Source organism: Xenopus laevis, chromosome 6L (assembly GCF_017654675.1).
Source record: "Xenopus laevis strain J_2021 chromosome 6L, Xenopus_laevis_v10.1, whole genome shotgun sequence".
Taxonomy (NCBI): Eukaryota; Metazoa; Chordata; class Amphibia; order Anura; family Pipidae; genus Xenopus; species Xenopus laevis.
Genome location: NC_054381.1, coordinates 126,806,861 through 126,875,777, shown reverse-complemented (window position 1 = coordinate 126,875,777; position 68,917 = coordinate 126,806,861). Strand labels below are relative to the sequence as shown.

Genomic DNA, 68,917 nt, shown 5'->3' with positions numbered 1-68,917 from the left:
TGCTCCCGTGTTTTTGAAGTGTGGGAGGAAAGTGGAGTACCTGGAGGAAACCCAAGTAGATGCAGGGAGAACATACAGATTTCTTACAGGTAGGTGTCAACCCCATGTCCCGAGCAGAGTCGACATGCAGTTATTTTTCAATGTACCAACCATTAAAATGTTATGGCCCACTAGGCATTTTAACAGCTGCTTTGCCAATAATTTGTTTCAGTCAGCTGTCCAGATTTACTTGCCAAGGATAAAGGAAGTACAGGTACAGGACCAATTATACACAGTGAATCTTCTATCTATGTGACTTCTTTGCCAGAATTCCTTCTGTCTGTGTGTATGTTTGTCACATATAAGATGTTTCACCATTTCAGTCTTTGGTACTTATCGTGGACTCAGATCTACTTGTAGAATTTCCGATTATTATCAGAAGTTGTCTGATATGATCCTCTGGTGCGATAAGTTTTGTATTCCAATAGCCATTGAAGCCCATGAAGAAGCATCACATGAAGAAGTGCTGAATGGCCAATTAATCAATTAATTCTAAGGTATTTACTGTTTGGGATAAACATCCATGATCTGGATAATGAAGACATCAGGAAGATGACATCTAATATGATATATAGGCATATACAAATAAAAATCCTTTTCCCTATTGTAACTGTGATTAGCCTAAAGACATCACTTCTTCTTCTTCACAAATGTAGCTGACGTGTCAAGATTATGATGTGCTGCCGTTAAGTCCACCAAACTGGTTTACACATTTCTTTGCTGCTGTGAATGCTCTTTGCACTGCTCATTTGCTTCTCTATATGACACCTTGAGGAATAAGACTGCTCTGCTATAAACCAACACTCCAAGCCAAACAAAAGCCTGATGACCATTTATACAGTAAAAGGGAAATTTAAACATAATTATTATAGGTGAGAAAGTTCAATATTAATTTCCTTTCTGTTAGCCAGCATCCAGAAACCCATTGTCTCAATTCACATTTTCATGTAGCTTCCACTGTTCTGCCATAGCTTTTCCCTTTCTTTAATGACAATACAGGCATTAACCAATACACACCAGGCCTTCTAATTTCTTTTGTGTGGTATCTGTGATTTTACATTTAATAGACTGAAAGTTGTCTAACAGATTGTAACTAGATTTACATGCCAATACTATAAAATAACCCTCTCTCCTCTTATTTTATAGAACTTAGTTAAAAAGGCCATACGTTTTTTATTACCTGGAACCAGCACAACACAACTTTACTCCCAGAATTCTGCATTTGAATTTTCCCCCATGTAACTCCATCATAATTTAAAAACAGTCATTATGTAAGATATAATAGAACCTGATTTTACCATTCCCAGAGGACCGCATAAAAACTGCCTAATTCTGGGAAAACGGGAAAGGAAAAACATAACAAAATGGTGTTCATTTTGGGTAAATTTTTCTGCACTAGAAGGAATCTAGAAATCAGCTCTTTACTGAGTGGGTTTCTAAAGCAGAATGGAAGAGAAGAGATTCTAGAAGAAGTCTAGTAATTGTTACCCCAAGCCATATTGGCATTTCCCCCAGACATGGACATGGGGTAATATGCATGGGGGATATATTCTATTCTATATCACTCTATACCATCTGGCAGTATTGTCCTACCTCTATTCTAAGTGAAAAGTGTTTTAAAGGAAAACTTTACCCCCAAAATGAATATTTAAGCAATAGATAGTTTATATCATATTAAGTGGCATATTAAAGAATCTTTCCAAACTGGTATATATATTTAAGTAAATATTTCCGTTTTACATCTCTTACCTTGAATCACCATTAATGACCATGAGTCATTAATAGTGTGCCAATTACTATAAATATGCAATGTCTCTCATGCAGATCTGAACCAGGATCTTCTTTGATAGGGTAGTGTATTTTCTGGCCCAATAGTTTTCTTACTGTCAGGGTAAAAAAAACCTTTTTCAAGTTGGGCTGGGTCTCCCTTACCTTATAAAAAGTTAACAGATGTATAGCATTTATAAGGCAGTTATGACCCTAGTCAGATTATATAGCTCAGTGCTGTCCAACTTCTGTGGTACCAGGGGCTGGAATTTTTCTGGTCTACAAGGTGGAGGGACAATAATGGAAGCCATTGTTGGCCACTCCCTGTTTTAAAACCACTTCCACTTTAAACCACATCCATGTCACCACAAGAACTTTTAATACCATATTTTCATTAATGGTGGTAGCACACAAAAAAACAAATGGTTGGTGTTCACTGCAGGGATATCACTCATCCAGATAAGTTATCCAGATAAATAAGTTTATTAAACCATATTAAGACATACCCTTAAATCCATATGCCTCATCCTCCCATGTGGATAACACAGCAATCCCCATCACATGATTAAACACCTTGGGGACCCCTTAACAAGTATTACTAGGGAAGGCAGAGCATGGTACACACAGGGAGCATAGGGCAGGCAGAATAGAGCAGGAGACAGGGAAACCTATCAGGACCACTCTAAGATGAACAGTTCCTACAGTGCTACATACAGTGACACAATGTTAGTGCCCCTTTATCAGTTTGTATGAGGTGTAAACTGGTGAAAAATGTGGGCAGTTTCAGTCTATGTCTGAGGGTAGAACAGTACAGGTCTTTAGGGTGTGAACAATAGAGGTGTTACAGGTGTGAACAATGCAGGATTTTACAGTCTGAATTTGAGGTGTAAACAATGCAGGGGCCAGTTAATCTCAGTACTGATACTTTTTACACAAGGTAAGAAGTCATAGCAGGCAGACTTTCACGTTGGGAGCCACACAAGAGGGGGGGGTTGTGGATCGCCAGTTGGACAGAACTAGACTATAGCTCTTGGGGGGGTAGAGGCATATGTATGCCAACTTCCTACATTCTGATTTCACACAATATGGTTCAACACTTGATTACCAATAAACAAGATAGGGATGTTATGAGTTCCTGGAGAATCAGTGATTGAGTTGGAGGCACTGCCTGACATGGTCATGGAAAACAATATCTATTTTACCTCTACCCATTAGCAGACCAAAGGCTAATAATTTGGTCAGCTTTTACAGAGGAGTGAGTGATTCTATGGTGGACAGCCATACAGATAGGTCACTTGTCTGGAGTTTGCACTGCTGTATTTATCATGAAGGTGTAAGCCTTGGACTTTGACCCTGTTTTACTAAAGTTTCTACGCACATTCACTATATATGATAAAGGCTGGCACCAGACTGGGCGTAATGTACAGGGGGCAACTATACGTAGATTAACATCTATATAGGTGCATATATCAGAAGCCATGCCTGTAAGAATTTAAGAATGCCTAAAAGAATTTACAGTATTTATTATTATTATAATTATTATTATTATTATTATTATTATTACTACTACTACTACTACTAAAAATAATGATTACTGCCCTCCATAATAAGAACTATGCTAATTGTTGGACACCTTGTCTTTTTTTAGTGTTTAGTGTTTTTTTTAATGGGGAACCCTTCCTACAGAGGGATGTTTTTACATAATTGTGAACAGTTTTCATTGTGAAGAACTGTTTTTAGCAGGCAATATATTTAAATACTTTTGTTGTTTTATACATGTATAAATGCATGCAGCTGCATACAGTGATGGGTATCACTGTTACTCTAAAGATGAAATGCTGAAGTATTCTAAAGTGAAGACATATATCTTAGCAGGACTTAACAGGCACAACATCTTACTTCTCCTTAGTACTAGAAAAGAATTTGATGCATAGAGACCAGCATCAGGGAGCCTGTGTTCTCTTCCACTCCTTAACTTGAGTGTCTGAATGATCCACAAGTAAGGGGGCAGTTGGGGGGGATGCCAGGGGCATAACTACAGAGGAAGCAGACCCTGAGGCTACTGGGGGGCCCAGGAGGTTTAGATGTCCCATGAGGCCCTAATTCGTATAGAATTTTTGTAAATATTGGTAAAACAGGTCACCATCTAGACATTTTGGGGACCTGAAAAATGATTTGCTGTGGGGCCCAGTAATATCTAGTTACTCCACTGGGGGATGCCTATGCGCTTTTCCCCTCTTGCCCCTCACCAAACAGTGACTACACAGTCAAGCAGTCAGCACCATATTCATTAGGCAACTGGCAGGTCTCTGACCTATGGGAATGCAAGAAGAGCAGACAGCAGTGTGTAAAGTGCAAAAAAGCCTAATGCCACATTTTCAATGCTTTTCTGTAGGTTCATTCTGTAAGCCTCAAAAACCAGAAAAAGACAAAGGGGCAAATTTACTAAAGGGCAAAATGGCTAACACTAGCGAAAATTCACCAGCGTGACGTCATTTCGTTACTTCGCCGATTTACCAACGGGCGCTGGTGTAAATTTTCTAGGGAAGTGGACCTACTCTAGCGCTACTTTGCACCCTTACACCAGGCAAAGTTGCGCTATGGTGAAGGGACGTAACTATGCGAATTCACTAACTTGCGCATTTTACTGAACGTTACCTTTTGCACCAGACTTGCCTTCGCCACCTAAGACCAGGCGAAGTGCAATAGAGTAGATAGGGTTTGCTTAAAAAAAAAAATGGTGGCGTCTTTTACTTTTTTAAGGGTGATAGGCTGGAAAAGACCGTACATTTTTTTGGGGGTACCCTCCTTCCCCCCTACATTTCCTAACATATGGCACCTAAACTATACAGTGGGCACATGTGTAGGCAAAATAACAACTTTATTTTATAAAGCTTTCACAGGCTGTATTGTAATTTATTTGCTGCTACATAAACATCCATTGTAAATGAAAGAGAATATGAGAGCTGAGAAACAATGGCAATTGTGAATGAATTGTACAATCATTTATAATAATTATTTCTGGTGTTTGTAATTTATTCATTTTTATAGCAGACCACAGTGATGTGCACAGCAGAGCTCTCTATGTACTCCACTGCCTGGGAGTTCACTTTATACAATGACTTCTTCTCATAGATCTGTTTTGCAAAGTTGGATGAAAGCCATTCAAGTGAACAAGCCCTAACAGCCATTACTCAGCTAGATCAAATATCTGACTTAACTTGCTGTTTCATATACTCAAGTTGGGCCACAGTCTGTGAGCTTCCAATGGGGGCTGACTTAGGCTCTAACAGCTACTGGCATGGTTGTGAGGGCATGAAACTGTACTCATAGGAATGGTATGGGAGGAGACTGGGGATCTTTTATAAACACTGGGCAAATGTGCACCTGGGCAGTAACCCATAGCAACCAACCATTAGCTGGCTTTTTACAGGCATCTGAGGATTGAACAATAAAAGCAAACGTTTGTGAAGATTCTCATTCATCCAGGTCATGGTATATCTATAGAAATAAGTCAAATCAACTGGACTTGATGTGTTTTTCTTGAAGACGTTTCACCAGTCATCCAAATGACTTTCTCAATTCAGAATAACTTGTACATAGAAGCAAACATTTGAGTAACACAACTAGATGTTTCCCACAGCAAATCAATTTAGGGCCTCCAAAATATCCAGTTGTCCTGTTCACCAATATATATTAAAATTGCTCATTAATTAGGCTTATGGGGCCCCTATCCCTTCTGGGGGCCCTTCAGCTACAGGGTCTGCTTCCTCTGTAACTATGTCCCTGATGGTTTCCATAGGCCCAGGTTACAGATTTCTCCATTGTTATAAATGAGCCCAAAGTCATCTCATGAGCTCTTTCACTATGCCCCTCACCTATGCCTTGCTAAATATTCATTGGTCCTTTAAAGAGGCATTATACAGACAGCTGATCAGGGCCGGATTTACATAGTGGGCGCCCCTAGGCCCACTGTCGTTTGTCACCCCTATCCACTCCCCGTTTTTCGTGCAAATTTTCATCATCTGGACCAATGTGGGTGTGGTTGGACAGCATGCCGCCCCTCTAAAATCCTGCCACCCTAAGCCCAGACCTAGGTTGCCTTTCCACAAATCCAGGCCTGCCTCTGATCAACGTAACATGTAGCAAGGGGAATCCAGGCAGCTCTTATAAAAACCGGGTTGTCCAGGTCAAAACCAAGTACCAATTCTACACCTAAATATTAATGGCTGCTAGCGGCTTCATCTTGACCTTCCAAGGGGTCCCTGTTACCTACATGTCGTCATGACTACTCACTACTGTTTCTTGGATATGCCAGTTGTTGCTAACTTGCACTCCCGTCCTTAATTGACCCAGAGAATTGTTGTCTAGTTCTAGTGCCTTCATTTTCCTGCATTCCACCGTAGGACAAAACACAGCCTAGTCTTTCTTATGGGCCTGTACTAACAAAGGTGCATCCAAGCCCAAAATGCAGGTGGAATGGAACACAATGCAATGCGTCCACTTTATATTGGCAGTCTTTCCATCAAGTATTGGGTATATTTTTATACATATGCTCCTTGTTCTCTAAGGAGGGAAATAGTGTTCAATACCACAGTGAAATAAGGCCCAGATTTGTGGCAAGGTTACAAAGACTCGGGCCTAGGGCGGTAAATATTTCAGGGGTGGCATACCATCCAGCCGCATTCTGGGGAGCTCCAGTGACCCACCACATGTGCGCACGCCTGCGTGGTGGTGGGGTATCGGGTGCACGTAAAAGAGGGCGGGCGCTAGGACCTGGCAGCCTAGGAGCGCCGAAAAAGGAAATCCGGGCCTGAGTGAAATACCACCTTGAAGATACTGATAAAAGACACTTTTAGGAAGATGCATCTGCTGTTGAAGATCACAGGACTGTAGTACCCCCTTTATACAGACATTGAAATGGTACATGTCTATAAGAACCCCATCGAAAAAGCTTTAAATGCAAATTTAATCGCTCAAACATTGAAATGGGGACACAGGAGATTTAACGGGGGTACTACAGGGCTTTTATTTGCTATGCTATCAATACATGGGATGCTATAGGTGGGACATGGTTTACATTCACATGCTTAAATGGGGGTTAGAGATCCCATTATTTGGGGGATTGTCACAGGATAGAGATAACCTTGTTCAATTTATACCCAACATTTACCTATATCAAGTGTGTAACAAGATTTAACTTGCTCCAAAGCAGCGGCATTGTAATAGTTAACTAGATGGTGTCGTTTCTGAAGAAACCACAAGATGTTGGCTTTGAAACACAAGAGGTGTTGGGGCCAGTCGCCCCTGGTGCATAGAGAGTACACAAAGTTGGTAGAATCTGGTTTAAAACTGTGAAAATTGAAGCAGATCAAATTGTACCATTAAAATCAATCAAAAAACCTGATTGGCTGTTTTTGGCTCCACCCACTTTTAAAATTTGAATCCCAGTCCCCCTGTGACCGACTGTGCCAAGTTTGATGTCCCTGCCATTAACTGTGAAAGATTGGCAGCAACTTATATATTGACATTGATTAGCAATAGGTAACATTTGATTGGCTGTTTTAAGTTCCACCCAGATTTCTGAATTTTAACCCCAGTCACCCAGTCATGGTCTGTACCAAGTTTGGGGCCTCTGGCTTTAAAACTGTGAGAATGGCAGTATTTGAAACTTTTACATTGAAGTCAATAGGTAAAATCTGATTGGCTGTTATTGGCTCCACCCACTTTTCATAAATTTTGACCACAGTCACCCAGTGAGTAATTGTGCTGAGTTTGGGACACTTGGCATTTACGCCGTAATAATAGCAGCAATTTGGCGTTTTTCATTAAGGTCAATGGCTGAAATCCGATTGGCTGTTGTTGCCCCGCCCCCTTTTTTCCCTAATTCTGAACCAGAGTCACCAAGTGACTAACACTTTAAGGTTTTGGAATCATGACATTTAACATGTAAAAATGGCAGAAATTTTATGTTTTTCTATTGAAAATCAATGAATGACGTTTGATTGGTTGTTGGTGGCTCCACCCACTTTTCCTAACTTTGAAGTGCAAACACCCAGTGAGCACATTTGTGATATTCGAGGTCCATGACATCAATAACGTGCAAATGGCAGCAATTTTAATTTTTCCCATTTAAATCATCAAAGAAATCTGATTGGTTGTTTTTGGCTCCACCCACTTTTCCAGATTTTGATCCCGGTCCTCCAGTGACCAACTGTTTGAGGACCCTCCCATGAACAATCTAAAAGCGGCGACAGTTTTAACTTTTCCCATTTAAACAAATGGCTAATATTTGATTGGCTGCGGTAGACTCCGCCCACTTTTCAAAATTTTAACCCCAGTGACCCATGGTGCCAAGTTTTGGGTCTCTGGCTTTAACACTGTGGGAATGACAGTGTTTGACATTTTCTCATTGAAGTCAATAGGGAAAATCTGATTGGCTGTTTGTTGCTCCGCCCACTTTTTGGAGTCCCCAAAATGTGACAGAACTTTTCAGGTTGACCCCATGACTAAGTGACCCAAGTTTGGTGAGTGTAACTTTAATGCTGTACGAGTGGCAAAAGTTTCAAATTTTCCAATGAAAGTCTATCGGAAACAATGGGGTCTTTGGGGGGCCGCCACAGGGCCACGGAGGGTGGAATTGCTAAACAGAGCACAAGCAACCTATTCGGGTATGAGCCGAACAAGTGTGCAAAGTTTTATAATTGTACTCCTAAAACTCTGGGAGGAGTAGCGTATAGAAAATTGCTAAAATTTCATTGGCTGTTGGTAGCTCCACCCACTTTGGGGTGCCCCCCCAAAATACATATTTTTATTCGGGGTGACACCAACAATATGCGGTCCGAGTTTGGGGAGTGTAGCTTCAAAACTGTACAAGCGGCAGCGATTTGATTTTCCCTGTCAAAGTCAAAACGAAAAAAGGCGTCTTCGGTGGTCCGCCGCACGGGCGCAGTGGGTGGGATCGCTTACTAAAGCACAAGCAACATACTTTGCTATAAGGTGAATAGGTGTGGAAAGTTTGGCGCTTGTACCCCTAAAACTGTTGGAGGAGTAGCGTTTAGAAAATGGGGGGGCGCTAATAATAATAAGAAAAACTAGAGGGTGTCGTTTCTGAAGAAACCACGGGATGTTGGCTATGAAACGCTATAGGTGTCTTGCCCAGTCGCCCCCGGTGCCTAGAGAGTACACAAAGTCGGTAGAATCCGGATTAAAACGGTGAAATTTAAAGCCAATCCAATTTTACCATTGAAATCCATTCAAACAAACTGGCTATTTTTGGCTCCGCCCACTTTTAAAAATTTGCATCCCAGTCACCCCTTCACCAAATGGACCAAGTTTGAGCACTCTTCCATTAACAGTGTAAGATTGACAAGAATTTAAATATTCCCATTGAATAGCGTTTGGTAAAATGTGATTGGCTGTCTTAAGCTCCGCCCAGTTTTCTGAATTTTAACCCCAGTTACCTAGTCATGGTCAGTGCCAAGTTTGGGGCCTCCGGTTTTAAAACTGTGAGAACGGCGGTAATACAAAATTTTACATTAAAGTCAAGAGGTGAAAACTGATTGGCTGTTTTTGGCTCCACCCACTTTTCCTAAATTTTGACCGCAGTCACCCAGTGAGTAATTGAGTCAAGTTTGGTACACCTAGCATTTAAACTGTGATAATAGCAGCAGTTTATCATTTTTCTTTAAGGTCAATGGCTGAAATCTGATTGGTTGTTGTTGCCCCGCCCCTTTTTTTCCTAATTATGAACCACAGTCACTCAGTGACTAACATTTCAAAGTTTGTGAATGCTGTGATTTAATGTGTAAAAATGGCAGCATTTTTATTTTTTCTGTGAAAATCAATGAATGAAATTCGATTGGTTGTTGGTGGCTCCGCCCACTTTTTCTAAACTTGAAGTGGAAACCCCCAGCGGCCACATTTGTGATATTCAAGGTCCCTGACATCAATACTGTGAGAATGGCAGCCTTCTTAATTGTTCCCATTAAAATCAATCAAAGAAATCTGATTGGCTGTCTTAAGCTCCGCCCAGTTTTCTGAATTTTAACCCCAGTTACCTAGTCATGGTCAGTGCTAAGTTTGGGACCTCTGGTTTTAAAACTGTGAGAACGGCAGTAATCAAAAATTTTACATTGAAGTCAATAGGTGAAAACTGATTGGCCGTTTTTGGCTCCACCCACTTTTCCTAAATTTTGACCGCAGTCACCCAGTGAGTAATTGAGCCAAGTTTGGTACACCTAGCATTTAAACCGTGATAATAGCAGCAGTTTATCATTTTTAATTAAGGTCAATGGCTGAAATCTGATTGGCTGTTGTTGCCCCGCCCCTTTTTTTTCCTAATTGTGAACCACAGTCACTCAGTGACTAACATTCCAAAGTTTGGGAATGCTGTCATTTATTGTGTAAAAATGGCAGCATTTTTATTTTTTTCTATTGAAAATCAATGAATGAAATTCGATTGGTTGTTGGTGGCTCCGCCCACTTTTTCTAAACTTGAAGTGGAAACCCCCAGCGACCACATTTGTGATATTCAAGGTCCTTGACATCAATACTGAGAGAATGGCAGCCTTCTTAATTGTTCTCATTAAAATCAATCAAAGAAATCTGATTGGTTGGTTTTGGCTCCACCCACTTTTCTTAATTTTAATCCCAGTCCCCAGTGACCAACTGTGCCAAGTTTGAGGACCCTGCCATTAACCGTCTAAGAGCGGCAGCAGTTTAACATTTTCCTATTTATTTGAATGGCTGAAATTTGATTGGCTGTTGTAGACTCCGCCCACTTTAGGTAAATTTTAGCCGAGTCACCCAGTGACCCACGGTGCCAAGTTTGGGAGAGCTCTAGCTTTAATACTGTGAGAATTACAGCTGTTTACATTTTCTCATTGAAGTCAATAGGGAAAATCTGATTGGTTGTTTGCGGCTCCGCCCACTTTTTTGGGTCCCCAAGATAGGACAGAATTTTTCAGTTTCACCCCATGACTAAATGAGCCAAGTTTGGTGAGTGTAACTTCAAAGCTGTACAAGTGGCAAAAGTTTCAAGTTTTCCAATGAAAGTCTATGGGGAAAAAAGGGGTCGTCGGGGGGTCGCCACAGGGGCACGGAGGTTGGGATCGCTTAACAAAGCACAAGCAACCTATTCGAGTATGAGTCGAACAAGTGTGCAAAGTTTCATAATTGTACTCCTAAAACTCTGGGAGGAGTAGCGTTTAGAAAATTGCTAAATTTTCATTGGGCGTTGGTAGCGCCGCCCACTTTGGGGTGCCCCCCCAAAATACTTATTTTTATTCGGGGTGACATCAACAATATGTGGTCCGAGTTTGGGGACTGTATCTTCAAAACTGTACGAGTGGCGGCGATTTGAAATTTTTCCCTGTCAAAGTCAATGGGAAAAAAGGGGTCGTCGGGGGGTCGCCACAGGGGCGGGGTGGGTGGGATCGCTTATTAAAGCACAAGCAACGTACTTTGCTATAAGAGGAATAAGTGTGGAAAGTTTGGCGCTTGCACCCTTAAAACTGTAGGAGGAGTAGCGTTTAGAAAATGGGGTTCGCCAATAATAATAAGAAGAAGAACGAGCTGAACTCGAAGAACAGTATGTTGGCTATTTCATAGCCAACATAATAAGAACGAGCTGAACTAGTAGAACAGTATGTTGGCTTCTTCAAAGCCAACATAATTATGATTGGGAAGTCTATTCCCATTAAAGGGGTTGTTCACCTTCAAACAACTAGTAGGTTTCAGATAGATCACCAGAAATAACCACTTTTTCCAATGACTTTCTATTTTCTATGTGTGACGGTTTTTCTAATATTGAAGTGTAAATTGTCATTTCTCTCCTTCTAAAGCAGCTCTGGGAGGGGGGGTCGCCGATCCTGTAAACTGTTCTAAATGGATACATTTAGTTGATACATTTCTTATCTTTGTCCCTGCTGAGCAGAATCTCTGGGTTTCATTACAGGCAGCTGTTAGACTTGATACAATTGTTGCTAATACTCCAGAGATGCTGCTGAGAAATGGATCAACTCAATGTTGCAAAATTGTAACAGTTTAGTCTGCACCTGAATTACTGAGCTGCCAGACTCAAACACCACAGACACAAACATTCAACTTTACACTTAGATTTTGGAAAAAACGTAAAAAATAAATAATGGAAAGTATATGAAAAAAGTCTTTATTTCTGGGGAACAATCTAAAAAGATAAATAATGGAAAGTATATGAAAAAAGTATTTTATTTTCTGGGGAACAATCTAAAAACAACTGAATTGAAAAAAGTGTTTGGAAGGTGAACAACCCCTTTAATATGTGTAAATAACATAAGTACCTAAATGTTCTATGAGTGCTGCTTTACCATATTTTAAATCCTTCTGGATTCCTAGTTCAATCTCTAGTAAATCTGTCTGATAATAAAGGGCACATTCCCATTAATGATGTATTATACATACAGTAATGTCATTCCCTGTACTGATACCCATAATAATGAAGGAATCCCCTCTGATGATATAGTATAGAGCACATACAGTAATGGTGCAATTATCAGTATTGATATATTTCAAATGCTGTACAAATATCTGGGCCATTCTCTATACCTGTGTGCTACTTATGTATTATACCTCCATAATTTATACCAATATATTATACATTCATATATTTACACTGTCTACATAAAAATAAAAGGGTCAAAAAATAAACAAACAGCATTTTAACCATAATCTCTTTGAAATAATTGTAGAACTATGTGCAGTTTTTATGCTCATTTTGTATCCTCTGATCAGCAGCTAGTCATGTGACATATCATTGTGATGTCATAATGGACATTATCACAGCTGTTCATAACCAGCCCAGACTGTCTCATTCTTGATCAGGAGACTGAGGTGAGTGGAGCTCATGACACGCTGGGGAAAATTTTAAAATAACAATATTAATATAAATAGAAAGGTAGCTGCTGGATAGGCCTTATTAGTGTCTGCTAGTGGGGTAAATGCAGGGGGGGGGGGTGCTTGGCCTAACAAACAACAATGGTGGCATTGCCTGTACTAATAGCCTATATATAATATTAGCACATTCCTTATTTTCATTTAACATACATATAGCAATGCAATAGAGTTATTATAATATCATAGCGTCGCCAACAAAAGACATATTCCATTTTAAACACAATCTCAATACAGTCTTTCTATTTGCATTAATTTCTAACTGTCCTTAAAAGAGCAGATTATCTGCTAAGGCTGAATTTGCTGACCATAGTTTGCAGGTGTGATGTCATAATGTGCAACATAATACATTGTGATGTCACAGTGCACACAGAGTTAATGTTTGAAAACAAGCTCTAACTGCCTCATTCTTGATCAGGAGACTGAGGTGAGTGGAGCTCATGACACGCTGGGGAAAATTTTAAAATAACAATATTAATATAAATATAAAGGTAGCTGCAGAATAGGCCTTATTAGTGTCTGCTAGTGGGGTAAATGCAGGAGGGGGTTGCTTGGCCCAACAAACAACAATGGTGGCATTGCCTGTACTAATAGCCTATATATAATATTAGCACATTCCTTATTGTCATTTAACATACATATAGCAATGCAATAGAGTTATTATAATATCATAGCACCGCCAACAAAAGACATATTCCATTTTAAACACAATCTCAATACAGTCTTTCTATTTGCATTAATTTCTAACTGTCCTTAAAAGAGCAGATTATCTGCTAAGTCTGAATTTCCTGACCATAGTTTGCAGGTGTGATGTCATAATGGGACACATGATACATTGTGATGTCACAGTGCACACAGAGTTAATGTTTGAAAACAAGCTCTAACTGCCTCATTCTGTATCAGGCAACTGAGGTGAGTGGAGCTCATCATCATACACTGGGGAAAATGTTAGAAAAATTCATATTCATATTCATATAGCTGCTGAGTAGGGCTTAGTAGCTGTTAGTGGGGTAATTGCAAACCATTTGAGTTTGAAGGGGATGAAGTGCTTGGCCCTACAGACAATAATGGTCGCATTCCCTTTACTAATGGTATACATATGTACATATATTATACATTACCTATTTTCATCTACATATAGCAATATAGCTGGACATAGTTGTTGTGTAGGCCTAAGTATCTGCTAGTGGAGTAATGAGGATCTGAAAAGATATTAGTGTGCTTCAAAGTGCTGATAGTTTTTTCTAGTCATTAATTGTCACTCTAATGTTACTTTAATGTTACTGGCCATTCATTTTCAGTTACCTCTTAAAAAATTAATCATCCTTATTTATAACCAATTCATAGGATTATTACATAGTGTGTAACCAATGATTTTTCTCTCTCCACAGAAAGAATATTCTACTTACAAATCACCAAAAAGAATTTTCGACATATAAATCATAAAACAGAAAGAATTTTTGAGATACAAATCGACAGAAAGAGTATTTAACATACATATCGACAAAAAGAGTATTTGACATACAAATCAACAGAAAGACTTATCGACATACAAAAACCATCATGTTTCGACGCATATGCAGTATTTTCAAATGTTTTAAGAAAGTAAGGTTTTTTTTATACTCATATCCTAGATTTTTAGTTTGTATGGAATAACTGTGTAAACTGTCAATGACAAACTAAAATGCATGTGATGAAAATGAAAATTTCATCAAATATACCTTTGAAAACGAAAGTGCTATAAATGTTATTTTCCTGTTAACTCAGGGGTCCCCAACCGCAGGGCCAGTCCTGAACTGGCCCGCTGAACAATAAACCCACGCCAAAATTGGATGCCGACGTGCCGAATAGGACACTGGCGCACCCAAATTGGACGCCGACCCCTCACAACCCCTCTGACCACTCCCTGATCCCTCCATACTTGGAAAAAACAAATTGGCTCTTTTTTAGTCCCCGGGCCAAAAAAGGTTGGGGACCCCTGTGTTAACGGATTCAAATTTGAGTTCACTGGCATAACTATAGAGGAAGCAGACCCCGCAGTCGTGGCCCAAGGAACAGGGGGGCCCGGACCATGGGGTCCTCTTTCTCTATAGCTGTTTAAGGCCGAAGAAATCCCCCAGCCGCTCTCCTACTTCCAACCAGGGAGCAGGGGAAGCAGATGGATGGGGGACATCAGTGGTGGGAGGAAATGTCAGCCAGGGGTGGTGAGTGGGTGGGCGGGTATTTCTGGGTAGGTATAGCTCTGCGCTGGTCCCTCCAAAGATTTATTTGCAGGGGGGCCCGGAGCCAGAAAGTTACGTCATTCTTTGAGTGATTTAGTGAATTTGTTTCCCCATGTTGAAGCTATAACAGCTCCATGGTGGGATGTAGCTTTACTTTATGTTAATTTTGCATATCTAATAGAAAAATAATATTACAAATAGGGATGCACTGAATCCACGATTCGGTTGGGGATTCGGACAGGATTCGGCCTTTTTCAGCAGGATTCAGATTCAGCAGAGTCTTTCTGCTGGGCCAAATCGAATCCAAATTTGCATATACAAATTAGGGGCGGGGAAGGAAAATGCATCACTTTTTGTTACAAAACAAGGAAGTAGAAAAACTTCCAACCCCTAATTATATATAGATGCAAGTGCAAATTAGGATTCGGATTCAGTACGGTATTTGGCCAAATCTTTCACAAAGGATTCGGGGGTTCAGCCCAATCCAAAATAGTGTATTTGGTGCATCTCTAATTACAAATTTCATATATCGTTGGTTTTGGCTAGATCTGAACCAAATCCTTTCATTACTCACTGTAAGAAACAGCTTATAATAGCCTTATATTTTGTACACTTTCTGCATATCTAATATTAAATCATACCTTGTTTTCTGTATTGCTTTATAAGGAAAATGGTCTTAGAGGTTGGGAACTGCTATGTTTCCTAATTCTAACTTCTAATGGACCTATTCATTTAGTTACACCTTGATCATTGCCTCTAATATTCAAACCTATTTTCTTTTGCCAGGTTAAAAAAGTTAAAGAAGAGAAAAATGAAGTCATTTTGGTAAGTAGAGAAACTTGTCATAAATAAACGTTTTGTTAAAGATGGAGGATAATGTAACAATGTCGTAAAATATAATAAAACTTAAAACACTCCAAACCTTCTAGCAGATATAACACTCTTCTTGAACTATGATGCATAGCCTAGCATATGTTACTCCCAAGGGGCCACATTTGTTCAGTTTGTTAATTAGATTTTGTTAAATTACAAGTCAGACTTATCTGTGGATCAGTAGCCTTAGACACCAACTCTACACAAATGTATCTAACATTTCAGTTGATTTACAGATTGGCCATTGCCACTTACATACCAACATTGACCTGATTGCTAAGAACCCATTTCATTGCTAATGTCTAATTATCCTTTTCTTTTCCAGCAAGGGGCAGTCCAGTAACCCCTTGCATTTTTATGAGAAAATAGATGCCAACCCTGCATTCATTTATACTCAAAACTATATCTCATAGTATAATGTGTCTTTTATTTATCTTGATCAATAATCTCTTACCCTCCTTTTTTATTTAAAAAACAGGTACTACCGAAGATGTACACAGAAATGCCCTGTTTGGTAAGCAAATAATAGTTTATTATTAGTTATATTTAAATAATATTAAATTAAATAAAGCAACATTACATATCTAATCTGCCAGGTAAATATTTTAAAGAGGCTAACACAATTAAACAAAACAAACCCATAATATCATGGGAAGTATATTTTCGCATTTTCCAACAAACAATTATTTTTTGTCTTTCAACTAGGAACCAGTAGAAACCAATGTTAATATCAGTGAGGTAAGTAGGAAAACATGAGATTTTGAAAATACTTTGTCACATTGCCATATACAATAGATATTAGTATAGCAACAAATGGATTAATTGTATGTTTTTATTCTTAAACAGAAACAACCTGAGGAAATCATTGCCCATGACATTTGCCAGGAGACAAATATTGGCCATAACAGCTGCCAAGAAGAACCTGATGAAAACAATGGTCATGACATCTGCCAGGAAGAACCTGAGGACAATATTAGCCATCACAGCTATCAGGTAAGTAGTTTTAAATGAATTTAAAAAAAAAAACACAACAACATGCCTCTTCCCCAACAATACATGGCTTTTTGCTTAATATATTTTAAAGCCTTCTTTATAAAGCCTTCATTCTTTGTAGAGCTCAATCAATTATCTTACATTTGCTTAACAGAATCAATCATGTGATCCATGTGATCAATAAACTTCTATCTCTTTTCCAGGAGCAACCTGAGGAGCCTGGCACAGAGATCAGCCAGGGAAATGCCTCAGAGGAGGAAGAAAGTCTAGAAGAAGAAAGTCTAGAAGAACAAAATCTAGAAGAACAAAATTTAGAAGAGGAAGAAGAAAGCAGTAATGATAATCTGTTTCCATTTCTTGAGGTATGGCTTTTTGCTAAATATATTTTAAAGCCTTCTTTGTAGAGCTCAATTAATTATCTCACATTTACTTAACAGAATCAATCATGTGATCAATAATCTTCTATCTATTTTCCAGGAGCAACCTGAGGAGCCTGGCACAGAGATCAGCCAGGGTATTGCCTCAGAGGAAGTGGAAATTCTAGAAGAACAAGAGGAAGAAGAAAACAATAGTGATGACATGCTTATATCTAGTGGGGAAGAAGAAAGCATTTGTGATGATCTGTTTCCATCACTTGAGGTATGATTTACTATCAAGGACATTAAGACATTTTGTGCATTGAACTGATTGATTTATTGGGACATGTTTAGCATAACATTTATTTACTATGGCTTTGTTTAGGCCCACTAATGTCTAGGAACCTAAAAACCAAACTGCAGTTTAAATCACCAGTCCAGCTCATGCTAAAACACTTTAAGAACTATATATTTTTGGAGTGTCCACATAAACTGCAGTGCCCAGAGGGAAGCCATCAATGCTTATCACTACAACACCATGCTGCACACATTACATGGGGAAACCCACAAACGGGTCATTTTTTTTTCTTTGCAGCTCTGGAATACATTTTACTTTTATTAAAGTTGTCTTTGAGTTAGAACTCCTGTTATATCTCTCTCTTACCCAGGGGAAACCAGAGCAGAATGTAGAAATTGCCACAGACAACTGCCGTGTAATTGAATAATGGGAATTATAAAAAACATTTACCTTGTCATAAATACATGTTTTTGCACCTTCTCTATAAATCAGAATTGATCTGAAATGATCTTTGTCATTCACTCTCTCTCTTAAGCATCACCAACCAGATAATCACAGTATTGATGCTTGAGAGGAAAACATACGGTAGAGATGAGCGAATTTTTGACGCCCATAGACTTTAATATATTTTGGCCAATTTCCACTGCAAGCAATTTTTGGCGAAGTGAAATGGGTCAAATTCGCCCATCCCTACAATCAAGATATTCACATAACACATTACCAACTTTATTTTCCAATACTGTGTCACATTGCCATATGCAATAGATATTAGTATAGTAACAAATGGATTAATTTTATGTTTTTATTCTTAAACAGAAACAACCTGAGGAAATCATTGCCCATGACATCGGCCAGGAGGAACCTAAGACAAATATTGGCCATTTCCAGGAGCAACCTGAGGAGCCTGGCACAGAGATCAGCCAGGGTAATGCCTCAGAGGAAGAAGAAAAGCTAGAAGAACAAGCAGAAAAAGAAAACAATAGTGATGACATGGTTATATGTAGTGATGAAGAAGAAAGCATTATTGATTATCTGTTTCCATCACTTGAGGTATGATTTTCTATCAAGGACATTAAGACATTTTGTGCATTGAACTTATTGCTTTATTGGGACATGTTTAGAATAAAGTTTATTTAGTATGGCTTTGTTTAGGCCCACTAATGTCTGGGAACCTAGAAACCAAACTGCAGTTTAAATCACCAGTCCAGCTCATGGTAAAACACTTTAAGAACTATATATTTTTGGAGTATCCACATAAACTGCAGTGCCCAGAGGGAAGCCATCAATGCTTATCACTACAACATCATGCTGCACACATTACATGGGACATTGTAGGGATGAGCACATTTGTGAAGCCCTAGACTTTTATGCATTTTGGCAAATTTTCACTGACGGTGAATTTTTGGCTAACGAAATGGGTCAAATTTGCCCACCCCTACAAACAAGATATTCACATAACAGATTGCTAACTTTATTTTCCAATATTGTGTCACATTGCCATATGTAATATATATATTAGTATAGCAACAAATGGATTAATTGTATGTTTTTATTCTTAAACAGAAACAACCTGAGGAAATCATTGCCCATGACAATTGCCAGGAAAATCCTGAGACAAATATTGGCCATTTCCAGGAGCAACCTGAGGAGCCTGGCACAGAGATCAGCCAGGGTAATGCCTCAGAGGAAGAACATAATCTACAAGAACAAGAGGAAGAAGAAAACAATAGTGATGACATGGTTATATATAGTGGGGAAGAAGAAAGCATTTGTGATGATCTGTTTCCATCACTTGAGGTATGATTTGCTATCAAGGACACTAAGACATTTTGTGCATTGAACGGATTGATTTATTGGGACATGTTTAGCATAATGTTTATTTAGTATGGCTTCATTTAGGCCCACTAATGTCTGGGAACCTAAAAACCAAACTGCAGTTTAAATCACCAGTCCAGCTCATGGTAAAACACTTTAAGAACTATATATTTTTGGAATATCCACATAAACTGCAGTGCCCAGAGGGAAGCCATCAATGCTTATCACTACAACACCATGCTGCACACATTACATGGGGAAACCCACAAACGGGTAATTTTTTTCTTTGCAGCTCTGGAATACATTGCCCAAAGTTTAAAGATGTTATTTACTAAACTCAATTTTTTCTTCTGCCTGAGGTTTTTTGGGCAAAAATGTTAATGTTTAGAGGAGAAAAAAACGCTCACCATTTCAAACCTGTCACTGTTGTGTATAGGTCAATGGGAGATGTCCTTTTTACAATTTGAAGGTATCGTGGTCTGCTCTGGATCTTGTCTGGTAAACAAAAAAAATTGGGGTTTTCAGGCAATAACCTGAAAAAATTAAGCAATTCAGGATTCTAATCCAAAAAATTTGTACTATTTGGGTTTTTCCCCGATTTTCGCAATTTTTTCCCCGACCTGACTGTTTCAAGTTATTTTATTGATAAATAAGATAAAATTGTGGATGGGAGTTTAGTCAAGCTTAGTTTAATACAAATATGAGAAATTCGAGTTTTAGTAAATAACCCCCTAAAAGTCTCACACACATTATTTCTATTAGGACAAACCATAACCCATATACATAAGAATAATAATCTCTGTAATAGTTATGTCCACCATTAACAACACTGTTTGGGCACAAGGCCTCTTTGCTATACTAAATACAAATTAAAAAACTGCTTAACAATGAACACAGTGAGGAATCTTATGGGGATGCCTCTCAACCTGAACAAACTAAATGAGCAACAAACTAAAAAGAAAAACTTGCAATATTTATTCTTTTTGTCTATTTACTGAGTTAATCTAAAATAATGTTTTCCTTTACCAGGTCTGCAATGAACATGGATTTGACAAACTATGCCCGGTATGCAAAAACATTTTTTACATTATTATCCCTGTTTTCAGCCTTCTCCCTCTATTCTCCCCCCACCACCTGGCATTATATTGTCTTATTTTCAAATTTTGCATTTTACTTTTTTTAGGACCCAACTGGCTGGATAGACCTCGAACAATGTGTTGGATCAGGAGGATTTGGAGTAATCCATAAGGTCAGATATGAGATTTTAAGATTGTAAGGGGTGGGAATGACCTACCTTTTGTGGCCCTTAACATCTCAATGTAATTCTATATATTGTATATATTTATCTATCTAGTATATAAATATTCATACATATGTCATGTATCACTAAATTGCCACATATGCCACATTTTAAGCAGGATTCATATTTCCTTTTGGAGTTTGTTTTTTGTTTCTGAGACTGCAAAGACCCATGTCGTTATACTCAGGTACTTTATCAAATTCAAGTCAAAATTCACCACAAATCTGTTTTCTTTCAGGCATGGCATTTTAAGGAAAAGAAAGAAGTGGCCATAAAAGTGATAAAAGACCTTAGGGTAATGTATATTTTTTAACTATTTAATTTATTATAATGAGAGTATTGCAGAAAGTGTTGTGTTACACATACAAATCAACTGCCAGTAAAAAGAGACTTTGTAAACCATGATTAGCAAGTCGCCCCCTTATATAATGGATAGTCATAATGCAAAATGGAATTTGTAATGATTAGAAATGGACTTCTTTAAATGCCCCAAGCTCTGCTCAGCCCGGTGAAATATTCACTGGAGGTTTAATTATTTAATAAATGCAAAACTAACTATATCATCCGCTTGTAATATTTGCAGCTTATAAAAGGCAAATGTGTGACTTATATTCATTAATCTCTATGTAACAATACTATAAAGTAACCACCCCTAACAGAAGTGGATTTAAATCACACCAAATCATAACAAAAAAATCATAACTCAGTTCAACACATTGCAAGTAAACACATGGAGCGGCATAGAAGAGAAAGAGGGGAAAGTTAGATTCTATGATTGAGAGTGGAGGCCATTACAGCACATCACAGAGAGACTTGAGAGAACTGATAACCTTTACTAGCTTTACGCATTCAGAAGCTTCTGATGAAGTGACTCCAGTCACGAAATGCGTAAAGCTAGTTCCCCTGCCCGCTTACACTTTTGTATTCTTAACATGGATTAATAAAGTTAACTGGCTCTATCCAAGTTTGGTTTCCTCGAGTTCTGATCCGGTGAGGTCATCCCTACTATCAAGTTTGTTTGGGAAGTTAGTATCTGTGGTGTTGGCACTGTGGTACACTGATGGCAAACTAATGAATTCTATGTTTTACAACAAGGATTAAATAGTTGTCAAGACTAATTTAATGATCATTATTTCTGTATCTAGGATAATGAAGAGATCCTTGCTGAACTGTACGTACTTGAACGCGTTTCTGGCCACGACAACTTCCCTGCCTTTTATGGAGCCTTTTATCTACGGCCCAGCATTTCAAATGAAGAGGCGCTATGGGTAAGGATATACTTCTTAAATAAAAGCACACAATGGTCTTGCATTGCACATGCCAAGAAGGAGAAAATCTCAATCAAAGTTAATAAATATAACACTGATTATTTCAGACCCGTTACTGCTACTGATTACTAGGAATGTTACACAGACACACAGACAGATAGATAGATTTTAGGCAACATATATATATATATATATATATATATATATATATACACTATAATATTTATATACACTATAAATAAAAACATTTTATTTCTATTCTAGATTGCTATGACAATGTGTGCTGGTGGCTCCGTAGACGCCTTAATTAGGAGCACGCCCAATAGATCCTTGGATGAGACCTGGATTTCATACATATGCAAGAAAGTTTTACAGGTAAGACAGATATTAACCCCTTCATTGCTTTTCATAATCTCTGCTCACCGACTTTGAATCCTATTAATTCTAGAATATCATAATATATACAAGTTCATCATGTTTGCTTTATTCATCTTTCTAGGGCCTGGATTACTTACAGGAACTGAACGTGATACATCATGATCTCAAGGGCGCCAATATAATGTTAACTTCTACGGCCCGTGTGAAGATAAGTAAGTGACGTTTATTATCTATAGGAAGAATGGGTGCCACAAAAGCAAAGGGTATATTTATTGCTCATCTCAATGTGTAGCTTTTATTAGGCATCATAAAACTTTAAAAGGGATCTCTACCCAAAAATGGCACCTTTGCATAATTCAAAAATATCATTGTAAGCATCGTTCCAATATACAGTCATTAAGAATGTTCAGTGTTTTATTTGTCTCTGTCTTTACACTCTCTTTGCACCTGGTTCAAATCAATAGTCAGCACCAGACAAAAGAAAATACTGCTTCAAAAATATATTTCCATTTGTAATAACTGTAGCACCTTTCTGTATTGTCATAGATGTTATTACTGCGTTGTACAAAATAAATTCATGCTTGTTTCTTTCAATTTCAGTTGATTTTGGCCTTGCCACAATAGGGCCCATCAGTACAAGTAATGCAGGAACCCGCTGTTGGATGGCACCTGAAGTCCATGCATGTTTTACAAGAAGTGTACATTATAACTACAAGGTATAATTAATAAAATAGTTGTCATTTAGTTCAGTTTTCATTAAAGTGATTAAACTTTAATTTTCTCCCTGTAGAGACTCTTGAAAATGTAAAATCATAAATGTTTATAGTTGAAGTCGGCTACTGGAAATGTTTCATAGTAATACAACGTAGCTTGGTTCTAAAGTATTAGTCATTTAGCATCCCATATTGACCCTGAGACAGGATGAGGAGGGATAGTCAGTAGAAGTATCTTTATCTTCTGTAACAATGATTATAATTTGTTTGCTAAATGGGTGTTGCTTTTTGTTTTTATTTTCTAGGTGGATGTGTGGTCTTTAGGAATCACAGCCATAGAAATGGCAGAATACAATCCTCGTAAGTAATTTTAAATAACATTTTGCGTGCGTTTATGTTAATTTATGGAGGAGTGTTTTTAGGAAGGTCAGGGGGTATCACCTATACTATAACAATGAAACATGTAAATCGGCCATGAATCAGAGAATCTTTTCTGTGCTTTTATTATAATGGTGTCTTCTGTAATTTGCATTAGTTACTTTTCTTTTTAGTGATACACTGGAAAGCAAGATATAACTTCTTGTTTCAGAGACAGGAGCAATCAGATAAAAGATATAGACTGTGTCTTTCCTGTATCCCCTTAGGCTAATGGCAAATAATGAGTTTTCTCTACTGCTGAGAAAATGCAGATACAGCCATATACTGCCCTATATGTCCAATATCTGTCTGTCACTGTGCACATGCTACAATAATTCCAACCAGACTGCATTTATTTACTTGTTATGTATGAGGGTAAGGCCACACTGGGAATTTTTTTTCTCCCCAAACGCCTTCCCTCACTCTGTGCCAGCTAAAATAAAAAACGCTGTTGCTAATCACATGCGCCGATTCATTTTTCGAAATCGCCCAAAGTTTCCACCCTTCGGGCGATTTCGGAAAATGAACCACCGCGTGTGGTTAGCGCCGATGTTTTTTTATTTTAGCCAGCCAGAATGAGGGAAGGCATTTTCGGAGATTGGTCGCCGCAAAGACGAGGCTATTAGTCGCCAGGCGACCAAATCTCCCCAAAATGACCAGTGTGGCCTTACCCTTAAAGAAGGAAAAATAAATCATCAATAGGTTCTGATAATAGAAACTCATCAGAATATCACCCTCTACTGTACAATGCTGCAAAATATTTTGGCCCCTTGTAAATTTGTAAGAATAACAATAATAATATTGTGTTCTCTTACACTTACAGCACACATTAAACTCCGTGGTGCTGAGCTTTCCGAAAGGATTATGAATGGTCCAGCTCCAGCTCTAAAAGAGGATATATGGTGAGTCATTTTTTTTACAGAAATAGGACTTAAGGTGGCCATAGACGTTACAATTACAATCTTTCCTGGAAAAGATCTTTTTGATCGATAAGCCAACCCATATCCAAGTCTTCTGCCAATATCGGTTGGCTCGTTTTCCACCATACACGCACCGAATATGGTGCCAGAATTTTTTTTGTACAATATTATTGATGCGTCTATGGCCACCTTAAGCAGTGAGGGTGGGGGAATGGGGAAAGAGACACTGAAGCATAAGGCCGGAGAAGGTGTTAAAGTGGGAAAGAGATAAGTTCAATGAGCTCAAATGTAAGTGTCACTACTGTATCCACTCTATCCATTGCTGTGATGATGGGCTGTGTTCAAGTTATTAGTATTCTTTAAGAGACATCACCCTTTTTATAAATTCAAGAGCTTACACTTTGTTGGCCCAAATTATTCAATGAAAAGAAACATCTCCCATTTTAATTCCCTATCACCCAACAGACTTCAGTGTCCTTTTTGAATAATTCTGGCTCTGTGTTTTATTACATCATCAGTAACACTTCTGACTTGTTTCTTTCCCCCCAGGAGTAATAAATTCCAGAGATTTATTAATAAATGCCTTCAGAAGGATCCAGCCAAAAGACCATTCGCAAAGGAACTCCTATTAAACCGATTCATCACATATAATCGAGATGAAGACGAGGTGCAATATAGCATAGCAGAGCATATACATAAAGGTAATGCAAATGACTCATATTCTCTACAATCAAAAAGCAATTACTGGGAAAACTTTAATGCCTATGTGGTTATTCAAGGCTTTAGGTATTTAAGGATTCCTATTTTGATCACTATCTAAAAAATTAGGGATTTTAGGAAATTTTCATTTTCAGGTGTAATTCATTTTTATTAATTACTAATGGCTTTAGCTCCAACCAGTTCTGCTTTAAATTGTGAAAGTTTCTATCAATTACTAACTTAGCTAGCCAGTTAATGAATCACATTATGGCCATTTTTACAGTGCCCTATCATGTGCATAGATATAAAACACAGATCTTCTTGTCTAACATTAAAAACATTTTCTCCTAGGAGCAAAGAAATAAGACATTCAAGTTAAAGATTCTCTTGCAAAACCTCGTTAAGAAGACTTTGTCAAGACTTAGGAAGGAATAGGAAGAATAATATATAAATCTGGAAATGGATTCTACCCTTGCAAGATCTGAAATGTGGCTCCTTCATTATGTTCCCAAAAGGGAAAGGAGGGAAAGGGTTGGGAACACAATGTAGGAGCCACAGTCCATCTACTTTGGATACTTTACCAAATGTTTATTTTTATATAATCTATTTAAATGTATACTTATTTTTATATATTAATAAAAATAATAAAAAATAAGCTGATGTTTGACGTTTGAATAATTAATATATAGTGTAAGAAAATGGGCTGTTGAAGAGTTGCATTAACTGTAAAGGAGAAGGAAATGTTTTAGAAAATATTAACTGGGAAAAAATCAATTAGGAGAATATTATTTTGGATATAAACAACTGCTAGTACTTGTTTCATAATCTTCGGGGAAATGTTGTAGTTATGGATTTTGTACACCTTCTGTAAATTATATAGTAAAGGAACTTTTTGTCAATTGGCGCAAGAAGTGCAACAATTTTTGTGCAAGCACATATCATGGTTGTGCTTGGAAATAAGCCCAATATTTTATAATTGATGGGGTAAGAATGATAGCTCTTTGGGTGTAACTCACTGAGCCAAAAAATTCTAACATTAATGCATACACATGTAACACTAGTAGTAAATTAAGTATCACGATTCTCTAACTATGAGCTTCACCCCAATACTTTGCTCTGGATGAGACCTCAATTCTCAGGAGTTAAGACCTCACAACAGTGTGGAGTCAGGGTGTAGTACAACTGTAAATAGATGCAGTGCACAATAATTGGGCACCAGTGGTTTTTGCAACTTAACCAGAGAACATATTTATTGAACAGGATAGTCCACAAAGAAGTGTACATAACCAAGCAGGAACATAGAGCAACAGTTGATAAGCATATACTCACAACACCAATGGTCAGTATTAGTCCCTGCAGGGAAGAGAACATACACAGTAGCAATGAAGGTGCACCTAGGCTTCAGACTTTTCTCTAAGTGGAACCCAGGGGAATCACTACATCCCTAAGTCTGTACACTTAGTTAGTGTTGGACTAGGGGGCAAGGGGCCCCCCACCACGCCTCTGGTCCTCCACCCCAGGTGTAAAGCACCCTCTGGCTCCCCTCCCTGAGCCACAACCTGGCCCCTCACGCATACCGTCTTTTTAGTATAGCCATGCTGAGAATCAAGGAAGACAGAAGCCGCTTCTGGCTTCCTCCAAGGATTGAGTCTGGACCAGCAGGGCCGATGAGAGCTGGAGCCCACTGGAGTTTTTTCTTGGTGTCCTGCTGGCCCAGTCCGGCACTGCACTCAGTACTTACACTGGGCAATTGGTACCCGGGATCTTAATCCCACTTACACTCCTCCTCTGAGCCTCAGGCTGCTCAGTTAAATAGCCTAACTATCTGTCACTCATAGACTGACATCTTAAGGTGAGTAGCCTATCCTTACTAGATCTGACCTTTCTAGGTTCCACTTCTCCCTTCCTGCCTGCTCAGACAAGGGATTAACAAAATGGACCCTGATGAGGGGGCTGCCGTGTTTGTGCTGCAGTGGTCCATTAGCATTAGAAACTCTAACTGACAGATTGAGAAGGGACAGTGAGTTTGGCAGAAATATCAGCAAAAAAACAAGCAACATGACTTTTATTTTAATTAATATTGTGAAGTGTCGTTTTTTTATTATCAGTATAATTTTAAAGTATCAGTCAGACAAATACATGTCATGCAAGTACCAGATGAATGAATGAGACACATGTTGATGGCACTGGTATACAGGCAAAATAGGTAGATGACAAATAGGTAGATAAAGTGTTGATACAACACTTTTATGTGCAAAGTGGCAGCTCCTCTTAATACAATGACTGAAACTATACAGGATGGCATCATTTATCATGGAAAAATACAAATAAGATTTTATGGGGCATAATTACTTGTATATACCGGGTCTCACTTCCCACACTGAGAGGCAGCCAGCAGCATTTCATGGGCTGAGATGCCACCACCCCTTGACCTAGCAGAGCCGAATGTCTGTGTTAAAAAACAGAAATTTGGCTCTTAAATTTACCAGAGGTGGCTTTTTGCCGCCCCTGGTATTTGGCCATTCCATGCAGCCTGAGGCAAGTTTCTCACCTTGCCTCATTGCAGGAGCGACCCTGGAGGCAGCAAGCAAAAAACAAGTAACAAAAAACATAAACTTAATTTATGTTTTCTCATAACAGACTTAGTTGCTACACTTGAAGCTCTAAAGACCAAACTGCAGTACTGCGCAAAACATGTAAATTAGTCCCTGATCAAGAGATACCAATAGTCTCTCTGTACAAGAGGTCGCATGTGCAATGAGCCCTTACAAACATGGAGAAGTTGTTTCGGATGAAAAAAGGATAGCCCGTGTTGGCTCAATGAGTAGCACTGTTGTCTTGCAGCAATGGGATCCTAAATTCCAACCAGGGCAATATGTGCAAGATGTCTAAATGTTCTCCCAGTCCTTATGTCTCTGTGGGTTTCTTCCCCATACAGGTTAACTGACTCCTGATAAACTTGTCCCTATTGTGTGTGAATGTGATAGGGGCCTTAGATTGTTGGGGCAGGGACTGACGTGAAGGGTGTACATTTGTCACCCATGTTTAAACCTGACACATTTCCTTGAATGCTACTGACAATAAAGTAAGTTGCTGATGGGAAAACATTTGCTGCATTTCAATTTCCAAAGTAGCCCAAACTTTCCTTGCAAGTTTATTTGACTGAAACAGACACGGTACAGTCATCGGACACACTTATGTTCCTACAGTTGTGAAAAACACAGAGGGCTCTAACTAAAGGTGGCCATACACGGATAGATCCGCTCGTTTGGCGATGTCGCCAAACGAGCGGATCTCCCTCCGATATGCCCACCTTGAGGTGGGCAATATCGGGCTGATCCGATCGTGGGCCCTAGGGCCCAACGATCGGATCCTAGCGTTCGCCAAACGGGCGGTCGGATCGCGGGACCGCATCAACGAACAGATGCGGCCGCGATCCGACGGGATTTTTAATCCCATCCGATCGAGATCTGGCCGACTTTCGGCCAGATCTCGATCGGGGAAGCCCGTCGGGGGCCCCCATACACTGGCCAATAAGCTGCCGACACGGTCTGTCGGCAGCTTTTATCGGCCCGTGTATGGCCACCTTTACTGCTCTGTCTTATAAGATCCTACCATTAGCTAGTCCTCATTCAGAGGGTTGTGATTTCCATGGCTTTCACTTAGGTCTGGTTTTACCCCAGGGTTCTATGTTTACTGTAGCCTGCCCTATACCAGGCTTGAACATATCTACCCCCTACAGTAATGAGAGCAATGAGACCCTGCCCTGTATTTAATGAGGCAGATGGACAAGGCAGGTATTAGGTGTAAGATTTCAATGAGCCGGAGCACATTGTGCCTCGCTCTTTACAATACAATGTACACAGCCTAAGTACATTTTGATGAGAGCACTATTGTAATGCTGTGGACAGTGAGAGTAACTAAAAACCCATGTTTTTACCATCCCTCGATTGAGGTGAATTATCTGTGACAGTGAAACATTTGCTTTTAGGTTATCCAAAAATCAGAAAAAGATTGCTGAAGTGGATTCTTGAACCAATTTACATTATCCACATTTCCAAAGCCCTGGTTGAAGCTTTTTTGTCCTATAAAATATTTAAGCCAGGATAAAATGAGAACAGATGTGTCTGGAAAGGATATTTGCTCTCCACCCAAGCAATTGCATTTAGACATTTACACATTGTTTAGCTGTAAAGTCAACTCCAGCAAGAGACAGGTCACCGTGTACAGTTTTTCCTGTAGAATAAATTTTAGGTGGCAGTAAATTTTAAAAGGACCAACAAAATGGTTCTTAAGTGAAACAAGTGCACTAAAAAGAGTAATTTACAACAGTTGATCCAGGATCCTATGAACTGTAATCAGTAACAGTCGGAGAGGCATAGCACAGTAACCCCTGAGCTACAGAAAACATAAATGAAGATGTTTAAATCGAAATATTATGGTCCAAAAAGCAGGATTCTTAATTTGTCGTAAACTTTAAGGCAAAACATCAAGTAAATTTCTGTGCCATATTGGTGGCTGACAATGTAGACTCCCAAGCCTCCAATATAATGATTGGATACCAACTTCTACTCCAAGTTCATCTTCTCCATCTTGATCCTCAGTCATATCATTTGCAAGTTGCAAGACTTAGGGTGAGACAAGGGTTCCATGAGTAGGTTATTTTGACCCTCTGAGCAACAAAGGGAACTTCTAGAAATACATGCTACAGAATATGGAACTAATTGGTGGAATGGTTTTCGGGAAGAAATTCATTTAAGTGAGAAACCGTAGGATTTATAGACTTTGTACAATCCGGTCTGGATGGAGGTCTTATTACAGGTGCCTTTAGAGTAGAGACTATGAATTTTTGCCAAAACAGAAAAAAGTCTGTTGACCGCCGAACGTATTAAAAAATCTGGCATGACAATGGAAAAGCTAAAGCCTCCATGGGACTTGATAACAATATTTAGGTTATTACCAGAACTTCGACTATACCATTACAAGTTGTTCACACTAAGTTACCAAGGGACATAACTTTCTACATCGTTATTGTGTCAGCTAGACTAATCAGATGTAAGGGCACAATTAATAGTCAGTGCTATGTCTACTTCTTGGGTAGTTAAAGGGGAGGAGGGTTCCTTTGAGGTGGTAGTAGAGCTGCAACATGGTCCTGAACAGACACATTCATCTCTCTCTATAAACAACGTTAATAATACTCTGTCCAATACTCTGTCCCTTAGTATAATCCCAAGCTAAGAAAAGACATAACCACACTGACTCAACGCGATCTTGTGGTTTAAGGCCGGCAGCACTTAGCATTTATCTGGGTGCAGGAAACTGTTGGCGTCTCAGGCCGCACAAAATAGAGGAAGGAAAAAGGGTGAAGTTCTGCATGCCAGATTATTGGTAAAAAGCTGAAATCTTTATTAATCCATATTAAGAACACGCTGCATGGTTAGCTTGACACGTTTCGCCCTCAATCATAAGCACAAAAAAGCAAAGGTAAGAACATCAGTTTAAATCGTTAGACCTCACAGTGACCTCCAATGGCAGAATTAGGTATTACATTACAAAATGTATCTACCTGCTCTAAAAGGAAATGTGATTGGATACAAAATCACTGTACAACCATATTATCAATAAAACAATGAAACATGATTAGTTACACACACATTAAAAATTCTCGGGAATCAAATGCAAAAAAGTAATTCATATGAAATGTATTTATACATGGGTTGGTGGGAACGGATCCAGGTCATTAGAGATGAAAATCCCAGTAGCGACTGTATCATTTGGTACGGTCGCTACATTGATGACCTCATATTTATATGTCGTGGATCACAGGCTAAACTGGATATGTTTTTGGAATACACTAATAATTGTGCTTATGATTAAGGGCAGCTGTGCCCGAAACACGTCAAGCTAACCATGCAGCGTGTTCTTAATATGGATTAATAAAGATTTCAGATTTTAACCAATAATCTGGCGTGTGCGGAACTTCACCCCTTTTCCAATCCCAAGATAATTTTGGTAATTTCTATGGTGCATGCTGTTTATGCATAGCAGGAATGAGGGAAAGGAAGGCAGCCTGTTCTATTTGAAACTGTGAAGATTGAAAGTGGAGATCAGCCCATTGTGTCTGCCCTTTCTCCAGAATCCCGGAAAGAGAAATTACACTACATACAAAAAGTATGAATCGAATTTTCCTAGTTAAAGGGATACTGTCATGGGAAAGAATGTTTTTTTTCCGCAAAACGCATCAGTTAATAGTGCTGCTCTAGCAGAATTCTGCGCTGAATTCCGTTTCTCAAAAGAGCAAACAAATGTTTTTATATTTAATTTTGAAATCTGACATGGGTTTAGACATATTGCCAGTTTCCCAGCCAGGGCCGGATTTACATAGTGGGCGCCCCTAGGCCCACTATCGTTTGTCGCCTCTATCCACTCCCCTTTTTTCTAGCAAATTTTCATCATCTGGACCAATGTGGGTGTGGTTAGACAGCATGCCACCCCCCTAAAATCCTGCCACCCTAGGCCCAATCCTAGGTTGCCTTTCCACAAATCCGAGCCTGCAGCTGATAGATGAGATATAACAATTGTGTTACATATAAGTGGTCAGTGTATGCTGTAAAGCAGTTTGCAGTTTGCGGAAGCATTGCTGAGTGTTAGTTGTCAGAATTCAATTGTTATGGGGTGAGGTGTTATTGTTGGGAAAAGTTGGAAGGCTTAGAGACTCTGGCAAGGGCTTTGGTGTGAGACAGGGAATTTAGAGGCTATAGGTTCAATCTGTCCCGTTTAGATTCGCTGAAAAATTTGTAAAAAAAAAGTTGAAAACACATCGAAGTCAAAGAGCGTCAACGTTTTTTTAGTTGCGACAATTTTTTAAAACGCGCAACAATTGTTCTTGCTCCTAATGCATTAAAGTCAATGGACGTTTTTTCTTATGGGCATTTTTTTCTCAGAATTGCAGAATGCAGAATTTCACGCGAATCTATGGCAGGAGAAAACAAATTGCCCTTCGCTACAAGAGAAAAGGATATTAAGTGACATCTTGGAGAGTCCTTACAAATAAGAGAAGTTATCTATGTGATTGAAGAATTAGTAACAGCATCATTCTCTCTCTGTAGCAATTGAAGTCTATACTCAAAAAAATGATTTCCATATATTTTGTAGTTAAACTGCATGCATTTCAAAGGTAGTGATGCACATAGCCTCATTCTTGCTTCCTATGGCACTTACACATTCTCATACACACGTGGCATAATCACACTATAGCACTTTGCAATAATTCAGCAATTATTATCTGACAGCATTAATTTTCAAAGAATTGCCTTTACAGAGCTGTCCGACATCAGCCCTCCAGCAATTAGAGCTGAGGAAACCAGAGTGTGAGCTGGTTGGCACCAATTGTTCCCTGATTTGACAGTTTGAGGATGAGTCTGGCTGAATTTAAAGAGTCCTTGCAGAAGCCTTTGTGCTTGTGTGAAATCCCAATGTGACGGCAAAATGACTCAGGGCGGGAATGGAAAAAAACGAAAGAGAGGGAGCCGCACATGCTATACATGCAAAGGGGAGTTTACCCCATGTATTCTGAGCATTTGTTTGACCTGCCAACTTTGTGGTTGGAATAAATATTATAAGACACCCTTTTGAATGTAAAGTGTGTTCACCTATCATTTGTACTGTCTAAGAACATCTACAGAAATTATTACCTTTTCAACCTATTCCCCATGATTAAAGAGATACTGACTCCAGAAATTAAACTTTTTTTTACACCTATCATAATATTATCTTTGCTATTCATAATTTTGCCATGAAAGTATTTACCTGGTGCTTTCCATCTTATCCCCTAAGTCCCTATACGAGGGAGCTGCCATATATGTGCGTCAGTAGTTGTTAGCATTCAAAACAAATGACATGATGGGAAGGGACAGTCAGGTTGGCTAAACAGTCAGGTTAAGTAATAATTACTTACAAAACATAACATATCCTATAGGTAACTTTTAGAGGGTTATTTATTAAACCTCAAATTTATCTGGTCGGTCAGGCTTTTTGGGCCAAAAACTTGAATTTTTCATGGAAAAAAATTATTTTTTTACGATTTATTATACCGCAATGCTGCAAAAAGCCTGAATCCGAAAATCCGCCATCTCAGTATAAGTCAATGGGAGAGGCACCATTCTTGTGCTGAGTTTAGCCCAAAAATCTCAAAAATTCAGGGGTTTTGGGCAAAAACCCAGAAAAAAAACTGAAACTGACGATTCGGGTTTTCACTCTATTTTATCTTTTTTTTCCAGACCCAATTAATTTGAGTTTTTTAATTAATAAATAAGGTCAAATCAGGCATGGGAGTTTGGTTGTGTTTTTTTTTAATAAATTAATTAGATAAATTTAGAGTTTCTCCTTAATGTACATTAATATTTTGAAGAGTATTTATTTATTGTCATTATCGCTTTAATATGGATTAATGAGGATTACAAGCAGGATATTTTAATAAGACACACTTTTTGCAGATGCCACACATTGGTGCCTAGATTAACTCTATGTAGAATTAGTGCTGCTGAGTGGTAGTATCTTAGAAGTTTCCTAATACAGTCCATATGACGGTGAGGATCACAGTAGTGTTAGAGTTTGCAGAAAACAGGTTTATGGAAGTTTATGTACATTTCAATTACTTTAGGCAGCTTCTGGATAAACTGACTTCCTCCTGTTAGTGATCTATATAACCCTGTCCTCTGCTTAAAACTCACAGCATTTAGCTGTTTTAACTATTATCCTGACTGCCTACAACTCCCAATGTCCTCCTAATGCTGGGAGTTGCAGACTACCATTGAACTGAATTGTAGGAAGTCCTAGAGTACTAGAGATTGATTATGCCTTTTTGTTTGGTGATTTTAACCCAGAAATAGGTCCACAATTTTGAATCAAGCTTCTATTTAGCAACTGCAGAGGTCAATATATATCATAGGCAGATAACAGACAGAAATAAAGTAATCCTAAATATATAGTTACAAAACAAAAATAATGTTATACTTTCTAGAATCACAGATAAAATTTAAAAGAGGGTCTCACCTTGCACTGTAAAGATCCTGTCTACTCCTCTCAGTTATTCCCAGGTAGGATGAGGGGAGTCAGTGGAGCAAACAGGCTCTGGTTACTTTTTAGTCACTTTGTAATTCTATCTATTAATTCTCTTGACTACCTAAGAAGTACTGAAACATTAATGAGCCCAGGTTTGTGTTGTGATGTAAGCAGTATTCATGACATGTACAGTGCATTTCCCCTGCTTGGGAAGAAAATAAAAACTACGTTTATAGTGCATTGCCTCAAAGTGTTCATTTATATATTTTTTTCAGTGTTTTCAATAGACTACAACACTATTACTTTAGGGTGAAATGAAGAAGCAGGACGAGCAGTAAACATAAATATTTTAGAGTGCAAGCTGCAATGAGCAGAGCCCTCTGTACCTCCTGTATTTTTCAGTATTTGTGTCATTTTGCAAAAAAGGGGTTATGTAATAAAATACACTAAGTTTGCCCAGGAGCAATAACCCATAGTAACCAATCAGCAGGAAGCATTTACAGGTCACCTGTTTAAAAGCAAACATCTTATTGGTTGCTATGGATTTATTATATATGGGGGTTGATGTTCTATTGTAAAGCGCTGCGGAATAGGATGGTACTTCATAAAAGGTGCCTTTGTTATAGAGGATTGATAGTGATGTAGCACAGAATTCTATAAGGCACAGACATTGTGGATCAAAATAGCAGATATTATAGGGTGTAAGGAGCGCTCGCCAGCACCAAGATGGCAGCATCCAGGGGGAACCAAGTGGACTTTGGACTACAGAGCTTCAGAACGGACGCTGAAGTCTAAAAATTCAACTAATAAAGATCGCCAGAGGCCTGCAGTCATTGCCCGATTATAGGTTCAACTCTATTGTGTTCCTGGGTGTGTTATTATTTTAAATTGTAATTCCTGATCTTGATTCCGGCTTGTATCCTGACTTAGAACCGTTGCTGTTTGAATTGACCTTTTGCCTGGATTTGACTACTCTCCTTCTTAACCCCTTGTTACCACGAACTGTGTTTTGGAGCCTACAGCTTCTTCCTTGGTCTTCAACTCCAACCGGAGCCTTCAGGCCCTGAAAAAGGGCTGATGAGGGAATTCAACAATGAACTATGAGCAGCCTATGGAGTAAAGTTCATGATAGAAGCAGGCAACAGAGAGGGTTGTAAAGGCACAGACATAACTGAGATGCGTTTTATAATAAGATTAGATTGGTTGAATCTCTACTTCCAGTTTAAACTGAAATTCTCCACCTAAGACATGGAGTTCTCATGCCCCTGAACTAAAGTAATATTTGCCTGTGTTTCTACATAACCGCTACAATATTTTCAGAATACGGGTATGGACCTAAGATCCATTATGCTCGGGCCTGGAGTTTTTCAGAATAGGGGTCTTTCAATAATTTGGATCTTCATGCCTTCAGACTACTACTTTTAAACATTAATTAAACCCAATAGGCTGGTTTTCCTCCAATAATAATTAATTGTATCTTAGTTTGGATCAAGTACAAGTTACTGTTTTATCAGTACAGAGAAAAAAGTAATGGTTTTTAAACATTTTAATTATTTGATTAAAATGGAGTCTATGGTAGATGGCCTTCCCATAACTTGGAGCTTTCTGGATAACAGGTTTTCTGGATAACGGATCCCATATCTGTATTAAGTAACAAGGGCAAAGATATGCACCAGTACAGTTATCCATAGCAACAAAATGTCAGTGGGGTTTTATTCATCTAGTGCCTTGAGTAAGGATGATTTTTTTGCTGTGGGCTAAATATCTGCCAATGTTATTATATTGCTATTAAGTTGATTGTGTAAATATTTACTCCTTGTTGTAGGTAGACTTTCTGAATTCAAACATACTGCTGTGAGTTTAGTTTATACATTCCTTTTGTCTCTTCTCTATAACAAAGTCAATGATATTAGCAGAACCTTTTTCATTATATGTTCTCTAAATTAAGATTTGGCCCTTTCTTGCCTTATGGACATCAGCACAGCAGCACAGACTCATTATTGCTTTGATGGGAATTTCTGACAGATCACCCTGCTATGTTGATATTGACAAAACACCTAATGTCACCAGCTTCTAGTATCTAGGTTCTAGGCAAGGGCATTTTGGGTGGTGCTTCACGAGGAAACTTCGGGGGGGGGCGATTTGTATGCTATCCCACTGGCGATTCGCATTCTTGCCGGCAGGAAGGCATTTGGGAGATTAGTCGCCGCAGTTGAGAATATTTGTCGCTGGGTGACTAATCTCTCCACCTTCCACCACCCTTAAACCTATGGGTCAGGACCCACGACCGACGTTCTATTCAGAGTAGATCTTTGTGCCTGTCATGTCTCCAGCATAAGCTGTCATCATAAGCTGTCATCATGTTGTTATATTTCATTGCTCCTTTGACGAACTACCTGTGCTGGATGCTTCCTGTAATTGCGCAAGGCCACTTGCTGTATTTGCTCTGCACCTCCACATGGCTTATGGCAGAACTGCATTTGAATCAGGACCATACTCCCAACATGGGACCTAAAACAGTGCCTAATGGGAGTTAGGACTCTATTTTAAAGACCATGCTGTGGAAGAAGCACACAGTTCTGCATTCTCCCTTTATGGCAGCATCGCTGGTCAGCAAATAGACTGAAAGTTGCACCAAAACACCTTTACAACTGCCGGTATCCCCAGAGACAATTACTGTATATATATTTCATACCAGCTAATGTTTATGTTGCAGTTATGTACTCTTACATGTTTTATATTATTGTTCATTGCAAACATACTTATTGTACTTTCTGTATTTGTTACAGTTTCACCTCTCCACTCAGCTCTTTATCTATTCCACTTGCCTATTCAGTAAAATCTGCAGACTCCAAGCTCAGTCTCTTTATTGGATTGTGGGGAGGTTTAGCTGCATGTCGAACTACACACTGCCCCAGGGTAATACATAGGGAGGACAGAACTGTGCCCCCAAGTAAAATATTAACATTTCTTGCCACAACAGACACAAGTCAATAAGCTGTTTCCCTTATACTGATAAAGAACGTAAAAGGGACAGACAAGGAAAAGAATTACCAACAGTCCAGCAAGAAACATGTGCATGCAAATATATTGAGGTTATCTTTTCTGGTAAAATATATATTCATTTCTGTTAAGGTATGCTTCTTATTACTTATAAAGTCTTTGTGATCTCAAGTAGAATTGAGATCACAATCCCCATGTTTTTTCCCCATAATGCTGTGTTTTTTCACAGATTTCCAAAATCGTTGTGGTCACAAGAAGGTGTTTCCCCTAATGCAATTGTGCACATACTAAGAGTTTTCCAAGTCTACTTGGTGTTCAACCCATGAGTGACGTGTGTACTTGATGCTGATGCGAGTGCTCTACACTTTTTTTTGACACGGGATGTAAAGGGAACCCTGGAGCTACCATGTGGTCTGTAGTTAGTGGTAGCTCCATCCTCTGCATCAGTAGGCACAGCAAAGCTCAATTTATAACTGCACAAAGGGTGGGCCAACAGTGCTTTATTTAGAACCAATGCAACCCTAGGAACCAGGGCCAAGCCAAACGGGCGCCGTAGGCAACCCGGCCAACCACCATGTTTTCCCCCTTGTGCATGCGTGGCAGAGGCGAGGGAAGGAAGGGGAGAGTGGCAGAGGGGAGTGACTAGGGGTAGACAAAAGACCCATTAACAGGTACCTAGCAAGTGCCCCCCTGTGAGGAATTACACATGCGTCCTGTTCGGCGCAGGCGCGGGCGCGCGACGCGGGACGCCGGCGACGGTCGCAGGCGCGAAGGCGCCGGCAACGGTCGCTGACGCAAGGACGCAGGCGAAAACGCCTGAGATGGACGTGCTGGCATCAGTTCCGCGACGCCAGCGTAATGACGCCAGTTTGGCGCCAAAGTAACAATACTTAAACCAAATCCAGACTGAGATGCATTGCCTGGTTATTAGGTTGTTTGACTGAAACCCTAGCGTCTCTATATTCTTGAATTCCTGTTGTTGACCATTGCCTGTTCCCGGATTACGATTTCTTCTGCCTGTCTCGACTCTTCGGCCTGTCTCATCGATTACGAATCTCGCTGCCTGCCTTTTGACCTCGGACTTCCTGACTACGACTTTGCCTAATCCTTTTGTACTTCGCTGATCGTCTCATTGGCTACTCTCCACAACCCTGCTCCCTGTTCCACTCCAGGTGGGTAGCGGTTGTGTGAGGCGCTTGTGGGTTCACTATCTACGGCTCCTGCTCCTTCTACGACTGGATTATACTGGTAAGCTTCACACCCCCCTATCATCACATCCTAGGCAGGTGCCTCTTCCACCTACCCCTAGTTCTGGCCCTGCTAGGAACCAGACCTAACTGCACCCCCAGCTATCAGTAGTGACATCACTTCCACTACATATGATGTCACACACAATGTGATGGGCGAAATCTAACCCTCAACCAGCTCTGCTGCCAGATCTACACAGGTAGTCTCTAGCAGTAGTAATAAAACAGTAACTTGGACACTAAGATATAATTAAGCCTATTGGGTGTGTTTAATGTTTGAATGATTTTTTTTAGTAGCCTTAAAGTATGGAGATCCAAATTATGGAAGGGAAAACCCCAGGTCCAGAGCATTTTGGATGGCCGATTCCATAACTAACTAACTATATATATATATATATATATATATATATATATATATATATATATATATATATATATATATATATATATATATTATTCCTGGAAGCATGAGTGCACACTGGGATTTTAATTAAAAATCAAAAATTTATTAAATTACATTAAAACTGGTCAATGTTTCGGTCCACCTCTAGGACCATTATCAATATATATATTTGATGTTTGTGACCCCACAGATCCAACACCTCAAAGGCTGGCTGTGGACCCTACTGCCAATGGCTGGTTTTTCTAACATATTGTCCATGTTTGAGATCTACTGTACAATGGATCCTGTAAAGTCTTCCATTGGTAAAAATGGGTGAAGGCCATTCATGGCAAACTAAAACCATAGTAAATAGACATGTAGATATGCAATGAATTAAATGAAAACTATACCCCCAAAATGAACACTTAAGCAACAGATAGTTTATATCAAATTGAAAGACATATTAAAGAATCTTACCAAACTGGAATATATATTTACATAAATATTGCCCTTTTACATCTCTTGCCTTGAACCACCATTTCGTGACTCTATCTGTGCTGCCTCAGAGATCACCTGACCAGAAATACTACAACACTAACTGTAACAGGAAGAAGTGAGGAAGCAAAAGGCAGAACTCTGTCTGTTAATTGGCTCATGTGACCTTACATGTGGTTTGTATGTGTACACAGTGAATCTTACGATCCCAGGGAGCGGCCCTTATTTTTTAAAATGGCAATTTTCTATTAATGATTACCCAATGGCACATACTAGTAAAAAAGTATATTATTATGATAATGGTTCATTTACATGAAGCAGGATTTTACACATGAGCTGTTTTACTCAGTATCTTTTAATAGAGACCTACATTGTTTGGGGGGTATAGTTTTCCTTTAAATGAATAATCAGAATAAAACATTTGATTCTCTGCAAAACCCGGGAAAAATACACTTTATATATTTAATATGCTAATGTAAAAAAATAATATCTCAAGTAATGAGCTTTTCTTTTCTTCTTTTTACTAAATTCAAACACTATTGTAGTGTCCAACTGTATCCAACTCTTTAGACTTCTTGTTTCATAATACTGTTTCTTGTTCTAAAAACAAAGTATTTAACCACTCAAAGGGGGATTTTATATGATGACAGCTCTCTCTAGTGGTGCAACCAGTTCTTGCATGCTGAAGCAGAACTGAAATTCTAAAAAACAAATAAATATACTGTATATATTAGACAAAATGTTACATTCTAGTGAACTGAAAAGGCATAGCCTGTCTGATATTTTGGGGTATTTGGACATGTCGGCAGGACTTAAAGAGCCATATAGTAAATTTAAATCTATGGCAGATGAAACTAAGTAAATAACTTCACAGGCAAATAAATATCGGCTGCTGGAAGATGAAGGGGAGGACATCACAACCTTCATATGGCATCTGTATAACTACATATAGCATCCAAACTACAATAATGGAATGCCAAAAAACAGTCCTGGATGTTATAGGGAAATGGAGGCTACAGTAAAATGTGTCATTTATGCTGCAGAACACAGAGTGCACATTGAAAAAAAGGCTACAAGTGGGCATAGTTTTGCACTTTATACACTGCATTCTGTCCGGAGGCCTCTGCACTCTTTAAGGTGGGGGAGGCATGTAGGTCTTCCCTAACTTGGCCCTGTCCTTACTGCCTGGCTTGCCCTAAATCTAGGTTTATCATCAAAGCACTATTAAGATAGACACAAGACCAGAAGGGGGTTAACCCTTAGTATGCCCAGCTAGGGTACATCTCGGACCACACGCAGACTTTGGTTTGGGCACATTTCCAAAGCCCTTTTAAAAGTTCTATCCAAGTGAGGCTGGTGGGAGGAGGCACATAGTTGTCCCTTAACTTGTGCATCATTTAGGGAGCATCTCAGACCACAGCAGGGAAACTCACTCAGGGCTGCTCTGTATATAGTGAGATGGCCAAAAAATATTGTTGTGTTTCAAAGATGCAACTTAATGGGCGCCAGTAATTCTTTAGAAGGTATATTTATTCATGCCACAACTGAAAGGTATGCTGTTTGGTAATACAGTGATAATGCAATAAAATGAGCAATCAGGCAAAATGACAAAAAACGGGAAATAATTCAGTTTAACCTTTAAGAATATGAGCAATGCTTTATGGACTAACGCAACCAGGTCTGCTAATGAAAACTGCTTATAGAACAGGAATCCTCTCTAAAGAAAAAATACTACTCATCACATAGGCCAACATGCTGGGAATACTGGGTTGCCAGTCACTTAAATGTGTACGACCAGAGCACTAACCCACTCCTGCTTGGGCTGCTTCACTACCCTGATGGCACTAAATAGGTGCTGACCTACTTGTGAGGGGGTGGAAGGTGATGTTATTTTTTTGTGTGACAAAAATGTGCATGTATGTAAAATGTATATATGTTTAAATGTGTTGGATGTAATTTCTAGTAATCACCATTAGATGGCATTAGATGGCAGAAGTCTTTAATTTATTTTTAGGTGTAATTTATACCCCGGACACCAGAGTGGGACATTCACTAAGATTCGTTATTGCGCCAGCATCCGCTTCGCCACGCTTCGCCAGGCGTATTTTCACCAGCGCTACGCAAATTCACTAAAATCCGAAGTTGCGCTCAGGGGAAGCGTAAGGTTGCGAAGTTGCGCTAGCGTTAATTCACCATGCAAAGCTAAGTTACGCTAGCGATACTTAATTTGCATACGGCGACAAATTCAAGTTAGAATGGAGGTATATGTAGCAGCACTACACAAGCCTGGGAAACCTTCAAAACAGCAAATAAAATGTTTATTTTGCCCTACACATGTGCCCACTGTATAGTTAAGGTGCCATGAGTTAGGAAATGTAGGGGGGAAGGAGGGTAGCCCCAAAAAAAATTTCGATCTTTTTCAGCCTATCACCACCAGCGTTTTTTGTGACTTATATAATTTTTTAACTTTTTTTGAAGCAATCCCTATCTACTCTATTGCACTTCGCCTGGTCTGAGGTGGCGAAGGAAGTCTGGCGTAAAAGGTAGCGTTAGTGAATTTGCGTAGTTACGTCGGTTGCGCAAATTCACCAGGCGTAAGGGTGCGAAGTAACACTAGCGAATTTACTCCAGCATCCGTTAGTGAATCAGCGAATTAACGAAAATGAGCTACGCTGGCGCATTCACGCTAGCGTTAGGCGCTTCGTGAATTTGCCCCATATAGCGTTATAAAAGGAGGTGCACTGCTTAGGTGAGTTTCTTGATGGGAGGGCATGGCCCAAGCAACATCACCTGGCTGGGAAGGTGGAGACCCAAAACAGTAGATAGGAGAAGTTAAAACAGGAAAGATGAAAAGTGAGCGAGCACTAGGTGCACGAGATAGTGAGGATATTAAGTAAGGGCAGTTGTGGCCTCAAGGAGGAAGTGGAATTCGTTCCCTATGGACACTCCGTAAGTGAGGGAACCAGTGACAGTTTAGGACTAAGTAACAAGGACACCAAGGCTTCAGGCCAGGATTTGGATAAAAAGAACCTAACCTGGAAGAGTGGAGAGGTATCACCCTGAAGGTATCGGACCACTATTGGATAGTGGAGGGATACAGGGGGAGAATATACGAGACCACTAGGCGGTTAGGTGGGATCCAAAGTCCTAAGGAAGGTCTGGAAGTCCCTCCTAGACACTCCTATGACACAAGCAGACTAATCCTAGCTAAGAAAGTACCGGAGGATTCCCTAGGGAACTAACCCCTATGCAGGATTTATTGTGTCTCAATATTTGCTTGTAGCAGTTCCCTGTAGATCCCAGGGGGAAGCAACCCCCTCCGGACCTTTATATCAAGCTTTGGAATTCACAATTCTTTCCCCCAGAAAGAGTGGATGTTTGTATTTTTAACTTTGCTCCGACAGGTGAATTTTAGATACACGAGCAAACAATACAGTGACACCTACTGGCAACATGTCTGATAGCTGACAAATTTAATTCTGTTACCAGAAATTAAAATTTACAAATGTGGCTCACCCAGTGCAAAGTTGGACCTGGTGTGCAAACCCCAGGGCTATCACGTTCAGGTGCAGCCTTAACACATCTAAAGCATATAGTGAAAATTATCCGCAGTGAATGTACCACAGTCACCGATGGCAACCCGTGTTGGACTGGTCCACTGGGATACCAGGAAAAGTCCCGATGGGCCCAGGTGTGGCCCTCATTCTGCTAAACATTTGGCCTATTTCATGGCCATTCCCTATTTTTATGAGAACAAAGAGGCTAAATAGCTGGAAAAATAAAGTATAGAATGTAAAGAAAAGAGACTAGGAGAATAGAGGTTGAGTGAGGAGAGGAAGAAAAATAGTACTAAGAGTGGGCCCTTGGTCTAAGATTAATTGGTGGGCCCCTGGTCAAAGGTTTTTGGGTGGGCCCCTGGTGTCCCAGGCTGACACTGCCCATGGCTTGGGGAGTAATATCGATATTTGTAGAAAAATACACGCACTCCAGGAGCCAGTCAGTGCCGATAAAAAGAAACTTTATTCTAAACGAGCTAAAACAACGGTCCTAACGCGTTTTGTATCCGAAGATACTTAATCATAGGTACAATTTAAAACACAAGAAATTTAAAACAGCTGTTACAAGAAATTTAAACTGGTAAAAAGGATGTGACGTACACTGCCAACGTCACATCCTTTTTACCTGTTTAAATTTCTTGTGATGGCTGAACACAAACTCTTGTAGCAAAATCCAAACTGGGGGCTAGTTTTTTGGGAGCAATGATCATGAACTATGGGCTAGTTGCAAATATGTCTTTATTATTGTGATTGGCCAGCAGAGGGTGCTACAACCCCATGCCTACCTAAACGCTTCTTCTATTATTATTATTATTATTATTATTGTTATTATTATTATTAATAACATGTATTTATAGAGCGCTAACATATTGTGCATTGATGATACGACATTAACCACCTTAAACTCACAGAAAGGTTAGAAAAAGATCCATCGTCACCTTTATTACATTACATGATTCTCTGCTTGTGAATTAAACATATTTCATTTTATTCAGAAGCATTTATACCATACTTTCTGGCATTCCTGATATAATAATAAGTATTTATTAAAAAGTGTACCCCAAACCAACTCCTCAATCCCACCCACTTTCAGGGCAGCCCACACAATTTACTTTATACCAGGTGCTCCCAACATTTTTCCAACAAGGCTTCACATGTTTCAAATATTCAGAAACCAAGGTAGAGAGCTTAAAACCTCGAACACATACCTTTGCGGTACCAGGTGCTGTACTGAAGGACCCACGCCTGTTACAGGGCCAAATTATCCAATCAGAGCAGATATCAGCAGCACACCGTGGATATGAATAAACGTGAATTTTATTGCATCAAATCATTTCAAACAGGGCAACGTTTCGGGCCGCCCGGGCCCTTTATCAAGCCTCAGGCTTGATAAAGGGCCCGGGCGGCCCGAAACGTTGCCCTGTTTGAAATGATTTGATGCAATAAAATTCACGTTTATTCATATCCACGGTGTGCTGCTGATATCTGCTCTGATGTTTCAAATATTCGACACCCAGGCTCATCCATTTGAAGTCAGTACTGTTAAGCCAGCCATACCTGCAAACTCAACTAAATTTGCCAGGATGGTCCCAAACAGACACCAAGGGGTATGGCTTACCCAAATATGGTTAAGAAAGGAATTGCCCAGGACATACAGTAGCTGGCTGGGTGAAAACGTAATTTTAAAGAGTTGGCACTTGGCAAGTATGGCATCTGGAAACATTGCTGTTTTACATTTTGAACCTCATTAGGAAAGATTGTATCCAAAACAAATTGTATATGAAAGCCTCACTTACAAATGTAACTGCAAGTGTGGTGTACTAAAATGCTAAGTTATTGCATGTACTGACACAATTCACTATATGAGGGTATTTGCACCCTGAACACCCTCATATAGTTGAACTGTATCCTGCTGTAAAGGAATAGTGCACGAGTATGCCAATTGACACTAGGAATCCTGATATTAACCCCTAGATGTGGTTGTAATTCCTTGGTTCAAACAGTGAGCTGCATAAATATCTGGCATAGGCTTGCATCAATCTAATTGTGCTAATGCAACCCTCATGTCATCCCCACTCTGAAAAATCTGTAACTCACACCTGATTCATGTCAACATGCAAGGTAATTAGCTTGCGTTTTGGTGTCACTATGCAAGCTGCCGGAGTTGAGAGAAGATGCTATATGGGGGGGGGGACCCAGTAAATTGTGTCCGAATTTCACCACATGAGGGCACTGTGTTCTCTGATAAACATGAGGCTGAATGTACTCATCAGAATCTCAATATTAGTAGTTACCACTCAGCATGCAATTATCATTATTTAATAATAAACCTAAAAAGAGTGATATGGGGGTTATGTAATATACGGAGCAGTGTTTGCTCAGTTCCTGTTACCCATAGCAACTAGGTAGCATTTACTTGTCACACTTGTAAAACTGCTTTGGTTGCTATTGGTTACTGCACCCAGGAAAATATTGTGCCATATATTATATATGGGGTATGAGCAATAAATGATATCTAATGAAATTAGTCACAGACAGTACTGGCCTAAGGTTGAGGGCTCTCACGACAAGAGCCTGCCCCAGCATTAATCACACACAGAGACCCTGAGATTACGAAACTAGAGGAAGTGGGAACCTACCTCCCACCATTATGCCCTGGACACTTACCTCTCTGCCTACTCCTAGTTCTGGCCCTGGTCACAGAAGCTTCCCTCCCTTAGGTGATGTAGAACTAATAACAGATCTCCATCAGGGAGTAGGTGGCCAGCTCACCAGCTGTGGAAACTACACGGGTCGGTACCAAGTGCCCAGTACCTGGTTAGGGGGGGTACATGTCCCAGGCCCAAATGTGGCCCTCCCTCTGAAAATGCTTTGTGGGTGTTAACTTGCTGGAGGGGCAAAAGTAGCAATCTGTCAGGTGAGGCACCAAGGAGGGACCAAGGGTTCACCCCGTAACATGATGTTTATGGGAGAGTAATATGTCACAGTCTCCCTACGTTTCATCAACCAAACACAGAATAATGTATGCAAGGTATACACTTTCCTCTTATTAAAGCACATTTTAGGCATGCATACAAAAATATGTGCAACACTTAGGGGGGAATGTAATTAAAGTCGCAAAGAGAAAAACAATTTGCACCAATAAGAATAAAAATCCACATCTCGCAATGTAATATTGTTCCTTAAACTGTTATTGCTTTGCGAAATTTTAATTGCGCACTCATAAGAAGTGCTTGAAGGTGTCCTAATCTTTTGGAGCAAACATAACGACTTTTTCAGTAAGTTTTATTACATTTAATGCCCATTGGTCGCAAACTATAAAATTCGATTGTCGGAAGTGGTCCCTAAACAGTTTCCGGATTTGCGCAAAGCAAAATTTGTTCGCACAAAGGCATAACTTTTTGCATTGTGAATAGTTTTTCAGTTACACTCCCCCTTTAGGGTGTTATTTATTGCATTACGAATGCGAACTGTAAAATCTGAATTTTTAGTGCAAAAAACTCAAATTTTTTGTGATTTATTATACCCCGAGGATGGAAAAAGTCAGAATCCGAAAATCTGGCATCTCAGACCTGCCGAGGTTGTTTATAAGTCAATAGGAGAAGTCCCGAAAGGTACCCTGATTTGCGCTAGGTTTCGTGCAAATATCCGAAGATGTTGTGATATTTGGGCAAAAATCCCAAAGAAATCTGAGTTTTCTAGCGGAAAATCTGAAAAATTTGTATGATTTGAATTTTCGTTCAATTTTTTGTACAGTTTTTTCCCGCACTGGAATTTTTTTTGGAAAATGTATTGAAAAATAAAGGGAAATAACCTGTGCGGATTTGGTCAGAGTATATTTCAAAAAATAATGAGATAAATTCGGATTTTGATAAATATCCCCTTTAAGCTGGCCATAGATGTAAAGATTTTTAAAAGATCCGATCATCGCGAGACCACGATTATCTCGAAACGACCGTATGATCATACGAATTGTCCATCAACTAAAAAGACCAATTTGCCAGGAAAACAAAAGGGAGCTGCCTGCTTGGCCCTGCAAACATAGATAGATTGCACTGGGACCGACAAAGATTTTTTAACCTGGCCGATCAATTTCGTGACAGATGTCGGCCGAAAAATCGTAAGATTTTCGAACGTTTGAATCCCACTAACCGCACGATAATTTGATGGATTGGTCGGACTGCGCTGAAATCGGTCAAACTGTACAATTTGTCTACATTATTCCTCTTCTGGTTTTTTTTATACATGTGACGTTCACATCACTAGCTGATCTGGTCTGGCTGCACTTAATTTGGTTTGCAAATATATACCAGCTTAACTCTACAGTAGAAAGGCTCCTTTCATTAGCTGGAGACTTTTAGGCATCCATTATATTTAGAATTTGGGTACGCTTAAGTCATTATACTATCACAACATACAGTACATTTACACTATGGAGTGTGTGCGCAGTAGTGGTATGTAGTGGGGTAAATTCGGATAATCTAACCGGCCAGCTGGCGTTTAATGAACCTTGTAGTAATATATTCTCAATACATATTAGTTTTGATTAAAGTAAAACACTGAATGCATTATGTGGCAAGTTCAGTATGCATTAAACATGGTTTGCTCTACATTTATACTTTGTGTTATGGGGCATAAAATATAATGTTGGCTCTGCATTTATATTATGTGTCATGGGGCATTAAACATAATATTTGCTCTGCATATATTTATACATTATGTTAAACCGTTAAAAATGGTTAACTTTGTAAAAGAAGCCCCTACGCTTGAATCAGTGCTTTTCTATGCGAGCACCCAGAATCACTCGAGAATCATTGCTTTGTTTTTACAAATTTGGGAAAAATGAAGTGATGCGTATGTTTTCCCACCAGCAATTTACCTGATTGCCGATGGAAAATAATTTCTGGAGATTAGTTGGCAATGGTAAAGCAGATTTATTGAGGGAGCTGTGTAATAACGGGCACAAAGTGTTCCCCAGTTCTAGTAGCCCTACAAGCAGCATTTACCGTTGTGTGAAATAGGCACCTGATTGTCATGGGATGCAAGATCTGCAACAAACTTTGGGCTTCTTGTTACATAACCCCCTTTGTCTGCGCAGGGTAATTGATGCCATTGTGTTTTATTGAACATTTAAAAGAAAAACAATGTGAGTGCAAACGTTACGTAGATACAGTCGGCAGGTATTGTTTCCATTTAACGGACCAAGCCATATGCTATCTCTGCATCGCCTGCCATAGGTATTGACACATAGTGACCCACTGAGACCTGCACGCCCTCTGCCCTTGGCTGTCAGGATATTTGCGTTGGTTTTAACATTTGTAATCTCTCCCACTCTGCTATCCAGTCTTACCAAGGAGACAAAACAATAGATTCACAGATAAAATATCTCAATCACTTTGAAACAGAAAATGTTTAAAGTTCATTTTAACAAAGACACAAACATGCAGTGTTAATGTTCTTCTGGGCGCAGCATTTACATGTACCCAATAATTTCACAATTTTACCTACATTTAGTAAGAGCCCTATTGTTAGCAGTACATGTGGCATTTTTGCAGGCAGTGTAAATTTGCCATATATGACACTATCCTTAGGGTTCTGGCTTGTTGCTTTTGCAATCACTGCTACAACAATCATAACACACTACTGCTACTTGTCCCAACTGTAGGTCGATTATTTTATTTGGGCAGTTGGTGTTATTTGAATTCAGCAATATGTATTTTTTCAAACCTGAAGGGAACTAGACCCTGCAGGGGGCTGTCCCTTTACCAATTGACAGTGGGTAAGGCTAGGGTCACATTTAGCGGAGTTCAGCCTGTAGAAAAATGATGGCCGAGAATTCTCTCCTCCGCCTCAACTGTGCTATTTCATGTGCCTTCACCTGAATACATTGCCTTGGCTCGGGTGCAGGCAGAAGTGATGGCTTTCAGCACAAAATAAGAAATCTTTTGTTTCAGTGCCAAAATCTGTCACCTTTAATTGCACCCAAGGCAATGTATTAGGGTGCAGGCACATCAAATTGAGGAGGAATGGATTCTCAATCTCAGGCTGAGATCCACTACTATTGATATGCTGGTCAACAAAATAATGACCTGCACCCAACCCCAACCTGAGCCCTCCCAACCCAAACCCTACCCAAAGGGAAGGGGCAGGCCGGTGCATGCCTATAAATAGAGAATTTATGGAGCAGGCACTCAATGAAGGCAATCTTCCACCAGGCAGATAAATATCAAAGTGAAGTTTATTACGTCCACAGCCGCGAAATGCGTACCCGTGTGGTGAGTTACTTATTTCTACTTGCAGACCCTAAACTACAGTTTCATTATTGATATAAATAGAGACTGTTGGAGGTGAAAACCAGCAGAGTAAGGTCATGGGCAGGGAAAGCGGAAGAACAAGCTCAGCCAAAAACTACCCAAGACCCAGCAAACCTATGTGGATTTTGGTCTGATCCCTCCTGACCTGTGGCCCAGCTCACAAATCACTATCTGATGCATGTTACTCTAGCCTAAAACTCCAGGGGTCCCCTATATTTGGCTAATTTACAGAGCCACACAATGGGCTTGGTGGCCACCATGACTGACCATTAGTGATGAGTGAAATTTTTCAGAAGGCGTGCCTTTGCAGCGAAAAGTTTCACTGTGGAATACCAGGTGAGAAAGAACACCACAAAAAATATCAATTGAATTCAACGCATTGTGTGTGAAAAAAATTCAAATCTGCAAATTTTCATAATTTCACAATTTTTTTTCCCAGTCACTGTATGTAAACTTTGCTCTGATGTTTGGGACCCTGGTGGCTGTAGCAGCATGCACCCCAGAAGCTGATCTGGTCCAGGATTCCATTGCCATAAAAGATCCTGACAATGGATGTGATGCAGCCAGAAATGGCCATCAGCCATCATTCCTACAGTTTGTAGGCCAGGTATCCAACTGGCAGTGATGCAGTAGGGGAGAAGCAGGTAGCCCTGTGTTGGGGTCTAAAAGTAAAAAATGGAGGGAGGGGAATGTGAATTGTTTTAAAGTAGAAGGAAAGGTAAAATCACTGGGTGGAGCCCAGTAGAGCCCACATGGGATAGTCTGGACACCCCTATCATAATAAATGGCCCTTGCTTTCCATAAGGGAATATTTGATTACATAACACAATTCACTAGCACAGTGCTCTCCAACTTCTGTGGTAACGAGGACCAGAATTTTTCTGGCCTACGTGGTAGAGGGCTGATAATGGAAGCCAGTTTTGACTACTCCCTGTTTTAAACCACACCCACTTTAAACCACACCCACGTTACCACATTAATGGTGGTAGCACACCAAAAAATCAAATGGTTGTTGCTCACTGCAGCGATATCACTCATATGTGAAAAATGTAAGTCATATTAAAACAAACCCTTAAATCCATATGCCTCCATCTTCCAAGGGGGATAACAAAGTGCACCCCAGCACATGATCAAACACCTTAAGAGCACAAATGCTAACAAACCCTACCAGGCTCCTAGGCTCCCATCCCACAGGTAACGTAGGGCAGATAGAATATGGCACACACAGAGAGCATAGAGAAGGCAGAGTATGGCACACACAGAGAGCATAGGGCAGGCAGAATACAGAAGGAGACAGGGAAACCTATCAGGACCACTCTACGATGAACAGTTCATACTGTCCTACATACAGTGCTGGTGCCCCTCCAGCAGTTTGTCTGAAGTGTGAACAGGTGAACAATGTGTGCACTTTTAGTCTGGGTCTGAGGTGTGAACAGTACAGGGCTTTATGGGTGTGAACAATAGAGGTATTACAGGTGTAAACAATGCAGGAGTTTAAAATCTGAAATTAAGACTAAACAATGCAATGTAAGTAGTCACAGCAGGCTGACTTTCATGTGGGGACCACATGGGGTCATGGGCCACCAATTGGACAGCAGTGCTCTAGCACAAGCTAATGGTTACTGGAGTGGTTAGGCACAGATAGTAGCCCCTAGCCTCCTGTGTTGCTACTGTTTGCTTTGGGGATGGGAGCCTAGTGACAGAGCCTTACACACTTTTCAGAAAATAAGGTAATTACCTAGCTGTCACATACAGGCAAGAAATAGCCAGCAGCACAGTTTGTGAGACCTGCAAGGTAAATGTTTTATGAGGGTGTGCACTCTTTTTGTAACCTACTATGACAATCTGACTTATTGAACAGAAATTATACCTCATTAAGATGAATGTGCTGGACAGAAGAAATGTCAATCAGTTAGGTGATTGATGACTGATATGATGGTGCATTCCGTCAGAAGGTTCATTGTGGGAAATTCCATTCATGCAACTTGAGCTTATGCAACATTACTGTTGCCTTGTTCCATTATGAACATTATACAAGGAAGGAATTACTGTACAGTATGTTACCTGAGGTGTTGCACATTGCATTGCTTACATAGTAGAACTAAAGCCTAAAATATATATATGGCTAGAAATGCCATATTTTATAGCAGGAGAGGGGGAGGCAACGGGGCAGCAGGTCCAGAATCAATGCTGACATTTATATTCTGTATATGCAGTATATTGGGAGTTGGTCCCTAATCCCAGGTAACTGACAGCAGCCCAGAGTATGTGCAGCGAATCAGTAGAAAAGAAGATGGGGAGCTACTGGGGCATCTTTGGAGACACAGATATTTACTGCTAAAGGTCTGAGTACCTTATGCTAGTACAGAAGCCCAAAACATAATGTACAACATTTCTAGCCTACTTCTTTTTTAAGATTTACTTCTCCTTTAACAATATATTCCTCAGCACTGAATTTAAGAAGAATGGTATATATGATACATATTTCACACCTATATAGAGCAATTTAGGATGTTAAAAAGTCCCAGGATACAATGCAAAGCTGCACTCTCCACAGACTAATTACACAAAGGCTAAAATATATGTGGTAGGGCAATGTCATATTCTAGGTGCCTTTTAGTGTGATTTCTTGAGACATCTAGGGAAAGGAGATATTGTGTGAGCCACTTGTGAACTTTTGCTATATTTTATCATGAATATCATGTTCATATATCATTCTGACCATAGAAATCTAGAGATGAACGTAGTCTGGATATAGGGTATATTATATTTGAATTAATAGGTATCAGAGTATAATGTTTCCTTTCAGCAAAACACATGCCAGCATCAGCAGCGGAAGTTAAAGGTCTCATGAAATTCTAAATTAGAGAAATGTTAGGACCTTGCTTTAAGTATCTACAAGACTGGAAATGACTAGAGACAGTATGGGGGGGGGGCAAAATTTGCTTGAAAAAATGGGGCTTCCAATCATTGTTTCTTATTTCTCTTCCATGGTTAGGTCAACAGAATGTATTTATGGACCTAAAGGTTCAGAATATATATACTGCTGAGTTTTGCAGCAAGGCCTCGATAAATCTTCCCTTAAGTTCCTTAATTGAGAATATGTTTGTGTAGCCAGCTTTAAGTTGTATTTTACAATTTTTTTATCAGGACATACTGATTGTCATATGAGGTCTGCCACCTCCAGCAACAACACCTATTCAGAGTATTACAGGTAAAGGTGTAGCAAGAATACCATGATTTATTTACTTTAACATCTGGAAGTTGTAATAGAACAACTTCTGCAGAAAAGAGCTTGCTCTGTGCCCTTATCTTCCACCTTCATATGAAGAACAGAAGTTATTAAGTTCCTTTGCTTCACTTTGCCTTCAGTGAAACCTCTCCCTCTGATATTTGTTTGCTGGCACAATTCCTAAAAATGACGGTTTTGTCAAAGTATGGGAATCACACGCTGTTTGCAGAATAACTGCATTTAGGATTTATTAAGTATCCACACAACATGTTTCGGGCACCAAGGCCCTTTCTCAAGTGTGACAAAAAAATGAACTGGGTCAACTACAAATTCTCTTCTAACTGCCAGTGCACTAAGCTTTAGATAGGTATGGCATCTGTTATCTGGAAACGTGTATATCCAGAAAACTCTGAATTACAGAAAGGCTGTCTCCTATAGACTCCATTTTATCCAAATAATCCACATTTTTAAAAATGATTATTGTCTCTGTAATAATAAGACAGTACTGTGTACTTGATCCAGACTAAGATATAATTAATCCTTATTGAAAGCAAAACCAACCTGTTGTGTTTATTTAATGTTTACATTATTTTCTAGTAGACTTAGGGTATAAAAATCCAAATTTCAAAAAGATCCATTATCTGGAAAACCCCAGGTCCCCAGCATTCTGGATAACAGGTCCCATACCTGTATATAGGTTGCAGCAGCACACTAAAACAAAAAGAGATATAATTATTTGTAGTTTGACAGGTAACCCTACAGTAGTGCTTATGGGAGACCTGGGGCAGAAGGACCAATGACAGTGGGAAGATTATACAAAAATATGAGTAGCCCTTTTGGCTTTGTTGTTTAAGTTCTGCAATTCTGCCCTGATAAAATTGTATGGGCTACATCATTTATCCAGACACTTCAGAACCAGTATTGTGTGTGTAACCTGCATTATAATCATCACTTGGGCAAGCTGCATGAACTTGTCAACTAGGCTACTGTAAATGCTTCCACCAGTTTAAACCGTGGAAGGTTACATCTGTCTCCTTGTTGTTATAGGAGGTATCATTAATTTGCTACATTCCGACCCTAATCTTTTACCTATCAGGCTGCCACATAGTCCTTCCAAAAATGCTGGATATTTGTTGTGAGAAATACTTGGCGTTTGTGTGTGAGATTTGCCTTGGCAGTAAAAATTCCTGATCACTCTGCACTCCTCAATATAGCCTAAAACTACTGTACTAATTGGACACAGGAAGATTAACCAGCCAGGTTCATTTTTGTAAAACTACATTTGAAATAAACACACCAAATTCGACAATACAAAGGGAAGCAATACAAAAAATATATCTCTTTGGAATATTGTCTGGCCCAAGGTTCATCAAGTTATGGCCCAGGCTAATTGGTGCTTAACCCATGGTATTTTTTGGAGCCCAGAAAGCAAGGCTAATATTCCTCTATTTCCTGAAAAAATGTAGTTCCTCGAGAGTATTTTAAGGTTTTTTGCATTTACTCAAGTGTCTACAAAGCAAGCCATTGATGATCATTTACCTCCCAAAATTCACATGGGGCATTTTTGGCTGATTTTACACATTTGAATGAGAAATGTCTATGACGATGGTTCACAGTTCAAACACCTCAAAAGTACTACAGAAGACCCAAAGTTTAACTTACCTGCTTCTCAGGAAGACCCTGGTCTTTAATCTATGCCTTGAGGGAGGGAAGTTTACCAGTTGGCCCAGGGGTAGAGTGACCTGTTGTTGTCTGTGGATGCCTATTTATTAAAGGTCGGATTTTAGTGGTTTTTGACTACGACTAAACTCACAAACTCTAAAACTATGAAAGTCATGGAAGTTATGAATAAAAAAAGTACAAACAGAAAATAATGCACTAAAAAATACGAATACCGCTACCCTTTTGGATCATTCCTAGCGGAAAAACTACTAAAAGTCAGAATTGTTTTAAAATGGTCCAATAGGATCAGCGCAGCTCCCACAGACTTCTATAGGACCTCGAAAACTTTTACCTGGAGAAGTTTTGCATTAGTGGTTTTCCTGGTTTTTATGCAATACATTTACAATTTTTAGAGCTAATTTTTTTTAGTAGAAAAACTACTAAAGGTCCGAATTTTTTTAAAATGGTCCAATAGGATCAGCGCAGCTCCCACTGACTTCTATAGGACCTCGACAACTTTTAACTGGAGAAGTTTTGCATTAGCGGTTTTTCTGTTTTTTATGCAATACATTTAGAATTTTAAGAGCTTTTTAAAATATATAGGAAAATCACAAATTTTAAGAGATTTGTGGAAAAAAATCTAAATTTGATTGTTAGTAAATGATATCCCAAGTTTCTACAAGAGGAGGGAGCACATGGCTCACTTTTTGGTTTCCACCTAGTAGCAGGGGTGGATGTGCTGGAAGGCTGGAGCAGAAGGCCCGGTACCAAGCTCTGAGCCCAAAGGTGACCCAGAATCTTAATGATATTGCAGAGTAGGGACCCTGTGAGCAAAATACATTGGGGGAGGAGTGCAGCTATTGCCATAGCACACTTCTGGGAGTTGTGAGTTGACAGGAAAGCTTAGTAAGTTAAGTATTTCACTCCACCAAGGATAAGTAATGTGAACTTAATGCTCTCCAAACAGTACCTGCTTAGTGTTGAGACCACAGCTGGAAAGGACTGAGGCTATCTTTTACACCTAAAATGCTTCCACTGGAAGGGATCAATTCCACTGAATATTCCTGAGGACTACTTATTCACATGCACATCCTATGGAGCTGATGTGAAACTGCCAATTCTTTTCTATATCACTAGACATTCAATTTACTCCCGATTGGTGTACTTACTTTAATTATTGTTCTTCCATAAATTCCTTCTATGGTAAGGAACCACTGGCACCTAAATAAGTGATCAGGTGGTCAGGTTACAAAATGCTTTCTCCAAAACCTTTGCAAGGGCCCTGCTGAGTAAGGGGGTTGCAATATAATGGTGCTCTCGGAAGAAGATCTCTCCGTGGTGCTCACTGGTATAACCCCGGGCTGGTGCAGTTTTCTGCAGATAGGAGCACAAAGACTTTCCTTCTCCTTTAAAGTGGTGGTTCACCTTTGAGTTAACTTTTAGTATGTTATATAATGGCTAATTCTGAGCAACTTTTCAACTGGTTTTTATTTTTTATTTTATATAGTTTTTGAATTATGTGTCTTCTTCTTCTGACTCTTTCCAGCTTTCAAATTGCTACTTTTTATTGCTCATCCTTCTAGTCAGGCCATCTCCTATTCATATTCCAGTCTCTCATTCAAATTGAAGCATGGTTGCTAGGGTATTTTGGACCCTAGCAACCAGATTGCTGAAATTGCAAACTGGGGAGCTGCTGAATAAAAAGCTAAATAACTCAAAAACCACAAATAATAAAAAAAGAAAACCAATTGCAAATTGTGTCATAATATCACACTCTATATCATACTAAAAGTTAATTCAAACTTGAACCACCCTTTAAATGCCTCTGCACAGAGCACCAGATTTAACATAGATTATAGAAGCGCAAGCATGGACTTCTTGCCTTGCCTAATTTGCTAAATGTTGTCTTGCTGCTCTTTAAAAGGTATCTAAAAGAGATTTTTGCTGCAAACATTAATGGAATATGGCTTATATATGAACTGATTGTCTGGTACTTAAAGGAACAGTGACCCCAAAAAAATAAAAAAAATAAAAAAATTGTTTTAAAGTAATGACAATATAATGGACAGATGTCTTGCACTGGTAAAATTGGTGTGTTTGCTTTAAACTCAACTAGAGTTTATGTAAACAATTTGCTGTGTAGCCATGGGGGCAGCCATTCAAGCACAGGATACACGTTGATAACAGATACGTTCTGAAGAATTACATAGTTAATCTATTATCTCCTGTGCCTTTTCTCCTTTTTCAGCTTTGAATGGTTGCCCCATGGCTACACAGCAGTTTGTTTATTTAAACTATAGTAGTTTTCTCAAGCAAAAACGCCAGTGGTACCAATGCAGGGCAACAGGACATTATATTACTTTAAAAAAAACTTTCTTTTTTTTGGTGTTACTGTTCCTTTAAAGCAGTCACATAAAGAAACTATGGGGTAAATTAATCAATAAATTAAATTATATCAGACAAATAGGGGTATATTTATCAAAGAGTGAAGTTAATAGTGAAGTTCCGCCACTAGAGTGAAATTCATTTCATTTCTATGGGATTTTGAAAGGCGTATTTATCAATGGGTGAAAGTTCACCCTTTGATAAATACGCCTATAAACATCCCATAGAAATGAATGGAGAGTGGCAGAATTTCACTCTAGTGGCGGAACTTCACTATTAACTTCACTCTTTGATAAATATACCCCTATTTGTCTGATATAATTTAAGTGCACAAGCTAATTGCTGTTCTTTTCAGTTTAGTTACTGAACCAACACAATTAGTTCTCCCCCTGTTATTGAGCAAAGATATCTGTTAAATGCTTCTGTTACCTGGAGCTAACCTATTGAACTTGTTACTGAACAAAATAGGGAAAAGGGGACACATGCCAGACTACCCACCCAACGTTCTACGTCAATTTCTGCAAGCCAATAAATTGTTAATAATGTCTCACTGTTCTGAGCCTCAGTAACACCAAGCCCTCATACACACAACACATGTACCTGAGTTAATGCCGATATGTTATCCACTGAGTGTAACATGAGGCCGGCCTCGTGCCACCAACTACAATATTAACACGCTTTACACAACCCCAGAACAAAAAGAACAATGAGTATTTTCTTTACAGAAATATATCAGATAACAATGGTAGCTGAAATGTCACATTTGCACAAAAATAAAATCTGTATTTTTCACAAAATGTGTATATAACTTCTACTCATCTAGTTCAAGTTGCTTATGTGTTCTGTGCCCTGTCTTATCCAAACAAAGAAGCAAGTGATACATTTTTTTGTTTGGTTTCCAGTGTCAAACATAACAATAGTTTAGTCAAATACAGACCGCAATTCTCAAGCAAACACGTCAATCCTATTGAGCTTTGTTCATTTTACTAAACAAACTGGAACACCCATAGCATGCACAGGAAGGCTTTAACGTTTGGAATGAAGAGTAAATATTAGCTCTTGCAGTGTACTGCGGAGGGACTGAGCAGGCAGCTCATTTGGAATGCAAATTCTTATACATACTCTGGAGATCATTTACTAAAGACATTGTCATTTCCCATGAACCTACTAGGTTTGTGTGCATCTCAAAATGTTTTGCCCACCACAGGGCTCAACATTTTCTTCCTGCTGTAAATCATGTGCACAATGCCTTTGTGTCAAAGTCTTTTAAATGCTTTTGATTTGCACACTATTTAATGGATGGAGTATCATTTTTGTGTAGATGCAGAGGGCCAATGACAGCATCGGACTTATGCGTCTGGGGCACACAACATCAAGGGCCCACTCCTGAATTCCGCCTTCCACCTCCACCCCCGCCTGCTCTGCATACCCTTTACCTCTTTCCCTCTGCAGCTTTGAATAGGCAGGGAATTATCCGCAGAATCCTTGGGGATCGGGTCTGGGTTGGCCCATGAAGGCCAGAGCCCATCAGTTTTTTTTCCCAATGTACAACCAGCCCAGTCTGACCCTGGCTAATGAAATCCAAGACTTAATAGGGCTAATTTTCTATTCCCCAGCAAGCAAATGCTAAAGCCCAAATGGACACAGGAGCATTACCCTTAGTGCTCATTTAACAAGCACTTCTCCACCAGGGAAAGCTGTGCTCTGCTCCTCACGCCAGATGAAAAATCTGGCATGAGGATAAGAGAGCGCTCTTCCCTGGTGGGACCGGTCGGTAAGGACCCTTTGGTGGCCTGAGCCTCCTGTAGCTCTAAATGATGATCAAGTTAGGGGATGGGCATGGGACGGAAGAGGAGATGCATACTTGTCTCTCCCCGTCTGTTAGTGATGTGTGGGTTGACCTGAAACCTGCGGTGACCCTGGGGTTGACCACAAGTTGGGGGGAATAGGGTTGAAATTTGGCCAACCATTGGGTGCGGGTCAGACTTAAGTAGGTATTTTTCTCCACTACTCTTGGAACCAGAGGCGTGCACAAAAATGATGTACAGAGCAGAAATATGTGGGTACAGGTTGGGTGCGGGTCCTACTATGGCAACATTTTGGGGGTTAGGTTCAGGTGTGGGTTAAGGTTTTGCGGGTTAGGGTCAGGTGCGGGTTAAATTTTTCCTGACCCACACATCACTACCGCCTATCCCTCTTGGAGAGATGACTGCTTAATGCAGGTGCTTTAATTCAAGGGGCTGGCTACAGGTTCCAGCAAAGGCAGAACACAGTATGCAAAGTGCAAAAAAATTACCGATTGCAGCCTTTAATTGCACATTACATTTTTTCTCTTTAAATGACCAAAAGCCATCCAGAAAAGGGCTCCTTTGTACATATAGGGGGGAATGTAATTAAAAATCACAGGCATTATTGAAAATAGCGTGTTTGCAAATGTTTAGCACTGCACGCAATGTAAAATCTGTCGCTGCCAAATATTTATTGCGCATTTTTGCTAAGCAAAGGTTTAGTGTTAACACCTGCTCTGGAGTTTCGTTAAATATTTTGTCGCAAAAAAAGGTTTTGTGACTGCGAAATTTTACTCCATCCACTGCGAACGTTCTCAAAAACTATATTTTTGCAAACGTTTCAATGAAGTCATTGAGGTCTTTAATCAGTCAAAAAGGATGCAAACATGGTCGCTAACGTTTGCAAGTGTCTTTGTGCAGGTTTTTTTGCGCTAGCAAAACATATTACATTCCCCCCATAATGTTTGTTTTGCATTCACAATAGCTGCTGCTTTTTCAAACACCATAACATAGCACATTTTTTCTCCTTGCCCATTCTACTATCTTATATCACACATCAACAGATAACATTTACTGACTGTGGCTCCCAGAATCATCATGATGGATGTTTGTTTTTGCTTCTATGTTTTCTTTTAATGCTTTGAGGCTGCAGCAAGGTGATCATTTGGTGCCATAGATTCTAAGATGCATGTTACTCAAAGCGTTAATATACTGATACAGATTATTTTTGCCATTGTGAGTTTACAAACTGACATCAAAAAGTTACATTATCCGTAAGCAAAGCTAATGCCTGAATCTCAAACTGAGACTATTGACTTGGAAACAGATTAAACAAACTAGCGAATCAAAGTTCCAGAGGCGGCCTTGGGGTGTAATAATGAGTGCTTTTGTCCAGCTTCATACATGCGTATCTTCTCCATTCTCCCATTCAGTTGCATGACCTTGCTTTGGCCTTTGAAACAATTAAACTCTTCTGTGTTGTCCAAGTTCCTCACTGCTATTTCAACAGAATGTATGCAGTCTCATTTTTAAAAGTTATTCATTGTTTGTCCCCCGTGATGATGATATCATTGCTTCTATTCGTTGGTCAAACAGCAGTGATGGGAAATGTTTAGCTAAATGCACAGCCGAAAACAAATCCAGCTGTCAATGTATTTCAGTGAGAAATATGTAATGTTGGATGATAAATTTTTCATGTAGTTTACACCCCACTTCCATTATTTTTCGACCCATGCAACTAGGTCCAACTTGTAGTATGAGCTCTGTCAATCCAACTCCATCCTAAAAATCCTCCTGTGTAATTTAACCTTTAAAGTTTGTACCTGTGACCTTGTGAGAGGTTATAAATGTTTAAACTGCTGGTATATGTTTTGCTACAGCTCAGTGGTGAGAGCTACTTCTTTATCAGAGTTCATTTATTCCAAGCTCAAGAGCTTTGAAGGATAATATCAGCAATGCCACTGCCACATTAGTGTTAGCCATGGAAGAAATCCAGAATAAAATGCCAAGATAAATGCCTATTATGTATACTTGGCAGTACATTGGGTGATGCAGTGTCAGCTCTCAATGTCATATCAGAATGAGCATTAGTAGAATAACCACTGACTTATTATTTTGGGGAAGTGTATTTGGGAGAAAATAGAGCTGCAAATTAGGTGGGACTAGGTCTCCAGTGATTGCGAAAGCTATACATAAATACTGCGGAACTATATTAATGTGAGTTTTTCCAAAGGCTATGTACACCCATAGGATAGGGAGGACTTACATATAATTATCCAAAATACTGGTTTAAAGATAAAGTACATCCCCATAAAAACATTAGTTACCATGTCTGGAGTGAGTGATGTTTATTGGGAAGGATTTAATTATGGCTGGTGTCAGTCCTCTGGTGCTGATTTGCGCCCTCGCGAGAGGTCGCGTCGTTTTCGCGCATTGGCGCGTCCGCGTCGAGATGGGCGCGCGCGGGCGAAGGTTCGCGGGCGTGCGCACGTTTTGACGCATGTGCACAGCGCGTAAAAGGACGCCGAGGCCTGCAAATCACTGCGAAGTGATCTTGCCTTGACACTACGGGGCTGATTCACTAAGCTCGAGTGAAGGATTCGAATGAAAAATACTTCGAATTTCGAAGTATTTTTTGGGTACTTCGACCATCGAATTGGTTAAATTCGTTCGAATTCGAACGAAATCGAATGAAAAATCGTTCGACTATTCGACCATTCGATAGTCGAAGTACTTCCCCTTTAAAAAAAACTTCGACCCCCTACTTCGGCAGCTAAAAGCTACCGAAGTCAATGTTAGCCTATGGGGAAGGTCCCCATAGGCTTGCCTGTGATTTTTTGATCGAAGGATTTTCCTTCGATCGTTGGATTAAAATCCTTCGAATCGTTCGATTCGAAGGATTTAATCGTTCGATCGAACGGAAAATCCTTCGATCGATCGATCGCAGGATTAGCGCTAAATCCTTCGACTTCGATATTCGAAGTCGAAGGATTTCAATCCGAGGGTCGAATTTCGAAGTATTTTTAACTTCGAAATTCGACCCTTAGTGAATCGGCCCCTAAGCGTTCCTGAACTTTTGACTGTCTGATCTATTGGTTTCCTGAATATTTTGGCCTGTTTATCGACTCTTCTTTCGGATTCTCACTCGGTACCGCAGATTCTGTTTCCTGACCTTGCCTGGCTTGACTACGTTTTCGGTTTACCCTGTTTGGCTACTTCGACTCGGTTTCTATACAAGTGCTGCTGAACATCTATTACCGGCACCTCTGTTACTCTCTACCTGGACTTATTCCTGTCTCCATTCGGGCTCTAAGTTCCAGTAAGAGGCATAGGGGAGGCTATTAATTCGTCAGACCTACCACAGCGCCTGATAGTATCACTTCGCCAAGTATGGAGTCTGACGGCGATCAAGCCTCCAAGCCATTTGATGCCCTCGTGCAACAAATCACTTCTCTCACCAAGGCGGTGCGAGACCTTCAAGGGGGTTATCAACAGATCCAGGTTCAGCTTCAAGATCTTGCTTCTCCTGCCAACCCTCCTCCAGCTTCCGCGTCTCAAGCTCTACCTACCGCTTCTGCTCCTGCATTTTCTGAACCCAAGGTGGCGCTGCCCGAAAAATTCGCTGGAGATAGAAAACTTTTCCGGGCTTTTTTCCATGGCTGCCGCCTGGTCTTCTCCTTAAAGCCACAGACCTATGCCTCCGAACAAGTCAAGGTGGGAGTAATTATTTCTCTACTGTCTGGGGAACCACAAGCTTGGGCACAACGCCTCATGGAGAGTCAAAGTCCACTCCTGAATGACTCTAGTACTTTCTTCCAGGCGTTAGGTCAAATCTATGATGACCCTAGACGTGATGTATCTGCTGAGGCAGCTATTCGCTGTCTTCGTCAAGAAAGACGACCCGTGGAAGAGTACATCTCAGACTTCCGTAGATACGCTGCAGACACAGAGTGGAATGATAAGGCTTTAAGACATCAATTCCGTATTGGACTCTCTGATGCCTTGAGAGACGAGTTGTCTCGTGTAGCAATGCCTACTGATCTGGAAGGCCTTATTGATCTGGTGATTCAGATGGATCAACGCCTAAGAGAAAGACGTGCTGAAAGATCTTCTTCCTGGCTTCTTCCCAAGGCTCCTTTGCTTCCTCGTCTTTCTACTTCTTCGTCTGGTGTGGAGTCGGGTGAGCCCATGCAAATTGGTCTTCTGAGATCGGCCATTTCACCTGAAGAAAGACTTCGTAGACGCCAATTAAATCTCTGTCTATACTGCGGTTTGTCTGGCCATTTCTTGAAGGATTGTCCCACTCGTCCTTCAGGTAAAACAAGACTGTCTTTTTTGTCCATTAACACTTCATCCAGGGGAATTTCACCATTAATTCTTCCCATTTCTCTACAGTGGCTCCAAGGAAGAATTAAAGCTTCGGCCATCATTGACTCTGGGGCTTGTGACTGTTTCCTTGACTCTGAGTTTGTTAAGAATCATGATATTCCTATTCGTCTCAAACAAGATCCCTTTTCCGTAAGAACGGCCGATGGGTCACCACTTACTTCCGGGCCTGTGACACATGAGACGATTCCCCTGAATGTTTTGATTAACCCCTACCATTCAGAGTCTATTGTATTTAATGTCATTTTTTCTCCTTTGTTCCCCGTTATTTTTGGATTACCCTGGTTAAAACGTCACAATCCTTCAATAAATTGGTGCACTGGGGTTCTGCAATTCGACTCAAAGGTTGGTGTCACTCATTTAGTCACTGAGAGTTGTGAAGATACTTCCTTAGCCCTATGTACACCCGGTGATGCTCGTTTGACAACAGTACCTTCCTTTTTACATGAGTTCCTAGACGTTTTTGATGAGAAGGGGGCTGACAAGCTTCCCCCTCATCGGGTTTATGATTGCCCGATTGATCTTCTTCCCGGAGCAGCTATTCCCTTCGGACGTGTCTACCCTCTTTCAGAACCTGAACTACTGGTGCTAAAGAATTATATTGATGAGAATTTAAGAAAGGGATTCATCCGTCCGTCAACGTCGCCAGCTGGGGCAGGCATATTTTTTGTAGAGAAGAAGGATCACTCTTTACGTCCATGCATTGACTATAGGCAGTTAAACCATATAACTGTCAAGAATCGTTATCCTCTTCCTCTTGTTCATGAACTATTTCAAAATCTTCGAGGTGCAAAGATATTCTCAAAGCTCGACCTACGAGGGGCCTATAATTTGGTGAGAATTCGGGAGGGCGATGAGTGGAAGACAGCCTTTAGATCTCGCTATGGGCATTTTGAATACCTGGCCATGCCTTTTGGTCTCTGCAATGCCCCCGCGACGTTTCAACACTTCGTCAATGATATTTTTAGAGACATTCTCGATCAATTTGTTATTGTCTATTTGGATGACATACTTGTTTTTTCTGCATCGTTAGAAGAACATATTCAACATATGAAGAGGGTTTTCAACAGACTCCGGACCCATGGTCTTTTTGCTAAACTGGAAAAGTGCGAATTTAATAAATCTTCCATCGAATTCTTAGGCTTCATCATCTCTGACCAAGGAATATGTATGGACAAAAAGAAGGTTGCGACGATTCTTGAATGGCCAACGCCTGACAGTCGTAAAGCAGTTCAAAGATTTGTGGGTTTCGCCAATTTCTACAGAAAGTTTATTAAAGACTTTTCTAGAATCATTGCCTCCATTACAGATTTAACCAGCTCTTCTAGGCATTTTTTCTGGACTCTTCAAGCTCAGTCTGCTTTTCAAAGATTGAAAGAATTATTTGTTTCGGCTCAGATTCTTAAACATGCAGATCCAGCTTTGCCTTTTGTCCTTGAAGTAGATGCTTCTGAGGTCGCAGTAGGTGCTATTCTTTCTCAAAGGTTTGGATCCCAAGGTTCTCTTTTTCCTGTAGCTTTTTTTTCCAAGAAACTTTCATCCTCTGAGAAGAACTATGATGTTTCCGACAGGGAACTCCTCACAATTAAGGCTGCCTTTGAAGAGTGGAGACATTTGTTGGAAGGAGCTGCACATCCTGTTTTGATTTTCTCGGATCACAAGAATTTGGAATATTTGCGTACAGCCAAACGTCTCAAGCCTCGACAGGCGAGGTGGGCCTTATTCTTCTCCCGTTTCAATTTTCACATTACCTACAGACCAGGAGCCAAGAATGGCAAGGCTGATGCCCTCTCCCGTATGTTTTCCGAAGAAGGTGAATGCCCTGAACAGACCCATACCATCCTCCTACCACAAAACTTCCTTTTGTTACAGTCTGAACTTATGTCCAGAGTTAAAGAAGCTTCTTCTGCCTCTGATATCGCCCCGGATCTAGAACAAAAGGATGGTTTTCTCTTCTTCAAGAATAGGATTTTTGTCCCTGAGAAACTTCATGTGGAGGTTCTTCAATTTGTTCATAGTCATCCTTTGTCTGGGCATTTGGGAACAAAAAAAACCATTGACTTAGCTAAAAGACTTTTTTTTTGGCCGGGGATAAATAAGGATTGTAGGCTGTTTGTCCGTTCTTGTGAGACTTGTGCTCGTTTTAAATTCTCTCGTTCACGACCCATGGGGCTTCTTCATCCTTTACCAGTCCCTGACAGGTTTTGGGGATCTCTTTCAATGGACTTTATTGTGGAACTACCTCCCTCACAGGGTTTTAATACAATTTTTGTTGTGGTCGACCGTTTATCCAAGATGGCGCACTTTATTCCTCTTATGGGTATTCCTTCTGCTGCCTCTACGGCTGAGGTCTTCATTAAAGAAATCATCAGACTACATGGAGTTCCTGATGATATCGTGTCCGACAGAGGGGTTCAATTCACATCCAAATTCTGGAGAGCACTCTGCCAGTCTCTGAAGATTAAACTTCTTTTTTCCACAGCTTTTCACCCTGAAACTAACGGGCAAACAGAAAGAACAAATCAAACCCTTGAGCAGTATCTTCGTTGTTTTACTTCCTTCCTACAAGATGATTGGTATCAACTTCTTCCATTTGCTGAATTTTCATACAATAACTCTGTGCACTCTTCTACCAAGGAAACTCCTTTCTTTGCCAATTACGGCTTCCATCCTCAGGTATTACCCAACCTACCCAGAGAAGTAACAGTACCCTTACTACAAGACCGACTTGCCTTTTTGTCAAGTAACCTTCAAAAGATCCGGCAAGCTATGACTTTGTCACAGAGATCGTATAAGTTTTTTGCCGACAGGAAGAGAAGAGGAGGCCCAGAATTTAAGGTAGGGGATCAAGTATGGTTGTCCACCCAGCATGTTAAATTAGACTGTCCTTCCAAGAAATTAGGACAGAAATTTCTTGGCCCATTTATCATCACTCAACAAATCAATAATGTGGCTTTCAAGCTGAAGTTACCGGCATCCTTCAAGATCCATCCAGTATTTCATGTGTCTCTTCTCAAGCCAGTTGTTAAGAACACGTTTCCTGGTCGTTCTTCTTCTCCTCCAGTGCCAGTGTCTATCCAAGGGGTCGAGGAATTCGAAGTAGGTGCAATTCTGGATTCCAGGTACCGCAGAGGTCAGTTACAATATCTTATACATTGGAAGGGGTATTCTCCTGAAGAGAGGTCTTGGGAACCAGCAAACAATGTTCATGCTCCTCAGCTTATTAAGCTGTTTCACAAACGCTATCCTGCTAAGCCTGGGCCCGTCCTGAGGCCGCGCCTTGAGGGGGGGCAGTGTCAGTCCTCTGGTGCTGATTTGCGCCCTCGCGAGAGGTCGTGTCGTTTTTTGCGCATCGGCGCGTCCGCGGGCGAAGGTTCGCGGGCGCGCGCACGTTTTGACACATGCGCACAGCGCGTAAAAGGACGCCGAGGCCTGCAAATCACTGCGAAGTGATCTTGCCTTGACACTAAGCGTTCCTGAACTTTTGACTGTCTGATCTATTGGTTTCCTGAATATTTTGGCCTGTTTATCGACTCTTCTTTTGGATTCTCCCTCGGTACCGCAGATTCTGTTTCCTGACCTTTCCTGGCTTGACTACGTTTTCGGTTTACCCTGTTTGGCTACTTCGACTCGGTTTCTATACAAGTGCTGCTGAACATCTATTACCGGCACCTCTGTTACTCTCTACCTGGACTTATTCCTGTCTCCATTCGGGCTCTAAGTTCCAGTAAGAGGCATAGGGGAGGCTATTAATTCGTCAGACCTACCACAGCGCCTGATAGCTGGTCACGAGTAAGATCTTGCACGAGTAGCCAAGAGACGTACACTGAGCAGACTGGTGAAAACATGACACAGTCACAGAATCATTTCTGCTCAATTTCTAAACTACAGGTATGGAATCCAATAACTGGAAAACCGCAGATCCGGGCATTCTGCATAACAGGTCCCATACCTGTACCGGTTAATAAAATATCAATTTGGATGATACTGGCCACAGCTTTTATTTGTTCACAACACAGTAGGTATACACAACAAAATAATGTATAATAATAAATAATGTATAGTAAATAACCATTGTAAACATTACAGGAATTGAAAAATACATTACATTACATAACATCTTATAATGTTAAAGGTACACAACTATTGACTCCGTCAGTCTGCCCTTCCAATAGGGTGCTTCTGAAGAAGTGGCGTGAGGCCACGAAACGCGTTAAGCGTGGGGCTATGTTTTCTGGCTTGCTCTCCATGATTTTATGATTCTTCAATAAATTTGGACTTTTTATATGACCCCAAATGCTGCCTGGTGCTCCATGATTTTGTTGCTCAGAGGATTCAGTGTCTACGTGTTCATCCGGAAACGCGTGCATGTGTCAGCACAGACAGCAAGGTCGGCATACAGCGAGTATGGGTGAGTGCTCTCTATTATCTACTTTATATGCCCTTCCAATAAGCAATTCTAAATAGTCGCGATCCTTAAAGTTACCAGGCAAAAGGCCGCTGGCTGGCAGCACAACAGCCCTATGCCCTAATACAAATACCGGGCTCAGTCAGGGTCAGATTGGGCACTTCCCCCCCCTGATGTCCTCCCTCCCCCGATCATGGCAAAAGTAAACATAAGGTGTGTTTGGGCTGGTGGTGTGTAGGAGGACCCCTGGGGTAGCAGCTTTCATTTGAACATTTGTGATTTTATCTTACAAATGATAGAATCAATATATTTGTGGGCTTCTATAAAAATGACTCTCAGAGGCGGGGGGGGGGGTTAGGGTTGCAACCAGATACTGAGCTGGAACATATGAGACTGTTGGCTACTAAGCATTTACAGTAATATTCAATAGAAAAACATCTAATTTATCCTGAAAAAATGAACATAATAGCATTGCTACATAAAAAGCAAAATAATAAAAATGCATTTTTTATCTTTTGAAAATCGTTTCAATACTTGTACAAAGGGGCTAGATGTAAATCAGTGCAGAGGCAAATTCGTCACGATGCCATGACCCCGTTAAGGCTGAGATTAGATCCTCATACCATTCATAGCTTAAAGTTGTTGTAGCATTTTGTGTGACGCTGGAACTAAAGCACAATGAGGTAACTGAAGAGTCCGTCTGAAAACCTACTGCATAACTGCAAAATGCTCCAAATACCCCAGAAGGGATTTCTGAAAAAGAAGCCAGTCTGCCACTAGCGCCTGTCACTTTGACAGACGCCACTCAGTCTGCTGGTGTAGTGACTGTGTTAGCAACAAAAGCAAGAATGTAGGCTCTGTACATTCAATACAATTGCCCTGGACTTTTAGTCATGTATTCTTGAGTTAGAACCCTCAATACAAACCAGTTCTTATATTGCATCACTGAGGCTCATTGAATATTTAAAGAGCTTGAGGCATCCGGGTAGTGAGTGTGACTGTATGAATTAGGTCTCACTCCATCCAATCTTTCATATTAAAGGCTTAACCACTAAGCTGAGGCCTGCATAGGGGCCGCACCCTTCTGTGAGTTCCCAACCTAGCACTTTTATATTTCAGGTGTGTCCTGACCACACCCTGGCCGTGCACTCTAATGCCCATGGATACCCCTTTGCATGTTTATTCGGGTTTATTTTAAATGCTTTTCAAATGCAAGGGTTTACTGTGCACATTACATTTACAATTGCCGCAGCAGATCCAATGGTTACTGGGTGGTCCAGGAATAAAGAAGCACAAGGGGAGGTAGAATCTGCTGTACAAATATTCCGTTTTTCTTACCATGTTAGCCAGCAGAAAAAGGGAAAATATTAAGAAAAAAGCTGGCCTATATGATAGCTTTTAATGGCTAAATATACAGTATAGACATATTACAAATAAGCTTCTAGAAATATGGTCCCCTGCTCATGGTGCCATGTTACAAAATTAAAGTATTCATTTTATACAGTATATGATAAATGAAAAGATATCCCAAACACTCATGACTATGCCCATGATACACCCCAGACATGTCTCATAATGCTGAAACTTCATCCATGATTCACCCAAGCCTTACCCTTCATGACCCACAAATCACACTATGACTGTATGAAATATCCTCAACACATATGGAGCACTGGTTATTTCTTGGGATATCCCAAATGATTAAATAGGCACCCAAGGAGAAATGAACCAGAACTTTTAATCAGCCTTATATACCTCTCACAGTAACCAGCTGCAAGGCCAGCTCTACAGTCTGGTGGAGTCCTTTCCCCCATAGCATCTTACCTGATATTTAATCCTTTGGGGGCAGGGTTGTTTCCCAGCCAATTTCACACCAACCAAGCAAGGTAGTTCCATTGGAATTTCAATAGAAGTTCAGAGATGGCCTGAAAAGAAAGATAATCAATAACAAAATAAGAATAATAATAAAAATGAACCATCACAGGTTTTTTTTGTGTTTTTTTGTC

At 40.0% G+C, this 68,917-nt stretch overlaps 1 protein-coding gene across 1 annotated transcript; it reads left to right on the top strand.

Moving 5' to 3' along the window:
* The first annotated feature begins 16,323 nt into the window (after nt 1-16,323).
* On the top strand, nt 16,324-50,975 carry LOC108705806 (traf2 and NCK-interacting protein kinase-like). Its single transcript, XM_041565655.1, has 17 exons — nt 16,324-16,347; nt 16,539-16,571; nt 16,719-16,826; nt 17,304-17,465; nt 20,325-20,360; nt 20,479-20,544; nt 20,834-20,890; nt 21,741-21,863; nt 22,128-22,238; nt 22,363-22,453; nt 22,842-22,957; nt 23,260-23,314; nt 24,195-24,273; nt 24,841-25,077; nt 30,414-30,474; nt 49,491-49,658; nt 50,913-50,975. Exons 1-17 carry the CDS (start codon nt 16,324-16,326, stop codon nt 50,973-50,975), a joined length of 1,590 nt encoding a protein of 529 aa, XP_041421589.1.
* Nucleotides 50,976-68,917: the final 17,942 nt, after the last annotated feature.

Excerpts from the sequence above, each read along its gene's own strand:
- LOC108705806 (XM_041565655.1), top strand. The coding sequence starts at position 16,324 with ATGTACACAGAAATGCCCTGTTTG. Across the intron at positions 24,274-24,840 it reads GCTCTAAAAGAGGATATATG|GAGTAATAAATTCCAGAGAT; the intron begins GTGAGTCATTTT and ends CTTTCCCCCCAG. Across the intron at positions 25,078-30,413 it reads GTGGTTATTCAAGGCTTTAG|AACACGCTGCATGGTTAGCT; the intron begins GTATTTAAGGAT and ends ATCCATATTAAG.